This window comes from Abramis brama (genome assembly GCF_963993115.1).
Source record: "Abramis brama genome assembly, chromosome: 20".
Classification (NCBI taxonomy): Eukaryota; Metazoa; Chordata; class Actinopteri; order Cypriniformes; family Leuciscidae; genus Abramis; species Abramis brama.
The window spans coordinates 1919388-1991476 of record NC_139982.1 but is presented as its reverse complement, the minus strand read 5'-3'; the positions used below and the strand labels follow the sequence as shown (position 1 = coordinate 1991476).

The 72089-nt window shown below is 40.4% G+C and overlaps 2 protein-coding genes and 1 long non-coding RNA gene across 3 annotated transcripts; all 3 read left to right on the top strand.

Annotated features, from left to right (window-relative positions):
• Window positions 1-21112: 21112 nt before the first annotated feature.
• On the top strand, window positions 21113-38459 carry LOC311070408 (scavenger receptor cysteine-rich domain-containing group B protein-like; the record flags this gene model as incomplete). The annotated part of the gene is made up of 10 exons (XM_084094233.1): window positions 21113-21133; window positions 21370-21442; window positions 21574-21600; window positions 36724-36756; window positions 36935-36973; window positions 37111-37416; window positions 37942-37974; window positions 38135-38191; window positions 38339-38414; window positions 38447-38459. The coding sequence occupies exons 2-10, from the start codon at window positions 21394-21396 to the stop codon at window positions 38457-38459; spliced, it is 633 nt and encodes a 210-aa protein (XP_083950359.1). The 5' UTR covers window positions 21113-21133; window positions 21370-21393.
• A 22-nt stretch (window positions 38460-38481) lies between these two features.
• LOC311071127 lies at window positions 38482-39419 on the top strand. The gene is made up of 3 exons (XR_014603762.1): window positions 38482-38644; window positions 39167-39202; window positions 39363-39419. It is a non-coding gene; the product is annotated as an uncharacterized lncRNA (long non-coding RNA).
• A 103-nt stretch (window positions 39420-39522) lies between these two features.
• LOC311070407 (scavenger receptor cysteine-rich domain-containing protein DMBT1-like) lies at window positions 39523-61371 on the top strand (the record flags this gene model as incomplete). Its single annotated transcript, XM_084094232.1, has 14 exons — window positions 39523-39529; window positions 39565-39870; window positions 40393-40428; window positions 40589-40645; window positions 40777-41082; window positions 42521-42826; window positions 43349-43384; window positions 43545-43601; window positions 43747-44052; window positions 45490-45795; window positions 46157-46189; window positions 56104-56409; window positions 60537-60571; window positions 60796-61371. 13 exons carry the CDS (start codon window positions 39523-39525, stop codon window positions 60542-60544), a joined length of 2070 nt encoding a protein of 689 aa, XP_083950358.1. The 3' UTR covers window positions 60545-60571; window positions 60796-61371.
• Window positions 61372-72089: the final 10718 nt, after the last annotated feature.

Sequence of the window (72089 nt, the reverse complement as noted above, 5' to 3'; positions counted from 1 at the left end):
ATTTTTTATTTTACAAAGTCATTGGGGTCAGGACATTCGGTTGAGTCATGGTACAAATAGATCAGCAGGGGTCGCTATTCTCAGAGGGAATTTCAGGTGCAAAATTCTTTATAATGAGAGTAATAATAATGGAGGGTGGCTATGTCACTAGCTGTGTCCCAATGTGAAGGCTGCATCCTCCGAAGGCCGTATTTGAAGGCTGATTGCGTCACAGCGGCGCGACTAAACGTCACAGCGGCGCGACGAAGGACGTCCCAATTCAAAGGCTGCACACTTCGGAGGTCGCATTTGAAGGCCGACTGCATCACCGCGGCGCAATGAAGGCTGTCCCAATTCAATTCTGCAACCTCCGAAGTCCGTATTCGAAGGCCGGTTGCGTCATCGCTGCGCGACGAAGGCTAAAGCAACGCCAAATGCACCCTTCGTTTCCCCGTGAAAGGAAGGATACATAAATGGACACTTAGCGGACTATCTTACCCTATTCTACCCCATAAGTCATCGCGCGCCAGTAACGACAGCATTTTTTTTTTTTTTAAATGACGGCCTAGAGTTCGATGGTGGACGGCAAATTCACATTTAAATGTAAGTATTATGTTTTCATTTACTCAAATAGCTTAAAAGCCACAAGTTTTTCTTTCTTATAAACTTCATCTTAACTCCTTCGTCACCATTGCGTGGCTTCATTTGTCAGGTGGTCTGAGGCAAAACTTGTGCTAATGTTAGTTTAATAATTGTTTCAGGGAGCAAGGAGCGTTTTTTAAAATATTTTTTATAATAATTTTTATTTATTTATTTATTTTCTCGGTTGCGTTCAGTGCTTTCTTACGGAAACACCGGACCATATGAGATTCCAAGTCACAGTTCATCTCACTTAGCATGGCGTTCGTGGCTCGACTAGTCGAGATTGTTTTCCAAGATGGCTCCTGCCTGTATACGCGTAATGTAATGTCTTTATAAAGTATCTTCTTATTAAGGAGAGGATGACCAGGGCCATGTATTGCAAGATTTTGGGGAACAACCTCCTTCCCTCAGTTAGAGCATTAAAGATGGGTCGAGGCTGGGTCTTCCAACATGACAATGACCCGAAGCACACAGCCAGGATAACCAAGGAGTGGCTCTGTAAGAAGCATATCAAGGTTCTGCCGTGGCCTAGCCAGTCTCCAGACCTAAACCCAATAGAGAATCTTTGGAGGGAGCTCAAACTCCGTGTTTCTCAGCGACAGCCCAGAAACCTGACTGATCTAGAGAAGATCTGTGTGGAGGAGTGGGCCAAAATCCCTCCTGCAGTGTGTGCAAACCTGGTGAAAAACTACAGGAAACGTTTGACCTCTGTAATTGCAAACAAAGGCTACTGTACCAAATATTAACATTGATTTTCTCAGGTGTTCAAATACTTTTTTGCAGCTGTATCATACAAATAAATAGTTCAAAAATCATACATTGTGATTTCTGGATTTTTTTTTTAGATTATGTCTCTCACAGTGGACATGCACCTACGATGACAATTTCAGACCCCTCCATGATTTCTAAGTGGGAGAACTTGCAAAATAGCAGGGTGTTCAAATACTTATTTTCCTCACTGTAAATGTCTTAGAAATGATAGCATGTGTTCCCTGTCAGTCAATGTGTTTGCATGCCACTGCACAGGCTATTCACGCAGACATCATTCATCTTGAGCGCTGTCGGTTCACCGTAACTTCTGCTGGTTGCAATTCATAACCTCACCACTAGATGCCGCTAAAAGTCACACAGTGCACCTTTAAAGCTGCTTTATGTCTCACACGGGACAGAGGATTAAGTTATGTTAAGTAGATTAAAGCATTCATGGATTGCAAGATTAAAGCTCTGTTTACACGAGAATGCTCGCGGGTGAAAACGTAAAGATATTTTATCAGATGTGCCTTTCGTTTTGACGGCGACAGCGTTTTTGGGGCTTAAAAACTCAAAAAAGTGAAACCACCCTCCAGAGTGGAAATCTTAAAAACGCTCCACCGTCGCGTTCCCGTCTAAAGGGTAAAAACGCAAAAGTCTGCTAGACAGTGAAGGTTGTACGCAGGCGCGCAGACTTGGTGTTGTTGTGTGGCAGTGCTTCACATTGCCACCTAGCTGCCTGGAGTGCATACTACATCGAATTTCACACACTTTTGTGTCACCATATGCACGCAGATTTCCCCCCCATAGCGCTCGTCTAAACGCAGAATAAAAAGTGATAATGCAACGCCACTTTTGCGTTTTCTCTTCAGATCGTTTCCGTGTAAACATAGCCTAAGTATGTCATTTTCAAGTGTATGCTCAAAAATGGGGACGACATATAAGAGGCTAATTAGAGTAGGCTAACTAGCTAGCTTGCTGGCTGGCTAACATCAACAAGTAAGTACATTAAATAGCCTATATTTTGTGGGTCTATTTTGGAGTCATTTTATATATGATCATATTTCTCTTTGTTTTAAAACATGTACATCAATAGTATTATGCAAAAATAAATAAATACATAAGTAGGAGATTTATGTATTTCAAATGTCTTTTATTAAGATGAATTGATTCCTATAGTAACAGTGCTTAATTCATGCAGCATGGAAAAAATACAACACATTCTTTGACTCAGAACAGATATAAGGACCATAGGTATTTTCTCATGCTCTTTGCATTATAAGGGACTGTTTTTAAGGGTTAAAAGGGTCATAGCTTCTATTTCTACATCACCAAACTAACCCTTATTAGGAACATGACCTCAAAACTCAACAATAGACAATTGAATGCATTACAGGTTGGTCTGGTTTTGCAGGAAGGCTTCTCTAGTTAAATATTTGGCAACACTTTAGAATAATGGCCCTGTCAAGGTTGTGCGCTCACAACAGAATGGAAGTGCCTGGACCCTTTTTTAAAGAATGTATTCACTTGCTGGCTACAAAGAAATGTAACTATCTAAGGCATTTCTAGGATTGTTTACCAAACTTTGTCTTTATACGTCAACCCGAAAATCTGCTCATCTATCGACTCCATACTATTCAAATTCTTGTGGAAAAATAAAACTGAACATGTTAAAAGGAAGACTCTGATAAGAAATGCTTTGGACTTCACTACTCTCAATCAGGCTTTCACGATTGTCTGGATTAAACACTGCCTGAATGCTGATCCTAATTAGTTATGGTTTTTACATTCCTAAATTCATCTTTGAAAAATGTGGGGGGTTATTTTTTTTTATTGTCCTGTGATTTCAAATGCAACAAACTTCTGGTTAAGCTTCCTAATTTTCATAAGCAAGCCTTGGAAGCCTGTAAGCTGGCCTTTTGCCTCAATTTTCCTCCTCATAGGAGTATTTTATGGAACAATCAGAATGTGCTGCATGGAAAAAAATCTGTCTTTATTAAGAATTGGTTTGAATTTTTTGTTTTGGATGTGTTAAAGAAGGATGGCACCTTTTATTCCTATTCTGTTTAAAAGCATAATTAGAATGGAACTTTTAAGTTTGACCGTATTTTCGTTTTTGGTCAAATTGCCTTTTGAATGGGAGTGCTTGGGGCACTTCTATGATAGCATTTTTAAAACACTAAGAAGGCTCGACACAACATGAAACTGTGCTGAAAGTCTCACCAGGGGCTCTACACATGAACTCGAGCATTGACTACATTGTTTGTGTACACAGAGTTTACTAAAAAGAAAGGTTTTGTACGACTCACTTTATCAGTTAGTGTTTCCGGTGGCTGGAATTTTGTCAGTCAAAAGTAGTCAATCTCCGAATGCAACGTAATGATCTGACTCCATATAAGCAAATGTCATGAACTTGTAATTTCAATGAAAAGTATGATAACTTAGATAAAAAATTATCCGTGAATTTATATGGAAACAAGCTTTAGGAGCTTTCCATCTTTACTCTCCTTATGTTAAGTTGCATTTGGTAAATGGCATTAATGTAAATAGCAATTTTGATGCTATCACTGTAGTGCCCCATGCTCTCCCATTCAAAAGGCATTTTGACTTAAAACGAAAATACGGTCAATCTTAAAGAGGCGTTTCCATTCTAATTATGCTTTTACACGAAAGTTTAAAATCGGGTAGATTAACAAAAAGAGCCTAGGTTAAAGAAGGGCTATGCAGTTTCGGGAATTTCTTCGCTGTATTCTAGCTTTTTGCTTGCAGGTTTCTCTATAGAGCTCCCCCTACAGCTTCGGAGTTCTTCAATGTGGGCCTCTGAGGAGAGTTCACGGGAGCGCCAGGACGCATGCGCGAGAACTGAGATTACGGCGTTCTTCTTCTACTACTACTTGTTACTGGCTGCTCACTCCTTGGGAGTATTACCGCCATCTACTGTACAAGATGACGTCCCGACATTGCCGGAAGCGCAAAACGGTCTGTTTATAAGCAGAGGAAGACGCGCGCTGTATGTAAGCTATTGAATTCGACACTTACTGTGATTTAGGTCTCTATGATGTCGGGACGTCATCTTGTACAGTAGATGGCGGTAATACTCCCAAGGAGTGAGCAGCCAGTAACAAGTAGTAGTAGAAGAAGAACGCCGTAATCTCAGTTCTCATGCATGTGTCCTGGCGCTCCCGTGAACTCTCGTCAGAGGCCCACATTGAAGAACACTAATAGTTGGATAAAGTCGTTATTTTTGTTGTTTTTCCGCACAAAAAGTATTGTCGTCGCATGATAAACTTAATGTAGAGCCACTGTAGTCACTTGGACTATTTTACTGATGTTTTTAATAACTATTCTGGGCCGGTGAGTTTGGGTTCCTCTGAAAGCCTATGGAGGAGTGAGAAAGCTCTCAGATTTCATCAAAAATATCTTAATTTGTGATCCGAAGATGAACGAAAGACTTACATGGTTGGAACAACATGAGGGTGAGTAATTACTGACAGAATTTTCATTTTTGGGTGAACTAACCCTTTAAAATTTTAAATAGAACAGTATAAAACAGTAGTCCAACAGCGACTTTAAAGGGGGGGTGAAATGCTATTTCATGCATACTGAGTTTTTTACACTGTTAAAGAGTTGGATTCCCATGCTAAACATGGACAAAGTTTCAAAAATTAAATTGTACGTTTGAAGGAGTATTTCTGTGCCAAAAATTGTCCTTCCGGTTTGTCACAAGTTTCGGAAAGTTTTTTTCGAGTATGGGTCTGTGTGACGTTAGCTGGGGCGGAATTTCCTTATATGGGTCCTAAGGGCACTTCTCCCGGAATAGCGCGGGCGCGCGCGCGCGCGCACTCGTAGACCAGAGAGAGAAGAGAGCGAAAGCAGTACCTCATCAAAGCGCTCTGCTCGGCTTTAGGGAAGTCAGTGTCACCAAAGAAGTGGGTTTTTGGTTGCCAGGGCAAGACAACCCTGCACAGATTCCCAAAGAACCCAGCGTTAAGGGACCAGTGGATGGAGTTTGTTTTTTCAGAGCATCAACGGAGTTGTGCAAGACTGTTTGTTCCCTGCATTTCGACGATGATTGTTTTATAAACAAAGCCCAGATCGACGGATTTGCAGATCGTCTAATGCTTAAGGATCGAGCAGTCACAATGATAAAGGTTCGCGGTCGTGGAACTGCAGGCGGTGAGTAAAACTGCTTCAAATGTCTCTGTGTGTTGTTAGCTCGGCGCGTAAGCACAGCTTTAGCTTCGCCCACACGGCATGCCTCCAGCCGCTCGTTTTTTTCCGGAAAGACTCGGTACAGCCTATCTTTCTTTTATAAATATAATAAAACTAAAGACTTTTTGAAGATTTGAAGGATGCAATACTACTCTATAGGTACTCAAGATTAACATGAGATTGACTGAAAATGAGTGTTTCACCCCCCCCTTTAATGATTCCTTTAAAAAAAAAAAGTGCAGCCATTATGTACTAAAATAAAAAGGCATTTAAATCTTTAAATAGTGCAGTATTTAACAATAGTGCAACACCAACCTATAAAGTAAACATAAAAAAAATACAAATCAAAAGAGCAGCAGCTACACAGTAAACAAATAATACTTTAAAACAAGTAGGCAGGGCTGGACTGGGACAGAAAATCGGCCCTGGCATTTTGGCCCAGACTGGCCCACTACATATGATCATAAACACCACCCATCTTTGCACGCCCTTGAATATGAAATTTTAAATTGTAATAATATATCACAATATTAAATTTTTTTCTGTATTTTTGATCAAATAAATGCAGGCTTGATGAGCAGAAGAAACGTCTTTCAAAAACATTAAAAATAGTATGAAATGTAATTGTAGTATCTTACTCCTATGCAATTAGATAAACTGTTCATTCACTACATCACTTTACCTCTGTCTTTATCCCCTTTTATCCTCTTCTCTTCTTTTTGGCACTATATCTATCGCAGACTATAATGCTCATTTATAATGTGTCATGTAAATTCGGCCATCCGTCACAATCAGGAAACTTTCACCGTGTCTAGAACTGGCGCGAGCTGCCAGGCCCGTTTCTACGAGCCTGAAGGCCTATTTATACTTCTGCGTTGAACTCACGCCGTAGCTACGTCGTAGGCTGTGTGTAGCGTGCGTACCCTTCGGTGTACCCTGACGTGCACCTCTCCAAAAATGTAACAACGCGTCAAGTCTACGCGGACACAAGCGCTGTGATTGGTCTGCTAGAACCGCTCCCTCGGGTTTCACACGCTCCCTCTGCATGCGCGTCAACGCGGACAACGACGCAAAAGTATAAATGAAAACCAACACGTTGCCTACAGCATAGAGGCTATGACGTGAGTTCGACGCAGAAGTATAATGAGGCCTTGAGTGTGTTAAGCGTCCTCAAACTAAAGCAATGCTGTCTACATTGGATGCGGCGTCGCGCACGCTACACAACAAATTACCAACAACTGATCGCGTGCGCGCTCTGTTTCTGACGCACTTCAAGCACTCGCTGGGCGGGGGAAGATTGATGTGCCAGACTTTTTTTTTTTTTGCTTTATTTGGTAGTATTTCGAATTAATGGTTTTAAAATAGTATTATAAAAAATAAAAATAAAATAAAAAACTTGTTCACTCATTCTGTTGCCCCATGGATGAGTGGCGCCCCTAGCATTTGCCTATTCCACCTATGCCACGGGCCGGCCCTGCTGGCAGGTTGTGGTCAGCTCCATATGCTGAAATTGTCCGCTTCTGCTCCAGTAAACTCTCGACCATATAGTAGGTACTGTTCCACCTCGTCACTACGTCTTGGTGCAGACGTTTGGTGGGCATTTGGAGATCTTTTTTAATATCCTCCAGGCATGTAGTAGCCAGTGGCGAGTGTTTGAAATGCGTGACTATCTTCCTACCATTCGCCAGTGCATCACTCACACTTCTCTGTGACAGTAGCCCTTCATGCACCACCAGCTGGAGAGTGTGGGCGAAGCATCCCAAACTTGGTACATCCATCTCGTCCATGGCTTTCTTAATGTTGCCAGCGTTGTCGTGCAAAACAGCATGAACGTTGGACTTGGGGATTTTCCACTTTACTAGCATCCCCTCAACTGCTTCGGTAATTAATGTGCCAGTATGTGACCCTCGGAACTCGTTGGCGTGCAGCACCCCACTTAGAGGGGTAAATGCTGACTCTCTATCCACCCAGTGTGACGTTAAACTTAGCAAAGACATGGGGCACACGTCGGAGCTCCAAATGTCCGTGGTAAAGCTGATTGCATGCACATCTTTCAGCATACACGAAATGTGTTCCTAACTGTCTCGTATAATTTGGGTAGCACAGTTTCTGAGATATATTTACGACCTGGCAAACAGTACCTTGACTCCAAATGCTCCATTAAGCAGCGAAATCCCACAATCGACGACAGACAGGGGTTGGTCATCCAGGACAATAAACTCAAAAATTTTGTTGGTTATCTTTGTTGCTTTTTGGCTGTCTTTGGGGAATTTATCTCGTCGCTGGAAGGCAGTTTCCAGAGTTTGCTGCTGCAGTTCGTCCTTCTTTTTCCCCTTAGCTTTGGTAAATTCGTCGTGCTCTTTAGCGTGACGCGTCTTCAAATGTTTGATTATGTTGCTGGTGTTGAAATTTGCAACACCCGTGCAACCCCTCGAAATTGCTTTTTTGCATATGTTGCATGTCACCGTCTTACTGGTGGGAACATCCACTGTAAAGTACTGCCAAACTGCCGACATGATGCGCTAACGTTAGCTCCTTTTAAGGAGGCGTCAGGTGATCAATTCTTCTTTTCCCCTCTAAAACAGCAGCTGCCGATGGCAGCACAGCGCAACTGTTTTAAGAGCGGCGAAGAAGAACTGGAGTCCAAAGGTGGCACAGTCCATAAAGACATGCTTTCTGTTATGTGTAGTTGCATCTTCAGACTTTTCGTCCAGGCTTGTTGCAATAGCAGTTGGTCAGTGTTCAGTCTTTGTTCTCCTTTCAGCCCTGCATGAGGAGGCTCCATCAAATGGTGTTGCACTGTTCATAGATATGCAAATCATCCATCCAACACTTCACACCTCCACAAGAACAGGGACTGAATCTGGGAGCAAACGCTGGTTCCTCTTTCTGAGACGGGAAACAGGATATGAACTTGGGTAGCAGGGATCCTGTGAAGAGCAGAACAACAAACAGCAAAAGCAGACACATGGCATTTGTCAGAGGATTGATATGGTCAGATTAAAATTAGTCTCTGGCAAAAAGCCCTTAAATTGACATACTTAAAGGAACACTCCACACATTTGCATTAAGCTTTGCGTTGTTAGAAACCCAGTCATACTATTGAATGGTCGTGCAACACCCTCTCATTTTCCTCTGAGACGGGAGAAATCCGTATTTACCTCTTACACTTCCTCCCACAATGACGCAAAAAATGTCATTTTGCGTCATTGTCGGAGGAAGTGTAAGTTTAGGAAGTGTAACCTTGTCTATAAAATCTTGACTAAAACCAAAAGCTCTCAATGTCCCCCACAAATAGGAATGTTCGACTCGGTCAAAGGCTTTTTCTTGATCCAAAGAAATCAAGCCAACGTCTAACTTTAACAATTTTGAAACTTCTAATACATCATGAATTAGTGAAATGTTATCAAACATTGATCTACCACGAACATAATAGGTCTGGTCCGGATGGATGACCTCGTCCAGCACTCCAGCCAGTCTGTTAGCTAACGGTGTGTTCACACGGGGCGTCAGCGTCAACGCTTGACGGAAGGCGTGGCTGAAGTTTGGCACTGACGCCATGGTCATAGCAGCGTCAGCCAATGAAATTAGACAGGCCTCTGCCACCTCCTTCCACGCCTGGTCTCCCCGGTACATAAAAAGTGATTGGTCATAAAGGACCGGGTGATTGCCCACCGCAATAATTAGTTTCTCCTCCATTTTAAAATTTATCGTCAGTTTGCTGCTCTTGAACAGGATGAACGTGATTGGCTGCCGCCTGGCTACTGTATTTGCATAGAGCGATCCTGATTGGCTGACGCTTCCGTCTGCGGCGCTTCACTGGCGTTGCTCGCGGCAGAAGTTGAAAAATTCTCAACTTCTGCCGCGAGCAACGCCAGTGAAGCGCCGCCGACGGATCCACAATTATTTTCGGCAACGCTTGACGTCACCCATTCAAAGTCAATGGGAAGCGTTGACGCTGACGCCCCGTGTGAACACACCGTAAGGCCTTGGAGAGCAGTTTGTAATCGCTGCACAGAAGTGAGACGGGGCGCCAGCTCTTTATTTCAGTGAGATCCCCTTTTTTCGGTATGAGGGTGATTATCGCTCTACGACAACTCAGCGGCATCATACCTTCAGACAAGCTGTCATTCAGTACCTGTAATATATCCACTCCCAGCTCCGTCCAGAATGATTTATAAAAATCAACTGGGAGACCATCCACTCCTGGAGCCCTCCCAGACTCCATGCCTTGAAGGGCCTTATGCAGCTCTCCCAAGCTCAACGCACCTGAAAGGGCTGCATTACCCTCTTCAGACATCTGGGGTAAGGAAGTGAACAAGGCATTTCCTTCATTGCTCCCCGACTCAGACTCACTTCTGTATAGATTCTGATAAAAACCAACTGCTCTCCTTCGGATATCAACAGGTTCTAACAACTCCCCATTCTCAGAGCGCAAAGCTTGAATTAAACGTCTTTGCCCATTCTTTTTCTCAAGGCTGAAAAAGTATTTGGACGGCGCATCCATTTGGGCTATACTCTTGCCCAAATCGTCCAAATGCCAATGCCCCTTGTATTCTATATCCCAGCAGATCATCTAACCGAGCCTTTTTCCTTAACCCAATTTCTAAATATTGATTATCTCCAGTGGATTCCGCTAACTGTTGACATTCACTTATTTCAGTTTCTAAATTCTCCAAAGATCTTCTTATCTCTCTAGTAACATTGTGAGTGTACTGCTGACAGAACTGTCTAATTTGAACCTTGCCAAAGTCCCACCACTGTTGTACTGATTCAAATTCGTGCTTTGTATTTCTGTATTCCTCCCAAAAAAACTTGTCACTCAACAGAGAAATATTAAAATGCCAGTAAGCACTTCTAGGTTTGAGAGTGTTTAAAATAAAACAGCATTGCACCATTTGATGATCTGAGAAGCCTATAGGAATAATTTAACATTTATTAAAAATATTAAGATGATGCTTAAATCCATAAACTCTATCCAATCTAGCAAACGACATTACGTCATCTCTTGTATGAACCCATGTGTACTGTCTCTCAGTTCCATTTAATTGCCTCCAGATATCACAGTTCATACTTCTTTATTATGTGGACGAGCCATTTTTGGGAAGGCTCAATATGGTTCAATATGGTTTCTATCCAGTACGGGTTCTGTACAATTAAAATCACCCCCCAAAAATAAATATTCTTCAGAAGAACAGTTTTGCAAGATAGAACATAATGTGTCTAAAAAAACCATCCTTTCAACTGCAGCAGTTGGAGCATAAACACAGATGAAAACAAACACATTATTTTCGAAACAAGCTCTAACTTTTAAAAGTCTGCCTTTAATGATTTCATCAACAACATATGAAATTGGACTAAATCTTTTTGCAAACAAAACAGCAACTCCAGCACTTGTTGAAGTATGATGGCTCAGCACAGAAATACCCTCAAACTCCCTCGCCCAATCAGCAGCATTTTTTCCATCACTGTGTGTTTCTTGTAGTAATATAACATCTAGGTTCTTCTGTTTCATCACTTCATTCAACATGGCTCTTTTCCTAATGTCTCTGGCACCGTTCACATTCAAGGTAGCCAGGCGTACTTCACTCATAACAAAAGTAAGCAGAAAGAAGAAAAACAGCCCTCCAACACACAACACATCATTAAAAGTGGTATCTCTTAATTTTTTTAACATCATTATGCAACTCCTTGTCTAAATTCCTCACAATCTTCTTCAAACGTTACACTTCTCTATTAGTAAAACAACCTTCTGCCATTAGGCTTCTCGTTTTTTCAACAAACTGCTTGATGTCAGGGAAATATTCTTGAACACAAACACCTCTTTTGTTTTTTGTTGCCCTAAGAAACATCTTTATATCCTCATTATCATAGCTTCGACCAGAAAAATCACTTTGAGAAAGCACTACACTGGAGTCAGACAACTCGCTATCACTTTCAGTCTCCTGATCCTCACTAACTTGTACAGTACATCCATTTTTTTGCAAGCCTTTTCATCCTGCAATTGACCAAGCTTTTTCCTTTTTTTGGGAACTTTGAACATATTGTTTTCCATCTCTGTAACAACACAATCCACCTCACATACACTCTGCAACAGCGGCAAAGTCATATTCTCTGCAACACCAGATGATTTTTTGCCTTCTGTGTTCTCAGAAAACTGTACCCCATTCACTTTTCCATCATTGCAAATAGTTTTTTCAACGCGTGTCATACCTGAGTGCTCTCGATGCGTCGAGGTTGAACCAGCCTCAGCGAAGCCAGCAGCATCCAGCCCCTCACCGGGGGGGTCCTTCCCCGTGACCACCGACTCCGGCTTGGCCCGGCTCACCCCCGGCGCCTCACAGTTCAACAAAACAGCCTCGGTTGCTTCACTCGTACCGGGAACGGAATTAACGTTATTTTCTTTATTAGCTTCGGTTTCCTTTAATTTATCCGGACAATTTCGAATTACATGTCCTGATTTGCCGCAACCGAAACACTTTGCTTTCGCGGTTGTAACAAATATCACGTAATCAAATCCCTCAACTCGAAAATTAAGTGACAATTCCAACTCGGCATCATCTTTAACTACCATATATGCGAAACGCCTAAAAGAAACAACGTGTTTCAAAAGAGGGGATTCACTACTGATCGCAATCTTTTTGATTGGGGATACCAGTTTTCTGTAACGAGACAACGCCTGAGTTAATATTTCATCACCAAGAAAAGGGGGAACGTTGGATAAAGTAACTCTTTTTGATGGTAGTAAGAGGGGAAGCACAGTGACAAACTCATCGCTGATCACAATTCCATGCTCAACTAATTCGTTTGCTTTTTCAATACTGTTGAGGAAAATCACCATGGCATTGTTCATCCTAGAGGCAGTCAGGCAGATACAATACATTCATGCCCCACAACCACTCCGACAGCCATGCAACATTCCTCAACACCTGCAGCGGACGCCACTTTAACCGCATGGCGCCGCGTGAGTGAACCCAAACCCTGCGCACTTTGGGCCGTCATGTTTCCCTGATAAAACAGGTAGCACGAGGCCCCAAAGGCAAACACAAGAAAATAAAAAATAAAGAACACAAACAACAACAAAAAAAAAAAAAAAAAAAGAGGGAAAAAAAGATTCACTCGAGTAAATCCACCCACGCTCACAACCGTCCACTCGCACCCAACACTCACGCCGGAAGCAGAGAGAGAGAGAGAGAGAGAGAGGAAGGAGGAGGTAAAGAGAGAGATCCCCAAGAAAGGAACCCAGAGAAGAAGAGAGCCAGAGCATAAAAGAGACAGAGCAACAGTTACAATCTTCTTTTATCCTTTCCTGACCATGCGACTAAAGCCCAGATGTGAGACATTCAAACTGACCAATCAGATAATTACACTTCCCCCACCATACTAAAGGTGTGACAATTCATCGACCCCGAAGTACACACAAACTTGGCCTACAGGCCTAGATCACTATCAGAAACCCCTGTGCCTTTAGGAACTCCAAACGGTCTTTGTGGTAGAAAGAGGGGGTGGAAACAGTAAAGCAAATATCTTTGTTAATTTAAAATATCTTGGATTATTTTCAATCCTACACCACTATGAATGTTTTCAATCTGGTTTTCGCACCCTCCACAGCACTGAGACAGCACTCCTTAGGGTTGTCAATGATCTCCTTATGGCCACTGACTCCGGCTCCACCAGTATTCAAATTCTTCTAGATATTTCCTCTGCATTCGACTCAATCTCTCACAGTATTCTTATCTCACGACTCTCTGCTCTTGGTATTTCTGGATCTGCCCTATCTTGGATCACCTCCTACCTGTCTGGTTGCCAGCATTACATCTCTATCCACCAGGCTAAGTCCACTACTGCATCTGTCCCACACGGTGTTCCCCAGGGTTCTGTTCTTGGGCCTCTCCTCTTCATCATCTACATGCTCCCATTAGATAACATCATCCGTCATCATGGCTTCCATATTCAAATTCCATTGCTATGCAGATGACACCCAACTATACATCCATTCTCAACGCAATGCTCCTTTCCCCACAAATTCCATATCAGCTTGTATTGATCATATAAATGCTTGGATGACCAGTAATTTTCTCAAACTCAACACTGATAAAACAGATCTACTTCTTATTGGTTCACCTCAAATTACATCCCGTTTCTGTGTTGACAGTGTTAACATCGCTGGAGTTTTGGTTCAACCTTCCACCACTGTCAAAAACCTTGGTCTAATCTTTGATTCCTCTCTTTCCTTCCTTCCTTCCACACATCTCCTCACTCACTAAGTCTGCCTTCTTTCACCTACGCAATATCGCACGCTTATGTTCATTTCTGAATATCAATGATGCTGAAACTCTGGTTCACGCTTTCATCACTTCACGGCTTGACTACTGCAATTCTCTCTTCTATGGCTTACCCAATTCATCTATAAATAAGATCCAATATATTCAGAACTCCGCAGCTAGGGTCCTCACAATCACAAAGAAATCTTCTCACATTACTCCGATTTTACACAGACTTCATTGACTTCATTTCGTATTCAATACAAGATACTCCTTATCACATTCAAAGCACTCCATGGTCTTGCGAAAAAAAAAAGAAAGTACTTTACACTGTGAATGAATGGAATGACCTATTTAAAAATTTAAAAAAATGAGTTAATACAAATGACTATTAATCCTACCTGGTGTACTACGCTCACGCTCTACGCTGAGCAAGGTGTTGAGGAGGCCCTTGTAGATACTTCTGTGGTGCTTACACTGGATGAGGTTCTCTCATTGAATGGAGTGGTATCATTGGATGAACCACTGGTCTCACATTCTATTCATTCCAGTGAAATCACAAAATAAAATGCACACAAACGTGTTCCTGCTTGATATACAACCACTGATGAACATATTCGGTTTTAATGAAAGAAAAAAAAAAAAACTATACGAGTGCGGATTAGAAACCAGAACCTCTGACACGCTTGGCTAAAGTTCTAGCACTAGACCATTAAAGTTACACAAGTAAATGTTGCGGATCTATGAATTTATTCTTGTGAAAATTCTCGGCACTAACAATATATATGAAAAATGCACCCAAAATGACCCAATGTACTATTGAAATTGATTTCTGGACATTGTAATGTTATTTTTCCAGAAAATTGTTATTGTACACATGTATTGTATCTGATTTAGCATTGTATAGCAACCTCCCCCCCACCCATGTTGATGACACATGGCTGGGCCTCTGGGGTGTTTAAATTTTCATCAAAATTTGATTGGCTGATAACACACGTCAGTCAAAGTTAAGATCAAATGGAAAATGGTAGCTTCAAAGGAAGGCTAGCTATACTACTAGTGCTGGTCCACAGAGCTGTGTTTAGATGACATATGGAAAATCCAACTCAGCCTCACAAAAATAACCATATTCTTTCTGGAAATATAATCATAACATACTGAAATAGACAGTAATTGAATTTAGACACATTCAGACACACATTAATTTAATTTAATTATGAAAAAATATATATTTTTGATTTTGACAGGGCCAGCAGAGAAGGCCCTGCAGGCCCTGACAGCATTGTAATTTAGAACATTACCATAGTTGTCCATCATGTCCAATAGGGAAAAAAATATATATTGAACCCAGTTTTCATAAAATAAAGATCTGTTGTGGTCCAGAATAAAATGATTGTTCCAAATACAAGTTACAACTAAAATTGTAAGAAAATGCTAATTTCCAATACAGGAGAACTTGTTGATGGAATGCAGACAATTTAAGAGGTAATTTGGACAACTCTAAGTCACATCAAATAAAAAAATTACAGGGTTTCGGTAGGCCTATTTAAAGTGGGTGACTATTATCAGCGGATTCTGTTCATGTGTGCCCAGACATTTTAGAAATCCCGACCTGCTGATGTTTTATGGCCATGTCCGGAATAAAGAGTAGGCCTATGTATGGTAAACCTACATACATAAAGTTAGGGTGATATTAAAGGACATAAACCATGATATAAGATTTTGGCCATATTGCCCATCTCTAAGTCATTTATTCTCTGTGTGACCTGTAAAGTCATGTCCACAAACCTCTTGCGTATTGTTTGGTCACACCACAAGGTGCCACTGCCACCCTGAGCTCGATTGCTATGTCTGAGGTAAAACACGCCCCCCCCATTAGCATACAGAGCAATAAATGTATACCTAAATGGTAACACTTTACTTGAAGGGGTGTGCATAAGACTGATATGACACCTTCATAATCATGACATGACACATGTCATGAAAATGAAGGAGGTTTTATGCATGTTAATGACAATAAGCGTCATTCGCTCAATTATGTAATTTAATACAAAGATGACATTGTTTGAGATGTCTTTATAACAACTTGACAAACCAATACATCCTAACCTGTCATTAATATGTCATAAACATGACATAGATTAATCATCAAACTTAAACGACTTAGCTTTTGTCATTGAGAGCATATGTCATAATTTAAAATATTTTTAAGATGGAAGAATGCGGTTTCACAGATACTAGAAACGTGAATTTCAAATGAAAGATTGGCATCAAAGAGCACAACCAGGTTTTAACGATCCCCACATACACTGGGTAAGAGACGCTTTAAATCTGAATTTGGGAGGACTCAATGTTAGGCTTCTGGTTGTAGCAACGAGGAAACAGGATTTCTGTGCAGCAGACTTTATAAAAAAAAAAAAGAGTCCACCATTAAACATTCAGAATTCACCCAGACAGAAGTTGATCTAAATCCTTGGGAGAACTGACAAAATGTTTAATGTTACATGTTGGTAAAGGACTACTCATGAGAGTATGGTGTCATTAGTATAATTTTGCTGTTATTTATTCTATGCTGTCTTTCTGAATGAAGCAATCTTATGGACTAGGCTATACTTAAACATCTGTTATGTGATAAAGCTTTTCAGGACGGCTAAATAAAAACGATGTTTTTATGATCCTTCTTATTAATAAATAAATAAAAATAACATTTTGGAGGTTCTGCAAGGTGAATGTAAACGTGTGACTAAAGTGTAAATGTAACAATAATCATAACATTATTAGATGGCAAAATGTTGATATGGTTATTACATTCTCATCTTGCTATGGTTACTATGTCAATCATAACAATTTCATGATTCACAGGACTATAATTTAGCGGATTCACTCCCACATTTAAATGCAGTTATCACTCCTTATACTTTACAGTGTGAACGTAACCACTGGTTTTTAGAAGCATGAAAAACACTCTGCACTCTCACTAAAACTCTCGTCATAAACACTGAAGTTGTCCACATCTGCACTGTGAATCTCTTATTTACATCGCGTCTAGACTTTGACTGTTTATGAAGGGATTTTCAAAAGTGTAAAGCTTGTGCTGATTCTGAACATACATTTTGAGCGAATTCTCCGCATGGTGACTCTAAAACGCCTCTGATTGGCCACTGTGTTCATGCGCTAAATATGTCTGTGATTGGCTACAATGCTCAACGCTGAAACAACACAATATAAGTAGTTTTGTTTCGTGTCCTATAGTGCCCGGACTCGACTGTACGAATGAAATTTATACCATTTTACCAATCACACTGAGACATTTAAAATGATAGCAAACATGTAAAGGAAAAAAAACAACAGATTCACAATATACATCATATGTGATATATAAACTTTCTCAGTGAACTTTAAGTGACTTGAATCAGGGGGAAAGGAAGGGAGTAGGGAGAGGGGGATGCATATATAAACGAGGAGATGAGTTTGGACAAGGCGGTGTCCTGTGCTCTTTCTTTGAGATCTTCTGTCCAGGGTGCGTGTTATTGCTTTATTGCAGGGGGTTTGATCTCAGTGTAACCCAGGCTCAAATTAGTCAATTTGCAGTCGACAGAAAAAAACTATTTTGGCGTATTCACCCTTCCAGTAAAACTGTTTATGTGAAAAAAGGACGGTGATAAAAGAAAATTGAGATAAATAATATGCTTTATTAATTATATTAGTAATATGCAAATTACTGCAGTAAAAATGATCCAATTAGAGTTGGAATCTGCACTGCAGGTGTAGATTTTCCAATTGAGTGTGATCAGCAGCGATGCTGACTGTGAGACGCGGACGAGACTGATAGAAGGAGATGAAACGGAAAAACGCGTGTGAAACAAAGCTTAAGAAATTTGAGATAAACGATCTAATTTTGAGAAATAATTAGTAAATGACTACTAAACAAAGCAGAAAAAAGTAAAAGTTAAAGTTAAATTAAGTGTTAATTTGAAAAGTTTTGTGAAAGAGCTTACCTTATGGCCTTGTTGATCCGGAATATCGAGCCAAAGTTAGTTGAGCCATTGCTATAGTTTGTGGTGTCATCTGGAGAAAATATTAACAGAACACTGTTAATTCAGAAGAATCGGTGAGTTGTGGATTTATTTTCATTTGTGTGATGAATTACAATGGTGTTTTGTATTCCTATGTGTGTTAAAATTAAGTGATATGCTCATTGTATATGAAGTATGGCCTATGTTGTAAATGAACGTTAAATGTTGGTGTGAAGAGTAAATACTGTTGAAACAGAGTTAAAAATGAGTTTCTAAAAATGTTATCCTGTGTGTACAGGCCAGTTTTTGTTGTTTGTGTAGAAGTTTGTATTTTCCGCTGTGATTTACGTGCATGGTGAGGATTCATCAAGCCGCGCTGAGAGAAAAGAAAGATGGTGAGCCCCCCAGACTGAACTTGGATCCTTTACTTCTTATCTTCTTATCCACTTAGTGGTGTCGTTTTTTCCTTCTGAACTCTGATGGACTCAGGTATATTTTGACATGTGACGTGAGCAAGATGGCGCCAGTGTGTTTATCGGCTTGCCGTCAGCTCCGTCAACTTCTACTATGTTTGTTTGTGTTGTCACTTACGTTATGTCGGTACTGTTCTGTTGCTGCTACTGTTGCTGCTACAAGGTCCTATGATCAGAAAACTTTGTTGGATCTCAGAAACGCTCTGGTGACCCCTGTTCTTTATGACAGATGTCACCCTCCTTCTCCCGCACAATTAGGTCCCTTCCAGCTCTCTGCAGACATTCTAGGTCATCACCCTGCATCGACCCCAAATGCCCGCTAGCCATGCTCGACCGAGATTCGTATCCGTAGCGGTGGAGTAAACTCGCTGAACATCCGCCCTTTGGAATACTCTAGTTGCCCCCAGGCTGCGGTTTACTCAAATGCAAAGGTGGCCCAGGTCAATAGCAGTCTAACAAGACCTTTCGTTCTGAATGACTTTTTTTCTCGTCACAATCTGGATTTCCTGTTTTTGACCTAGATATGGATTAGCGCTGGAGTTGGCCAATTGTCTGTTTTTAGTGAACTTTGCCCAACAAATTGTTCATTTATTAGCACGCCGAGGTGCGTTGGAAGAGGAGGCGGTGTGGCTCTTGTTTTTAGGAACAATTTTAAATTACGGACACTGTTTGCAGGGAGTTTTTCCACCTTCGAACTTCAATGTGTAATTGTAGAATCTGTTACGTCACCATTGGTTTGTGTACTGATCTATAGGCCCCCTAAGCCAGACAAAGACTTTATAACTGAATTCTCTGACTTTCTTTCCCATTTTGTGTCACTGTATGATCGTCTCCTTATACTTGGTGACTTTAATATTCATGTTTGCTCTCCGGGTAGACCTATGGTTAGCGAATTCTGTGGTGTAATAGATGCTTTTGGCCTTACGCAACATATAGATAAAGCTACTCATAAACTGGGACATACACTTGATCTAATTTTATCTTATGGTTTTATTGCTGATAATATTGTGATTGAGGAGGCCACTTTCTCTGATCATAAGCCCATTATATTTAACATCACCCTTTTCAGTCCCCTGCAAACTGTCAGAGTTCAGGATTATTACTCTCGCCAGATACATTTTCTTGAGTGGAAATGTTGCATCTACTATTGCAACAGCGGCATCGTTCTCCTCTAGTCCGGATGAATTAGTTTCCCTTTTTCACTCATCTTGCTCTTCCATACTTGACTCGGTAGCACCTTTCACATACACCCGCCCCAAATTAAAATCTCATTACTGGCTAGATGAGGATACGCGCTCTCTTAGGCAGGCCTGTCGTAAAGCTGAAAGGTAATGGAAAAAAGGATCATATCAATGGGTCTCATTCATGAAACACGAGCAGAACGAATTTTTGTGTAAATCGTGTGTAAAGTGGTTCTGGTGTAAATTTTCGGATTCATTAAAATGTTCATATTTTCCAAATGTTAGTTGGTACGAAAGAAATCTACACCTGCTCCCAGCCACGCGTAAATAGTGCGTTTAACATCCGAACGTTTTGCTCATTAATAAGGCTGCATTTTAATTCACCTTAATCGGGTACATATTTACATAGCATTTTGAAAAAATATTATAAAGACATCATTGAAGTAATCCATGTGACTCCAGTGGATTAACCTCAAGTTTATGAAGTGAGTGCTTTGTTTGCACAAAAAAAACGTGAATGTGCGTTGAAGATTGATAGATTAATATTTTGTAAATATTTTTATTTTTGCACTAAGCACTCACATCGCTTCATAAACTTGAGGTTAATCCACTGGAGTCACATGGATTACTTCAATGATGTCTTTGTAACCTTTTGGGTTTTTTCCAAACAGCAGTTAATTCTGTCATAGGCCTACTCATTTATACTAAGATATACTTGTCAGACAATTCAATGAATTCATATTTTTGTGAATGTTATAATAAATGTTAAAGTTATGGTTTATTGTGCTATAATTATGGTTTGTTTTAACAAAAAAGCTTTTGTCATGTTAAGTTGTGTTGAAGTTGACTTAACTCATAATTTTAAGGCAAACTTCTTAGTTAATTGTTACAACAAACTATATGTAGTTAAGATTAAGTTGAGTTAACTTAAAATAGTTTGTTCATATAATATTAAATTAAGTTGAGTGAACTTAAATTTGTAAGTAAACTTAATCCCTTTGATTGCTTGGATAAATTGATACAATCTTTTATCCTAAGTTATGACAACAAAACAACGTTAAGTTAAAAAATAATCTTTGATTCAGATAACAAAATAATAGCTGAAACAACAAAATCATTTGTTGTAAAAACTCACATTTTTAGTTTCAATGAACTTAAAATTTTAAGGCAACCAGGTAACTTACTTTTTTTAGTCAAACTAACAAATCATTTTTTACAGTGTATCCAGGTTCCAGAGCATGAGCTGTGGGTGTAGGAGAGGTCAACTCTATCTAGCCTGTGTCACTCAACCTCCTGTAACAGGTGGAGGTGAGCCCACAAGGAAGTTTGTTCAGTCTGAACCCAACTGGGCCCATTCCATCTGCATGCACATTCATTAAAAAACACTCCTGCCTATATGACAGCTAAACAAGGAAACATCTGACAAATGCAATAGGTGTGGAATGGAAAAACTGCTTTAAGGCATTGTTGAGGGATTAAGACACACCACACAGTTTAAGTAATGGCCTGTCCACATTTATAAATAAAGGCACTGCTCAGATTCTGACACCTGCAGTTCAGCATCCCTATATTCTGGTAAAGCCGTTGAAGTTTGCTCTGCTCTGCGTTTATCTCTGGTAAAATCACTTTTCTGTATTTCATCCCATCTGCTTTTAATGGATTTTTCTTTCAAAGTAATAATTATTTTTTATGTACTGTAAATACACCAATGCTTTTTCCAAAGGTTGTATTTGCACTTTTTGTGATGTTTTTATACTATTTGTTATATAATATGTTTCTAAATATACACTTTTTTATTTTAAATTTTATTTTATATATGCATGTGTGTGTTTGTGTTCATATAAATATGCAGGTGCAGGAGGTGAAGTTTCTCATAATGAGGTTTCTAATCTCATTGTGTGTGTCTCTGCTGCTGCTGATTAATGGTGAGGCTTTTACAGCACTAGCAATACAGAAGTGTGATCAATAATCTGGCATTAAAATGACTGATTTAAATAAGTGAATTAACTATGCTTTCCTATTATTAAAGCATAATGCGTATATTCTTATTTGACAGGCGGAATAATCAATGGACCAACACCAGGTAATTTTTACACTCATTCTTGCTGCTCCCAGACTGTGTTCAGTTGACTCAAATTTCAGCATTTCCACCAGATTTGTTCAGGAGGAATTATCCCCTTTTAAAAGAATGTTCAAGGTTCAATAAAAATTAAGTTTTGTTGGCAGCATTTGTGGTATGTATAAAGCAAAAGGCTTTGTCATGTCCATCAACATTAAAATGTTCAGTAAACATATTCAGTGTGTATGTAATAGTAATAATATATATGTATGTATGTATATATATATATATATATATATATATATATATATATATATATATATATATATATATATATATATACTACTGGTCAAAAGTTTAAGATCGGTAAGATTTTTTTATGTTTTTAAAAGAAGTCTCTTCTGCTCACCAAGGCTGCATTTATTTGATAAAAAAACAATAAAAAAAACCCAGTATTATTGTGAAATATTATGACAATTTAAAATGACTGTTTTCTATTTGAATATATTTTAAAATGTAATTTATTCCTCAGATCAAAGCTGAATTTTCAGCATCATTACTCCAGTCTTCAGTGTCACATGATCCTTCAGAAATCATTCTAATATGATGTTATGCTCAAAAAACATGCATTATTATTATCAATGTTGTAAAGAGTTGTGTACAATTTTTTTTTCAAAATTCTTTGATGAATAGAAAGTTCAAAAGAACAGCATTTATTTAAAATAGAATATTTTCTAACATTATAATTTTTGGCAGGTGTTTCACAACAATGATTGCCTAGCTGTTGTCCCTGGTCCAAGAGATTATCTTAGATGAGAAAGAGTTCCAAGCTTGTACAGTCACTGGTCGCGCCTTATTGAGTCGCGCAGTTGTATGTTCAACGTTGTCAATATTGACAAGGCTATGGATCCAGAATGATTTCATACACATATCCGGAAAGAACCAATTTTTCAAAATTGTTTTCTTTGCAGAGGTAAACCCTGCAAATACCATTTTGAGCTGAATTTGCTTTAGATTTATATCAGAATTATCATTAAGGAGACAGAAACCAGGATTGGGAACATAAAAAATGTCAAGTATATCCGCTAAAACTGAACTTACATGCAACCAGAACTTAGAGATAACTGGACACTCCCAAAACATGTGTAAAAACGTTCCAGGTGTAGCAGTGTTACATATATGACAGTTGTGAGTAGGTTGTAATTTCATCTGGACTCTCTTATAAGGTGTGATGTAGGCTCTATGTATGGTTTTGAAGTGAATTAGTTGGTGAGCTAGGTTCTTAGAAGTCATACTTAAATTGCACCATATTCTCTCCAAATCTAATTTTATATTTAAACTTCCCAACTCCCTGTTCCATATGGATTCAATTGGCAAAGCCTTGGCACTGTGCTGAATCAGTGCACTATATATTAAAGAGACAGAAGATCTGCCCAGTAATGGTGCAATCCATTGTAACATGGGATGTGAAGGGAGAGGAGAATTCCAGGGAACTCCATACGTTTTAAAGGCAGATCTTAGCTGAAGGTAAACAAAATAAGAGGACACAGGAAGCGAAAAGCGTGTTCTTAAATCTTGAATGGAGCAAAGACCTTGAGTATCGTATATATCACCTAATGTATTCACCCCAAGGGATGACCAAGATGGTTGATTGAATGGTTTGCTGCCACATAGTAACCTCAGGTTATGCCAGAGTGGCGTGTTCTGACAGAATTTAGGTGGGCCGCCCATCCACCGTTCTGCTTTCTTCCACACTTGAATAGAGTTAACAATGATGGGCCAAAATTATTTTTAATTGTTTTGTTTGCTACCCTGGAGAATAGTATGTCTTGACAGGCTGCTAAAATGATCAAATTCCTTAATAATTGGGTGAATAGAGGTGTCAAAGTTATCTAAGAACAAGATTGTATCATCCGCATACAGAGAGATAATATGCTTATGATGACCAATTTCCATAGGGGAAGCTGTAGATTGCCTAATGGCTTGTGCTAGAGGTTCCAGAGAAAGACAAATTAAGAGTGGACAGCCCTGTCTTGTACCACGCTGCAGGGTAAAAGGAGAAGAGATTATGTCACCTGTTAGAACACTTGCTAAAGGTGAGTGGTATAGCACCTTGATCATTGCTATAAAATTATGCCTGAAACCAAAACGTTGCAAAACTGCCCACATATATTTCCACTCTAACCTATCGAAGGCTTTCTCTGCGTCGAGTGAAAATAAGGCACAAGGATTTGGGTGTGTCTCTGCAACCTCTATAATGTGTAGCAACCTTCTCATGTTATCAGATGCATAGCGTCCCTTGATAAATCCTGTTTGATCCTCATTGACTAGAGATTTAATAACTTTTTCCAGGCGCAGAGCGAGTACTTTGGCATATATCTTGAGATCGCTTGTAAGTAAAGATATTGGTCTAAAATTAGAGCATTTTTCAAGAGTAAGGGGATGAGTGCTGTTTTTTGGTCTCTATGGAAGGTCCCACTTCTGACTGCAAAGTTAAATGAATTCAGCATGAGTGTGCCCACCATGTCCCATAGTTCTAGATAAAGCTCTGGAGGGAGGCCATCCAAGCCAGGCGATTTGCCTTTGAGACATTTTGCAGCTCTGTGTAGTTCATCCAGCTCTAATGCAGTTTCCAGATCATCTTGGTCAGTTTGCTTGAGGCAGGGAAGCTCTAGTATATCAAGAAAAAGTTAACTGGTAGCATCATCATAAGAAATCTCTGATTTGTATAAGTTTTCATAAAATGTATGCATTATTAATGGCCTCGGGTTAGTAGTAATTTTGCCCTCAGGTGTATTTATTGCTGGAATGTGAGCTTGTAACTTAGTCCACTGAAGCAAGCGTATGTAGAACCCATATGCAGTTTAATGAAAATCAGAATCAGACATAGAAACAAAAAACATGGCAAGGCATGGCGAACACAAACTCAGGAACATGAACTTACTAAGTGGTTACATCAGCAATACAAGACCCCGACACACGGCAAACATGAGGGCTTAAATACACACAAGACTAATGACTAGACAAGGGACACCTGTGAACAATGATCAAACAATCAGACAATAAACTCATGACAAGACACATGGCAGGATCACATGACTACAAGGGATCACATGACAGACAAGGAAGCAAACACAACAAGAACAAAACCAGACCAAAACCGTGACAGAATCCCCCCCTCTAAGGGCGTCTCCCGACGCCCTGCAAAACATAAAAGTTCAGGTGGGTGGTGGAGCGGAGGCGGTCTTGGGGGAGGGATGGTGGGCCAGGTCCGTGCAGGGGGACAGGACATGGGACGTGGCATGGCGTGGGCGGACCTGGGCCTTGCGGACCTGGGCCATGGCAAGGCGTGGGCGGACCAGGGCCGTGACGAAGCTTGGGCGGACCAGGGCCGTGACGAAGCTTGGGCGGACCAGGGCCGTGACGAAGCTTGGGCGGACCAGGGCCGTGACGAAGCGTGGGCGGATCCGGCAGTGCAGGAAGCCAGGGTGGATCTGGTAGTGCAGGAAGCCAGGGCGGATCAGGCAGTGCAGGAAGCCAGGGTGGATCCGGCAGTGCAGGAAGCCAGGGCGGATCCGGCTGTGCTGGAGGCCAGGGCGGATCCGGCTGTGTGGGAGACCAGGGCGGATCCGGCTGTGTGGGAGACCAGGGCGGATCCGGCTGTGTGGGAGACCATGGCGTTGCAGCCTCCATGGTCCCATCAATGACCCTATTACCCCCTCCCAAAATTTTCTTGGGGAGAGCCAGGGGGTATAGGACTGGCTCAGACGTGGTGAGATCAGGCACTGCCTGGGCAGACGAGGCGTGGTCAGGCGCTGGCTGGGCAGACGAGGCGTGGTCAGGCGCTGGCTGAGCTGACGAGGCGTGGTCAGGCGCTGGCTGAGCTGACGAGGCGTGGTCAGGCGCTGGCTGAGCTGACGAGGCGTGGTCAGGCGCTGGCTGAGCTGACGAGGCGTGGTCAGGCGCTGGCTGAGCTGACGAGGCGTGGTCAGGCGCTGGCTGGGCAGACGAGGCGTGGTCAGGCGCAGTACAGGCCGACCACACACACCAAATGGCTGTGGCAAAAATGGTGAGTGTGGCTGTCATTGAAGGCTCAGATGTAGCGGCAGCCATTTTGTCCGAAGACATGGCGTGGAGAGACTCAGGCATGGCGTGGAGAGACTCAGGCATGGCGTGGAGAGACTCAGGCATGGCGTGGAGAGACTCAGGCATGGCGTGGAGAGACTCAGGCATGGCGTGGAGAGACTCAGGCATGGCGTGGAGAGACTCAGGCATGGCGTGGAGAGACTCAGGCATGGCGTGGAGAGACTCAGGCATGGCGAATATTGTGGAGTTGTGGGGTTCTTCATCAAACCTCACGTTCTCCACCTCACCCACTGTGTAATTAGAACCAGTTAAAAACAAAATAAAGTCTATTTGCTGGCATAGTGTAGAATGGTGATCAAATGAAGGCATTAACTCAGCGAGTTCATCATCCAATCCATTTTGAAAGCACCATTTTAAATAAGTCTCATCCCAAGATACCTGATCCGTGAAACATAGAAAATCCTTAATGTACGCTTCCAGGGGACGATTCCCCTGCCGTAGATTTAGGAGTGCAGCTGCTGGGTTCATGGTTGGTCTTGTATTATGTAACTTAGTCCACTGAAGCAAGCGTATGTAGAACCCATATGCAGTTTAATGAAAATCAGAATCAGACATAGAAACAAAAAACATGGCAAGGCATGGCGAACACAAACTCAGGAACATGAACTTACTAAGTGGTTACATCAGCAATACAAGACCCCGACACACGGCAAACATGAGGGCTTAAATACACACAAGACTAATGACTAGACAAGGGACACCTGTGAACAATGATCAAACAATCAGACAATAAACTCATGACAAGACACATGGCAGGATCACATGACTACAAGGGATCACATGACAGACAAGGAAGCAAACACAACAAGAACAAAACCAGACCAAAACCGTGACAGAGCTTTTGTTTCACATTCCTTAAGCATAAGAGCCAGTAGATGACTAGGCCTCTCTGCTTCAAAATAGTACTTTTGTCTGGTTCTATGCCAGATAAATTCCGCCTTTGATACGGCCAATGTATTGTATTCATCTTTTAAGGATGCCAGCAGTTTGGACTGATCATCTGAAAAGCTATGTTTTTGTAGGTTCTCTAATGATCCTATTTTGTTTTCAAGATTTGTGATCTGGGAAGCTTTTGTTTTAGCTAAAGTTGAGGAGAATGAAATACAGAAACCACGAATAAAACACTTTGTGGCGTCCCATAAAACTTGTGGATTAGAGCAACCCTTTGTGTTAATATCTAAAAAATATTTTAGTTGTACTTTGAGCGAACTAAGAAATCCAGAGTTAGTTAGTAAAGATGTGTTTAAACGCCACCTGGGGGGCTTTGTCTTAATGTTGGGCAGATCGATGTTGCATAAAATTGCAGAGTGATCAGATAGTAGAATTGGTAAGATAGTAATGGACGTATGTCCTGCAATAAGGGTTGGGCTAAGAAAAATATAATCTATCCGGGAAAATGTTTTATGTCTATTGGCGAAAAATGTGTAATCTCTAGCAGTAGTATTCTGTATACGCCAAATATCCACAAGATTTAAATCTTTGAGAAGCGACTTCAATAAGTTAGAAGAAGGATTACCTATTGCATCTGAATTAGATTTATCAAGAGACGGATTAAGGGATGGGATAAACTATATACAAAAACAAAGGCAAAAATCCGTAGGTCTGTAAGAATATAAACATTTTCTGATACGTGACCAATCTACCACAACGCATGGCAATAGAATCAGATAAACCCACATAATCTTAATACATTCGTCACCTCTCGAATTGGGTTAGCAAGGCTAATTTAGTGTATTTGTTTTTAGATCATACCTTGTAGGACCCTGAGATTGACCATTGCAACATAACTTGTTAGGTGATCTAAGATAGTTCCTCCATGTCCACTAAATTGCCTTCTCTGGCGTGAGGAGGATCCCTGTGGTTGTTTTCTTCGGTCTGGTTTGAGGCTGCGTCAGTAGCACCACCATCTCGCCGTAACGGTGTAAAGGTGGACCTCCGCGGAAGAGAGTTGATAAAATCTTCGGCGGCCTGGGGGGAATCAAACATCTTCTTTTCGCCTTTATACTGCAGTTTTATCCGCGGAAGATAGATGAGGAATGGCTCCAGGCCCATGCCCTTACCCTTGTTCATGGTAGAACTAAAGCTCTTTCTCTTTGCTGTTGTCGCTGGACTGTAGTCGGGGAAGAACTGGATAGTGCCGGCTGTTGGCGCCGAAGCAGGAGCGGGAGGCGTGAGCAGGTGAGCGGATGCGTGCGCGCCATTGGCAGCGAACTTCACTGGATAAACTTGACGTGCCCCGTTCAGGATAGCCGATCTGTCTTGCCAACAGAGTAATCTGAAGATGAGGGTGTGCGGCTTGTTGGATTTAGCCTCTCCTCCATCATACACACGATGAGCCCGTTCAATGTCAGTGTCTCGGCCCACCAATGAGGGGATCCACTTGGGAAGATTATCTTTCAGGTAGCCGATTGCATCCGAACCCTCCACTGCTTCTGGTAAGCCAACCAGCCTTACATTATTTCTTCTTCCCCTGTCCTCCAGGTCTGTCAACTTTGTGGTGAGCTGGTCTAGCTGTGTCTTTAGTTCGATAACCGATCGCCTGTCCTCTCGTGCAGCCGTCTGAACAGATTCCACTCGGTCTTGAGTCCGTTTAGTAGATTTGGCTACCTTCTCAAGTTCACTGCTGATCTCCTTCACAGTTTCATTAGTCTTCTGGATTTCCATTCGCAAGTCACGTAGTGCTGGGACAAGAATAGAGTCCACAGCTTCCCTGACCGCGGAGGCTACGGCCACATCTAGACCACGTTGTTGTTCTTGGAGAGCTAGCTTTATTCCATTAGCAATAGCTGCATCGAGTTCTTCCTTGGAGATGGCAGAATCCTTGAATTTTTTCTTTATGGGCGATTGTTCATTTTCCCTTTTCCGTGCTTCTTTGCTTAGGGAAGGATTCATGATGAGATAGATGTCGAAGTATTTTAAGTATGTTAAAGGATTATTGAAAAAATAAGACCATGCGAGCAGAGCCGAAAACTATGCTGGCATCGCTGTCGATGGGTCACGTGATCTGTTTAACTCATCCTTGATGAATACAAGTATTGATTTATTTTATTTCTTTCCCCCCAAAATAAAATTAAAATTCTTACTGACCCCAAACTTTTGAAGGGTAGTGTTTAATGTTACAAAAGCTTTCCATTTTCAGATAAATGCTGTTCTTTTGAACTTTGTATTCATCATAGCATCATGAAATAAAAATTCAACAATGTTTCTTGATCATCAGATCATCATATTAGAGTGATTTCTGAAGGATCATGTGACACTGAAGACTGGAGTAATGATGCTGAAAATTCAGCTTTGATCACAGGAATAAATTACACTTTACTATATATTCACATAGAAAACAGCTGTTTTAAATTGTAATAATATTTCACAATATGACTGTTTTTGTTTGTATTTTTAATCAAATAAATGCAGCCTTGGTGTGCAGAAGATACTTCTTTTAAAAACATTAAAAATCTTACCGATCTAAAACTTTTGATAATTTAATTTTACATAATGAGTTTTACAAAGTTTTACAATTATATAAAACATTTATGCTGCATTATGCTTTATGCTCAGTCTCACCAATGACATGAACATACTAATGTTGAGTAGATTTGTGTGGTCATATCAGCCTTCTTGATCTGAGGAAAAGTAGATCAAAGGCTATGAGTACATTTAGCTTAAATTATTATACCATTGCAACTTTTGCCCAGTATCGTGGACTACATAAATTGGCCTGGTCTCAATGTCAGACACTGAGTTTTGTTCCAATATATAAAGGCACAGCCTCACTCTTGGCATCTTTGTGGTCAACTTCTTAGTACATAGCAGGCAAACAGTTTTGATAATAAAAATCCATTTCTTGTACCATTTGACCCCAGTTGGTGAGGGTTGTAACATCAAAATGTATATTTAAATTATTATTAATAATTATTGAGCGGTAGCAAAAAATAACAGACTGAAAAAGTATGGTGCAAAAACATTGGTTTATTATATACAAATTGTTGGAAAAGTGCTGGAATACTGAGAAATGTGATCAAGTGTGCATATTCACAATAGAACAAATAACAAAGACACAGAGAGGGGAAAAGGTACATGGGCGGCTCCAAAGGAATGAAATAACAAAACAAAACCAATTCTAGCTGACGTTATAATTCTAACCTGACAAGCAAAATCAAAAGAGTAGAGAAAAGAAAAAAAAATCTTCAGTGTCAAAGATGTCCTAACTAGACTACTCTATCTAGCCAAACACAAAACTTACAGTGGGTGGCACACGGCCCTAACCAAGTGTGTGTAGACAAACAAAAAACCCCATGTGTGTCACGTGTCATTTTTACCTTAGTGATAGGAAGATCAGATCATTTTACTGACATGGATCTTTAAATCGCTTCAGCAAAATGAATGAATCTTTATTCAAGTAATTTCACCCACCTCTCAAGTCTTCTGGTCTGAGTCGTTCGTTCTTTTGTCATGTGACAGCTGGGCTGTCCTCAAGCTCCATTGCTGTCCTCACTCACATCCGCGTCGCCTCAGTCCTCTGGGCCCCTGGCTCCACCTTGGCCGCTCGACGCCGGGACTCCGCCTTAGTCTCCAGGTTCATCATTGTCGCCGGGTCTCTCTGTTAATCGGACATCGTCTGGGACCCACCATCTCCCTGTGTCACCTCAGTCGGACAGGCCCAAGTTTCCACCATGGCTCCTACCTCCATCATTTCCGCTGTGGGTCACCTTCCTCCTGGCTGGCACCCGTTTCGCTCTGAACTCTCGGTGGCCATCCGTTCCTCCATGGATTCTTCCCCAATCCACTCCATGGGCCCTTCCACTATTCGCTCCTCCATGGCTTCTCCCAGCGTCCCCTCCTCCATAGGGGTTGTCAGTTCTGCTGTGGTGGTCTTCTGCTCCACTTTGAAAATCCTCTGCTCCTCCACTATCCTGAACTTAATTTTTCATTTAAGGCGCCATGAGTCACCTTCCGGAAGGGAGGAGTTCAGTCACGTTTTGCCTGTGTTTTGGTATCGTTTTCATATTGGACTTTCAGTTTTCTGTGTTCCTTTGTTCCAGTTATTAGTTACCATGGACACTGTGACGAAAAAATCTGAAAATCGTCCATCATTTTGACAGATTACACTGAATATTTGATATATTTAAGTTCAGTAATTTCACTTAAATGACAATAAATAGTTAATTTTAATTGCCATTTAAGTGAAATTACTGAACTTAAATACATGAGCTTGATAAAAATGATCATTCTAGAATATCTATCTGATTGTAACTTATGACTGTAATTCTCACCCCTATCCACTTGGTGGCGAGTGCACTCTTGCTGACTAAGTTAATGATCAACTAATGGCTTTTCTGAGTGACATGGGACAAGTTTACAAGCAGTTTTATTTACATCTTTCTGCGGTTGAAACACTGACTGAGTGATTACATGAGGGACATGATGCAGATTTCGGTAAGTTGGACAGTATCTTTCAAGATATTTTCTGTTCACTCATGTTCATTTTGTTCAGTAATGTAGTAAAGAGGAAGGCACGTTTTCACTTGCACTACATTAGGAGGCATGGAGGGCCCTGAACGGCATGAACAGTGTATGGAACTCCAACCTCTCCCGCCAAATCAAACTCAGCTTCTTCTACGCGACGGTAGAGTCCGTTCTCCTCTATGGCAGTGAATGCTGGACCCTGAATCCAACCCTAGAGAAGTCCCTGGACGGGTGCTACACCAGGATGCTGCGTGCAGTGCTTAACATCAGCAAGAGTGCGCATGTAACCAACAAAATCCTGTATGAGGGAGTACCAAGAGTGAGCAACAAGATTGCTGTGAGGAGAATGAGACTTGCAGGACATTGCCGAAGGCATCGAGAGCTGCCAGCCAGCAAGCTGGTGCTATGGGAACCAACACATGGCCATCGGTCAAGAGGACGTCCCACGCTAACATACGTGGACATACTCAAGAGGGATGCAGGAGCCCAGAACACCAACGAACTGGCCAGATGCATGGAGAATCGGGATGACTGGAGGCAACGATGGAAGGCTCGTCTGAGGACGACCTAGAGAGACATTAAAGTGCGGCAAAACTGTATTTATTATTTGGATTTTGTGATAAAATGAACAGAATTTGAAAGCGGAGAGACTGTTTCATATCAAAATCAGAATCAAAATCTTTATTTGTCATTATACAAAAGAGTACAGCAAAATTAAATGCAATCCTATTCAGCACAATCTCCCACTTTACAAACAATAATCCTATATGTACAAAAGAACCCCATTTCTCCTATGTAACATTTGACAAAATAAGTGGTAAAGAGTAAACTGAAAAAAAAAAAAAATTATATATATATATATATATATATATATATATATATATATATATATATAGTTTGAACATAGGTGCAAAAGTGGATGGTGATGAATTAGAAGGTTGTCCAACGCTTAGTTGTTTGGTGAGTTGTAAGGTTTCCCAGCAAACGAATGAAAAGAGTGCTTCAGTAGTATAAGCAGGGTGTTTGGTCACATAACACTTAGCAGGATCCACAGCTGATGAGCAATAGTTACATCCCAAACAAATCCTCTACAAGAAAACACCAAACACATCAATTAAACTATATGGATTCCACATCAGCTCACCCAAACAATTCATACTAACAATTAAACTTACTTTTTAGCAGGAATCAAACAGGATTGGTAAACAGTAAGCAAACAACCATGAGGCAGCATCAAACAGACCTTACGCCTGGTTCACACCGGACACCGAAGCGACGCGGAACGGAAAATCACGCACGGTCCGGCGCCTGCCTGTTCACACCAGACACGTATTCTCCGTGGCGGTCTACAAGCGCTTCTGCTCAGTTGTTGTTTATTCAGAGCTATTTTTTTACATCATGGGTAAGTAAATAACCTCATAAAATGAATACACCATGTTTCTGTAACCAAGAAGTTTGTACACTTCTTTTATTAATCCGTTGTCGAGACACACACGCAGCCAGAGAGAGAATATGGTAGACAGTAGTAGTGTAGATATACCGTTGAAATATACATCCTCTATTTAAATTTATTAAATCTATTTTGTTGTGTTTTTTCTTTGTTTGTTTTCATCTTTCTAGTCTGTTTAGATACACAAATATGATCGCATTTGTCACTCGCGGTATTTAAATTTTTGAAAATTGTTTATATTTTGACAATTGACCGGATTGTCTCATGTTTCTTGGTGTGACTTCCTGCCGGAATTGACGCGGATCACTCACGGCTCGCGCAAAAAATAGACCAGACGCCGAAACTGGCGCTTCACGGCGCGGGCCGGCTGCGGCAGGTTGGCTCCGCGTCTGGTGTGAACGAGACCATAGGTTAACATGGGCGCCGAAAGGAAGCGGCCTCCGTTCCGCGCCGCTTCGGCGTCCGGTGTGAACCAGGCTTTACTCTACTGCTTCCTGTTTTATCTCATACAATGTGCTCTCTTGTATCCCCCTAGTGGCTAGGAAACAAATAGCACCCACAAGTGGACTAAAAGAAACCCTGTGACAGGCGGTGACTGTTACAATATATATATATATATATATATAATGAAGAGTTCAGATGCAAAAGCCTCTAAGTGCCATCTGAAAATTTATTCTAGAATGATCATTTTTATCAAGCTCATGTATTTAAGTTCAGTAATTTCACTTAAATGGCAATTAAAATTAACTATTTATTGTCATTTAAGTGAAATTACTGAACTTAAATATTCAAGCTTGATAAAAATGATCATTCTAGAAGAAATTTTCAGATGGCACTTACAGGCTTTTGCATCTGAACTCTTCATATATATATAATCTGATCAGTGCCTTTATTTACAAATGTGGGCAGACTATGACTTTATCTAGAATCAACAACACCTTAAACCGTGTGTTGTGTCTTAATCACTCAACAATACCTTAAACCAGTTTTTCCATTCCATACCTATTGTGTTTGTCAGATATTTCCTTGTATAGCTGCCATTTAGGTGGAAATGTTTTTCAATTAACATGCATGCAGTTGGTAAAATGGTATAAATTTAATTCGTACAGTTGAGTCCGGGCACTATAGGACACGAAACAAAACTACTTATATTGTGTTGTTTCAGCGTTGAGCATTGTAGCCAATCACAGACATATTAAGCGCATGAACACAGTGGCCAATCAGAGGCGTTTTACGGAGTCACCATGCGGAGAATTCGCTCAAATGTTCAGAATCAGCACAAGCTTTACACTTTTGAAAATCCCTTCATAAACAGTCAAAGTCTAGACGCGATGTAAATAAGAGATTCACAGTGCAGATGTGGACAACTTCAGTGTTTATGACGAGAGTTTTAGTGAGAGTGCAGAACATGGTAAGTAAGGGATGGCTTAATGGGAGCGCTAATAGTTTTGTTTTTCATGGTTCTAAAAGACCAGTGGTTACGTTCACACTGTAAAGTGTAAGGAGTGATAACTGCATTTAAATGTGGGAGTGAATCCGCTAAATTATAGTCCTGTGAATCATGAAATTGTTATGATTGACATAGTAACCATAGCAAGATGAGAATGTGATAACCATATCAACATTTTGCCATCTAATAATGTTATGATTTTTGTTACATTTATGGTTTAGTTATAAGTTTGCAATACATTCACCTTGCAGAACCTCCAAAATGTTATTTTAATTTATTTTTTAATAACAAGGATCATAAAAACATTGACTTCCTGTTGGGTGGAGTGGGTTGAAACCAAGTGAACTTTGTCCTATATGACGTCATCAATGACCATTCCAAATTTCGTGCACATAAGAGAAATTTCATCCTCACCACAGCCTGCATTTGGGGGAGCTATAAAGCCCCTCAACCATACCCAAGCTCAAGTAATACATTATCTTTAGAGGTTCAATGAAACTGAAAATCGAGGAGCTAGAGGGAAGTCGGAGCCAGATGGGGCCGAAGGGATGGAGACCCGAAAGCGCAGCGGAAGGCTTGAAATTCTGCAGCGCAGACAAAGTGATGTCAGACCAAGGTGGAGCCGGTGGGGCGAGGAAGCACGGTGCAGCTGAGGGGACGACGGCCTGGAGGTCGGAGGTGGAGCACAGGAGTTGACACCCCTTGGCTGAGCTGGCGAATCTGAAGCCCAAGGCTGATCTAAGCAGGGTAGAGGCTGGGCATATCATTAGCGGCAATGAATGCTTTGAGCTGGGTAGGACCTGCACCAATGAATGACATTTAAAGATGGACAGTACCATCTGTGACAAAGACGAGTTGGAACAGGACTGGACCAGCAGAGACGAAGAAGAAGAGGAAGACTTGGGTCTGAGCAGAACCAGCAGAAATAACACCCTGCCGTGGGTGTAGGCTCTGGGGTGAGGACGACCTCTGGGTGGATGGACCTTGGAATGTAAGATGTAACAATCCTCTTCAACCACCCCTACAGTCACATGGGGAACCCCCAAACCACAATGCATAATCGATGAACTGCTGCAATGTGCAGCTGGAGTTCCCCATAGGCATTATTAATAAGAGGTGCTTGCCAAGCTCACTCCAAAAACAGCCCTTTAGTTTGTCATCATTCCAGGGAACGAGCTGAGACAGCTCCAAGAATTCCTCCACATAATCCTCCAGAGGATGTGTTTCCTGGAGTAAATCAATCATCCTGTCCTGTGGAGTAAAGCAAACTGCTGAGTAATAATCCATACTCCTTACTGTTCAGTACTGATGTTACATATGACCCTGAAGCTTTAAAGCATGTATCGAGTACGCAGCGCAATTTCTCATGAAGCTCCATACCGGTTCGCTTATTGTTTTTAGAGAAACACATTATCAATGAAAAACAAAGCCTCACTTTCTTTCCAATCACGTGTATTCTTCACTTTTTATGTCAGAATGTTTTAACCCAAACTATTACTCTAAAAGGGTTTATAAAAAAAATGCTTGTCTGGAAAAATACATTTATAAAAATAATTTATTCTGAAGCAATATTCTCATCATTGTTCTATCAGCTTTGACATATATAAATCTGCATATTTGTGATATTTACCCCGAGGGCTTTTTTTTTTTTACCTTTAAAAGGGGCATTTCTTTCCTAATGTTATTAAAAGTACAGTATGCTTCATCTTTCAATTCAAAATTTTGCATTTGATCAATATATTCAATTAGAAATATTAAGACACTATAGGGCTGTTACCAATCAAATTAAATCATTTACACTAAAAAAAACATTAAATACAATAGTATAATAAAATAATAAATAATATAAAAATAATATAATAAAATAATATTATGAGATTGTTGGGGAATAGAATAGAATAGAATCGGGCATTTATATAGCGCTTTCATATGTACTACTGTACACCCAAAGCGCTTTACACTCATATCTCCTCAACCACCACCAGTGTGAAGCATCCACTGGGATGATGCGACGGCAGCCACAGTACAACGGCTCCAGTGCGCTCACCACACACCAGCTATAGGTGGAGAGAGGAGAGAGAGTGATAGAGCCAATTCAATGTAAGGGGATTATTAGGAGGCCATGATTGGTAAGGGCCAATGGGTGGAATGTGGCCAGGACACTGGGGTTACACCCCTACTCTTTATGAGAAATGCCATGGGATTTTTAATGACCACAGAGAGTCAGGACCTCGGTTTTACGTCTCATCCGAAGGACGGTGCTCTTTGACAGTATAGTGTCCCCATCACTACACTGGGGTGTTAGGACCCACACAGACCACAGGGTGAGCGCCCCCTGCTGGCCTCACTAACAGCTCTTCCAGCAGCAACCTGGTTTTCTCAGGAGGTCTCCCATCCAGGTACTAACCAGGCTCAACCCTGCTTAGCTTCAGTGGGCAACCAGTGTTGGGCTACAGGGTGATATGGCTGCTGGCGGAAATCCAACATGTTGCAAGCAAATGGTTTAGAGAATAAAAAAATCAAATTTTTGTTTACCATCCGTACAAATATCGCTCTCAGTGTGGGAAATACCATCCAAGTGAATAAATACGTTCTGGAACTGTAATAGACTTTGTTCATCTCTCTTTTTCTGTAATAGGTCAGGCACAAACTAGTGCAGCACCACGGACAGGTAATTATAGACCTTTGAATTAGACCCAGATCTGCTTTTCACACAACTTGTAAAACAGCCTAAAAAATTAGTTTGAACTGAAAAACATAAAGCACTGCAATCAATCTGATATGTCAACATCTTCATCTAAACATAACATTGTTGTTTATTTGTGTGTTAATTTCTTCTGCTTCAACAGTGACATTGAACACGACTTCCTCACGGCCAGGACTCAAAGGTAATGATGCTGAGGAGGATGAAACTCCAAACTTTGTTTGTTATCTCATCAAAAATACAAAACTAACAAACAAAAATTAACAAACGAAAAACCTAATGACCTGTTTTTCTCTCTTTATATTGTTTTGTGATTAATAGCTGTCAAGTTGGTGAATGGACCCAACCTCTGTTCTGGAAGAGTGGAGGTTCTCCACAATGGAACATGGGGAACAGTGTGTGATGATCTGTGGGATTCTACAGACGCAGCAGTGGTGTGTAGAGAACTGGGCTGTGGCAGTGTTATAGAGGCAAAGAGTTCTGCTTATTTTGGACAAGGTTCTGGACAAATATGGTTGGATGATGTCCAGTGCCGTGGGAATGAATCAACACTGACAAACTGTTCATCAAATGCATGGGGATCACATGACTGTGGGCACAATGAAGATGCTGGAGTCATCTGCCAAGGTGAGTCAAACTCATTTATTTTCACTTTAATTAATGAAACAATGAAAAGCCATGTCAACTAATGATGAGGAGGCAGGAAACTAAAGAGACGCATGCTAAAAGTCCTTGAAAACAAAACAAGAACAGCCTAAACATGACATTACTCCCCCCTCCGGAAGGCGGCTCCTGATGCCTGAAGACTAATGAGCAGGCAATCTCTTTGGGGGAAGTGAATTGGGAGGCAGCTAATGTGTACATTAAGCTTCATTTAGAACTTTGTAACTTTTGCCCAGTTGGTTGCATGGGCTAAATTAATTGGCCTGTTCTCAATGTCAGACATTGAGTTTTGTTCCACTCACTTCATGTTTGGAATCTCTGCAGTCCACTTTCTTAGCATGTTGAAGGCGAATGGTTTAGAGAATAAAAACTTAATTTTTGTTTACCATCCGTTTGAATATCACTCTCAGTGTGGGAAAGACCATGCAAATGAAGAAATCCGTTCTGGAACTGTAATAGACTTTGTTCATCTCTCTTTTTCTGTAATAGGCCGGGCACAAACTAGTGCAGCACCATCGACAGGTAATTATAGACCTTTGAATTAGAACCAGATCTGCTTTTCACACAACTTTTAAAACAGCCTAAAAAATTAGTTTGACCTGAAAAACATAAAGCACTGTAATCAATCTGATATGTCAACATCTTCATCTAAACATAACATTGTTGTTTATTTGTGTGTTAGTTTCTTCTGCTTCAACAGCGACATTGAATACGACTTCCTCACGGCCAGTACCCAAAGGTAATGATGCTGAGGAGGATGAAACTCCACTATTATTACCACTTTGTTTGTTATCTCATCAAAAATACAAAACTAACAAACAAAAATTAACAAACGGAAAACCTAATGACCTGTTTTTCTCTCTTTATATTGTTTTGTGATTAATAGCTGTCAAGTTGGTGAATGGACCCAACCTCTGTTCTGGAAGAGTGGAGGTTCTCCACAATGGAACATGGGGAACAGTGTGTGATGATCTGTGGGATTCTATAGACGCAGCAGTGGTGTGTAGAGAACTGGGCTGTGGCAGTGTTATAGAGGCAAAGAGTTCTGCTTATTTTGGACAAGGTTCTGGACAAATATGGTTGGATGATGTCCAGTGCCGTGGGAATGAATCAACACTGACAAACTGTTCATCAAATGCATGGGGATCACATGACTGTGTGCATGGTGAAGATGCTGGAGTCATCTGCCAAGGTGAGTCAAACACATTTATTCATGCTTTAATTAATGAAACAATGAATAGGCATGACAACTAATGATGAGAAGGCAGGAAATGAAAGAGACGCATGCTAAAAGTCCTTGAAAACAAAACAAGAACAGACTAAACATGACATTACTCCCCCCTTCGGAAGGCGGCTCCTGATGCCTGAAGACTAATGAGCAGGCAATCTCTTTGGGGGAAGTGAATTGGGAGGCAGCTAATGTGTACATTAAGCTTCATTTAGAACTTTGTAACTTTTGCCCAGTTGGTTGCATGGGCTAAATTAATTGGCCTGTTCTCAATGTCAGACATTGAGTTTTGTTCCACTCTCTTCATGCTTGCAATCTATGCAGTCCACTTTCTTAGCATGTTGAAGGCGAATGGTTTAGAGAATGAAAACCTAATTTTTGTTTACCATCCGTTTGAATATCACTCTCAGTGTGGGAAAGACCATGCAAATGAAGAAATCCGTTCTGGAACTGTAATAGACTTTGTTCATCTCTCTTTTTCTGTAGCTGGCCAGGCACAAACTAGTGCAGCACCATCGACAGGTAAATATAGACCTTTGAATTAGAACCAGATCTGCTTTTCACACAACTTTTAAAACAGCCTAAAAAATGAGTTTGAACTGAAAAACATAAAGCACTGCAATCAATCTGATATGTCAACATCTTCATCTAAACATAACATTGTTGTTTATTTGTGTGTTAGTTTCTTCTGCTTCAACAGCGACATTGAACACGACTTCCTCACGGCCAGTACCCAAAGGTAATGATGCTGAGGAGGATGAAACTCCACTATTATTACCACTTTGTTTATCTCATCAAAAAATACAAAACTAACAAACAAAAATTAACAAACGAAAAACCTAATGACCTGTTTTTCTCTCTTTATATTGTTTTGTGATTAATAGCTGTCAAGTTGGTGAATGGACCCAACCTCTGTTCTGGAAGAGTGGAGGTTCTCCACAATGGAATATGGGGAACAGTGTGTGATGATCTGTGGGATTCTACAGACGCAGCAGTCGTGTGTAGAGAACTGGGCTGTGGGAGTGTTATAGAGGCAAAGAGTTCTGCTTATTTTGGACAAGGTTCTGGACAAATATGGTTGGATGATGTCCAGTGCCATGGGAATGAATCAACACTGACAAACTGTTCATCAAATGCATGGGGAACACATAACTGTGGGCACAATGAAGATGCTGGAGTCATCTGCCAAGGTGAGTCAAACACATTTATTCATGCTCTAATTAATGAAACAATGAATAGGCATGACAACTAATGATGAGGAGGCAGGAATCAAAAGATACACATGCTAAAATTCCTTGAAAACGAAACAAGAACAGATTAAACGTGACATTACTCCCCCCTCCGGAAGGCGGCTCCTGATGCCTGAAGACTAATGAGCAGGCAATCTCTTTGGGGGAAGTGAATTGGGAGGCAGCTAATGTGTACATTAAGCTTCATTTAGAACTTTGTAACTTTTGCCCAGTTGGTTGCATGGGCTAAATGAATTGGCCTGTTCTCAATGTCAGACAATGAGTTTTGTTCCACTCACTTCATGCTCACATTCTATGCAGTCCACTTTCTTAGCATGTTGAAGGCGAATGGTTTAGAGAATAAAAACCTAATTTTTGTTTACCATCCGTTTGAATATCACTCTCAGTGTGGGAAAGACCATGCAAATGAAGAAATCCGTTCTGGAACTGTATTAGACTTTGTTCATCTCTCTTTTTCTGTAGCAGGCCAGGCACAAACTAGTGCAGCACCACAGACAGGTAATTATAGACCTTTGAATTAGAACCAGATCTGCTTTTCACACAACTTTTAAAACAGCCTAAAAAATTAGTTTGAACTGAAAAACATAAAGCACTGCAATCAATCTGATATGTCAACATCTTCATCTAAACATAACATTGTTGTTTATTTGTGTGTTAGTTTCTTCTGCTTCAACAGCGACATTGAACACGACTTCCTCACGGCCAGTACCCAAAGGTAATGATGCTGATGAGGATGAAACTTCACTAATATTACCACTTTGTTTGTTATCTCATCAAAAAATACAAAACTAACAAACAAAAATTAACAAACGAAAAACCTAATGACCTGTTTTTTGTGATTAATAGCTGTTAAGTTGGTGAATGGACCCAACCTCTGTTCTGGAAGAGTGGAGGTTCTCCACAATGGAACATGGGGAACAGTGTGTGATGATCTGTGGGATTCTACAGACGCAGCAGTGGTGTGTAGAGAACTGGGCTGTGGGAGTGTTATAGAGGCAAAGAGTTCTGCTTATTTTGGACAAGGTTCTGGACAAATATGGTTGGATAATGTCCAGTGCCATGGGAATGAATCAACACTGACAAACTGTTCATCAAATGCATGGGGATCACATGACTGTGTGCACGGTGAAGATGCTGGAGTCATCTGCCAAGGTGAGTCAAACACATTTATTCATGCTTTAATTAATGAAACAATGAAAAGCCATGACAACTAATGATGAGAAGGCAGGAAATTAAAGAGACGCATGCTAAAAGTCCTTGAAAACAAAACAAGAACAGCCTAAACATGACATTACTCCCCCCTCCGGAAAGCGGCTCCTGATGCCTGAAGACTAATGAGCAGGCAATCTCTTTGGGGGAAGTGTCAGGGCAGGTAGCAGCGTAAGGTTTGGAAGTCCGTGGTGCAGACAGAGCGATGTCAGACCAAGGTGGACGGTTCTGGGTGGAGCAGAGGGAGGGAGGATCCAAGGTGGAGTCGACTGCTCGACAGGCTGAGGTGGAGCTACAGGCCTGGAGGTCTGATGTGGAGCACTGCAATTGACACCCCTGGGCTGAGCTGGCGAATCTGATGCCCAAGGCTGGTCTAAGAAGGGTAGAGTAAATAGTGGAGCTGAGGGACTGAAGAGAGCCAGAAAAGAAGGGGCCGAAGGACTGAATGGCTTGGGCAGAGGAGGTGGGAGAGGGAGGCTAGGTGGGCATATCATTAGTGGCAAAAAAAGCTTTGAGCTGGTTAGGACCAGCGGCGATGAAGGAGGCTTGAAGATGGACAGTACCATCTGTGACGAAGATGAGTCGGAACCGGACTGGACCGGTGGAGATGGAGAAGAAGAGGAAGATTTGGTCTGGGCAGACCCAATGGAAATGAAGGGACTTGGATGCTGGACGGAACCAGTGGAGGAGGAAGGGCCTGAGCACAGGAAGTGATCAGCAAATCGTTCTCTCCAAACTGAATTCAAATACTGGAGGAAGGGCTTCACCACACAACTCATCATCCAGCTCCACCAGTACCAGTACTCCACCAGGATCCATCTGTTGTATCCTTCACTTCACGGGGAACGAAGGACGCATTTGGAGGCCGCATTTGAAGGAGCCTTTGTGGCGCAACGGTGACGCAATCGGCCTTCGAAGGATGCAGCCTCTGAATTGGGACCAAGCTAATGTGTACATTTAAGCTTCATTTAGAACTTTGTAACTTTTGCCCAGTTGGTGGCATGGGCTAAATGAATTGACCTGGTCTCAATGTCAGACACTGAATTTTGTTCCACTCACTTCATGCTTGCAATCTATGCAGTCCACTCTCTTAGCATGGTGAAGGCGAATGGTTTAGAGAATAAAAACCTAATTTTTGTTTACCATCCGTTTGAATATCACTCTCAGTGTGGGAAAGACCATGCAAATGAAGAAATCCGTTCTGGAACTGTAATAGACTTTGTTCATCTCTATTTTTCTGTAGCAGGCCAGGATGAAACTCCAGTAATATTACCACTTTGTTTGTTATCTCATCAAAAATACAAAACTAACAAACAAAAATTAACAAACGAAAAACCTAATGACCTGTTTTTCTCTCTTTATATTGTTTTGTGATTAATAGCTGTCAAGTTGGTGAATGGACCCAACCTCTGTTCTGGAAGAGTGGAGGTTCTCCACAATGGAACATGGGGAACAGTGTGTGATGATCTGTGGGATTCTACAGACGCAGCAGTGGTGTGTAGAGAACTGGGCTGTGGCAGTGTTATAGAGGCAAAGAGTTCTGCTTATTTTGGACAAGGTTCTGGACAAATATGGTTGGATGATGTCCAGTGCCGTGGGAATGAATCAACACTGACAAACTGTTCATCAAATGCATGGGGATCACATGACTGTGTGCATGGTGAAGATGCTGGAGTCATCTGCCAAGGTGAGTCAAACACATTTATTCATGCTTTAATTAATGAAACAATGAATAGGCATGACAACTAATGATGAGAAGGCAGGAAATGAAAGAGACGCATGCTAAAAGTCCTTGAAAACAAAACAAGAACAGACTAAACATGACATTACTCCCCCCTTCGGAAGGCGGCTCCTGATGCCTGAAGACTAATGAGCAGGCAATCTCTTTGGGGGAAGTGAATTGGGAGGCAGCTAATGTGTACATTAAGCTTCATTTAGAACTTTGTAACTTTTGCCCAGTTGGTTGCATGGGCTAAATTAATTGGCCTGTTCTCAATGTCAGACATTGAGTTTTGTTCCACTCTCTTCATGCTTGCAATCTATGCAGTCCACTTTCTTAGCATGTTGAAGGCGAATGGTTTAGAGAATGAAAACCTAATTTTTGTTTACCATCCGTTTGAATATCACTCTCAGTGTGGGAAAGACCATGCAAATGAAGAAATCCGTTCTGGAACTGTAATAGACTTTGTTCATCTCTCTTTTTCTGTAGCTGGCCAGGCACAAACTAGTGCAGCACCATCGACAGGTAAATATAGACCTTTGAATTAGAACCAGATCTGCTTTTCACACAACTTTTAAAACAGCCTAAAAAATGAGTTTGAACTGAAAAACATAAAGCACTGCAATCAATCTGATATGTCAACATCTTCATCTAAACATAACATTGTTGTTTATTTGTGTGTTAGTTTCTTCTGCTTCAACAGCGACATTGAACACGACTTCCTCACGGCCAGTACCCAAAGGTAATGATGCTGAGGAGGATGAAACTCCACTATTATTACCACTTTGTTTATCTCATCAAAAAATACAAAACTAACAAACAAAAATTAACAAACGAAAAACCTAATGACCTGTTTTTCTCTCTTTATATTGTTTTGTGATTAATAGCTGTCAAGTTGGTGAATGGACCCAACCTCTGTTCTGGAAGAGTGGAGGTTCTCCACAATGGAATATGGGGAACAGTGTGTGATGATCTGTGGGATTCTACAGACGCAGCAGTGGTGTGTAGAGAACTGGGCTGTGGGAGTGTTATAGAGGCAAAGAGTTCTGCTTATTTTGGACAAGGTTCTGGACAAATATGGTTGGATGATGTCCAGTGCCATGGGAATGAATCAACACTGACAAACTGTTCATCAAATGCATGGGGATCACATAACTGTGGGCACAATGAAGATGCTGGAGTCATCTGCCAAGGTGAGTCAAACACATTTATTCATGCTCTAATTAATGAAACAATGAATAGGCATGACAACTAATGATGAGGAGGCAGGAAACAAAAGATACACATGCTAAAATTCCTTGAAAACGAAACAAGAACAGATTAAACGTGACATTACTCCCCCCTCCGGAAGGCGGCTCCTGATGCCTGAAGACTAATGAGCAGGCAATCTCTTTGGGGGAAGTGAATTGGGAGGCAGCTAATGTGTACATTAAGCTTCATTTAGAACTAGAGCGATGTCAGACCAAGGTGGACGGTTCTGGGTGGAGCAGAGGGAGGGAGGATCCAAGGTGGAGTCGACTGCTCGACAGGCTGAGGTGGAGCTACAGGCCTGGAGGTCTGATGTGGAGCACTGCAATTGACACCCCTGGGCTGAGCTGGCGAATCTGATGCCCAAGGCTGGTCTAAGAAGGGTAGAGTAAATAGTGGAGCTGAGGGACTGAAGAGAGCCAGAAAAGAAGGGGCCGAAGGACTGAATGGCTTGGGCAGAGGAGGTGGGAGAGGGAGGCTAGGTGGGCATATCATTAGTGGCAAAAAAAGCTTTGAGCTGGTTAGGACCAGCGGCGATGAAGGAGGCTTGAAGATGGACAGTACCATCTGTGACGAAGATGAGTCGGAACCGGACTGGACCGGTGGAGATGGAGAAGAAGAGGAAGATTTGGTCTGGGCAGACCCAATGGAAATGAAGGGACTTGGATGCTGGACGGAACCAGTGGAGGAGGAAGGGCCTGAGCACAGGAAGTGATCAGCAAATCGTTCTCTCCAAACTGAATTCAAATACTGGAGGAAGGGCTTCACCACACAACTCATCATCCAGCTCCACCAGTACCAGTACTCCACCAGGATCCATCTGTTGTATCCTTCACTTCACGGGGAACGAAGGACGCATTTGGAGGCCGCATTTTAAGGAGCCTTTGTGGCGCAACGGTGACGCAATCGGCCTTCGAAGGATGCAGCCTCTGAATTGGGACCAAGCTAATGTGTACATTTAAGCTTCATTTAGAACTTTGTAACTTTTGCCCAGTTGGTGGCATGGGCTAAATGAATTGACCTGGTCTCAATGTCAGACACTGAATTTTGTTCCACTCACTTCATGCTTGCAATCTATGCAGTCCACTTTCTTAGCATGGTGAAGGCGAATGGTTTAGAGAATAAAAACCTAATTTTTGTTTACCATCCGTTTGAATATCACTCTCAGTGTGGGAAAGACCATGCAAATGAAGAAATCCGTTCTGGAACTGTAATAGACTTTGTTCATCTCTATTTTTCTGTAGCAGGCCAGGATGAAACTCCAGTAATATTACCACTTTGTTTGTTATCTCATCAAAAATACAAAACTAACAAACAAAAATTAACAAACGAAAAACCTAATGACCTGTTTTTCTCTCTTTATATTGTTTTGTAATTAATAGCTGTCAAGTTGGTGAATGGACCCAACCTCTGTTCTGGAAGAGTGGAGGTTCTCCACAAGGGAATATGGGGAACAGTGTGTGATGATCTGTGGGATTCTACAGACGCAGCAGTGGTGTGTAGAGAACTGGGCTGTGGCAGTGTTATAGAGGCAAAGAGTTTAGCTTATTTTGGACAAGGTTCTGGACAAATATGGTTGGATGATGTCCAGTGCCGTGGGAATGAATCAACACTGACAAACTGTTCATCAAATGCATGGGGATCACATGACTGTGCGCACGGTGAAGATGCTGGAGTCATCTGCCAAGGTGAGTCAAACACATTTATTCATGCTTTGATTAATGAAACAATGAATAGCCATGACAACTAATGATGAGAAGGCAGGAAACAAAAGATACACATGCTAAAAGTCCTTGAAAACGAAACAAGAACAGACTAAACATGACATTACTCCCCCCTCCAGAAGGTAGCTCCTGATGCCTGAAGATTAATGAGCAGGCAATCTCTTTGGGGGGGAAGTGAATTGGGAGGCAGCTAATGTGTACATTAAAGGAGAACTCCGGTCAATTTTAACATTGAGCTCATTTTTTCATGGGAAAGACCATGCAAATGAAGAAATCCGTTCTGGAACTGTAATAGACTTTGTTCATCTCTCTTTTTCTGTAATAGGTCGGGAACAAACTAGTGCAGCACCATCGACAGGTAATTATAGACCTTTGAATTAGAACCAGATCTGCTTTTCACACAACTTTTAAAGGGGTCATGACATGAGAAACCAAATTTGCCTTGATCTTTTGGTATATAAGAGGTCTTTGTACCATTAAAACGTCCTGCAAGTTTCATAGCTTAAGACGTCCTCCCCATTATAAACGAATAATTTATTTAATCAAGCTCTAAATACAGCTCGTTCTCGATCCATGGTATGAAGTGACGTCACGGTACGAAGTGACGTAGCAGTCGTTTGCATATGACCGCTTCCAGCGTAGACAACTACGCTTCAAGCGCAAGATAACTACGCCTTATTTCATCATCGCATCCATAGATATCATATATAAACGCTAGATGTCTTATGGCGCAGTCACTTCCGGCATCACCGTTCGGCCATCTTGTCACAGGCAGGCTTAAAGGGTTAGTTCACCCAAAAATGAAAATTCTGTCAGTAATTACTCAACCTCATGTTGTTCCAACCGCGTAAGACCTTCGTTCATCTTCGGAAAACAAATTAAGATATTTTTGATGAAATCTGAGTGCTGGATCACTTCTCCATAGGCTGCTAGGTGGCCCAAACTTGCTGGCCCAGAAAAGTTATTAAAGAGATCGTTAATATAGTCCAAGTGACTACAGTGGCTCAATCTTAAGTATATCAAGCGACGAGAATACTTTTTGTGCGCAAAAACAAACAAAAATAATGACTTTATTCCACTATTCATTTCCTTCTCTCTGGGCCTCGTAGTGTTTTTGCGCTGCGCGTCTGTGTTATACGTCATCACGCATCACACACATGACCAGCGTCGGCCAATAGTGAGCCTACGTGGTGACGTGTAACACAGACGCGCTGCGCAAAAACACTACGAGGCCCAGAGAGAAGGAAATGAATAGTGGAATAAAGTCGTTATTTTTGTTTGTTTTTGCGCACAAAAAGTATTCTCGTCGCTTGATATACTTAAGATTGAGCCACTGTAGTCACTTGGACTATATTAACGATCTCTTTAATAACTTTTCTGGGCCAGCAAGTTTGGGCCACCTAGCAGCCTATGGAGAAGTGATCCAGCACTCAGATTTCATCAAAAATATCTTAATTTGTGTTCCGAAGATGAATGAAGGTCTTACGCGGTTGGAACAACATGAGGGTGAGTAATTACCATTTTTGGGTGAACTAACCCTTTAATGTAAGGTGAGTGATCAGCACGCACACAAATCCTCTTATCTCGCTGAAATCTTGACGGATTTACAAACGGTTTGGTTTCTTACAAACGTTATTAACGTGGCTATAATTCAGAATGCTTGAACATGTATGTTATAATTATTCATATGTATGCAGTGTATGTATGCAGTGTCATAACTACATCTCTGACGTTTATAACAAACCAAACCGTTTGAAAATCGGTAAAAAATTATACAAGTTATGGTTATTTAAAAGTACATGCACCATTAAACGAGTGAGCGAGCACACTGTGGCATGATGGCCGCCACGTGCGGACATTGACCTCAATTGGCCAGCAGCGCGCACGAGACATCTAGCGTTTATATATGATATCTATGATCGCATCTGTCACGCGCTTCACATGTGTTCAGTCGACGTGCAGCGAGTGGGTCTATTTACAAGAAGATTGCGATGTCACGCAGATGTGCTGTTCCTGGCTGTGGACAAACAACATGTTTGAATAATATACGTGTCATGATCCTGCCATTTAGTCTTTAATTTTCCCTGGTCTTGAGGCAGGATCATGGCAGACCCATGTTTTATGTGTAAGCACATGGCCATTTGTTTGGGCTGTGTGCTTGCGTTGTCTCGTTCCTTGCCCCGCCCCCCTTGTTATCCTCGTTTTGTCATTATTGCTTCACCTGTGTCACCTGTTTCCCTCATTAGTTTCTCCCCATTTAATCCCCTTGTGTTTGCTGTCCTGGGCCGGTTCATTGTTACTTGTTACATGATACTAGCTGTCTGTTAATTGATGTGAAACCTACTGTGAGTACCTGTTGAAAGTCTTGTCTAGAAAGAAGCGTTTGTTCCTGTCTTAGCTGTTAGTTTATTGTTCAGTTACCTGTCAGAGTCTTAGTCTAGTCTTGTTAGTCTTATATTGTTGTTCCTGTCTTGTTTTGCCCCCTCTTGGGTTTTGTTTTCCCTGTTTTTCTGTAATAAACGTTGTTCACTTGCATACTGTCTGCATTTGGGTTTATCCGCTTGCACCATCATAACAGAATGAACCGGCCAAGACCGAACCCAGCAGACATTATGTCCTCTTGTGTCGAGCATAACCCAGATGATCTGAAGGATTGGTGGCACAGGACCATCGCTGACTCTATGAGGGGCAAACTCCCGATTCCCTCCCAGGGGGAGCTATCATTGAGGGAGTATGCTCGGGTCGCGAACGAGAGGAGGTTTTTCCTGCCTGATGTCCTCCTAAACCGCTACCTCATTGTGGGTCTCAACTCTCCTCCACCCCTGGCTGAACGGGAGAAGCTGGTTGGCCATTCGTTCGCTGATATGGTGGATTGTTTATCGAGGAGGGAGTTGCGGGGGTCCATCTTGTCTTCACCACCAGTCAAGCTGCCAGTGATTCCGGAGGGTTGTGTCCTAGGTGTTGTTTCCCAGGGGGATCAAGCTGGTCCCACTTCCACTCCCGTTACGTCATCCGGACCCGAAGGTCTTCTCGGCAAGCGAGGGAGACGGACCTCTTGGGAGTCAGCTTCAGAGTCCTCTGCGACGGAATCAGCCCTCCTAGAGACTGATCTTCCAAAGCCAGACACAGATCCCGCCATGGTTCCCCAACCACTCACCAGTCCACCAACGGCATCTGCACCGCGACCTAGGAGGAAGAAGAGGAGGAGGGGAGCCTCCCGTCCTTCGTTTCTGCTTGGTCCTGAACCCGCTGCTGCAGAAAGCGCTGTCCCAGAGCCCGCTACTGAAAGCGCTGTCCCAGAGCCCGCTACTGAGAGCGCTGTCCCAGAGCCTGCTACTGAAAGCGCTTCCCCGGAGCCCGCTACTGAAAGCGCTGTCCCGGAGCCCGCTACTGAAAGAGCTGTCCCGGAGCCCGCTACTGAAAGCGCTGTCCCGGAGCCCGCTACTGAAAGCGCTGTCCCGGAGCCCGCTACTGAAAGCGCTGTCCCGGAGCCCGCTACTAAAAGCGATGTTCCAGAGCCCGCTACTGCAAGCGCTGTCCCAGGTGCTGTCCCAGAGCCCGCTTCTGCATGCGCTGTTTCCCAGTCGGCGCTGGGGAGATCCATTCCAGAGACTTGTACTGTGAATGTCGTCTCTGAGTCTTCAGTCATGTCTGCTGAAGAGAAAACAGCGGTCGATTCCGCTGCAAAGGCTGTGATAGAGTCTGTATCAGCTCGCCAGGAGATGCCAGTCATCATCGCTGCCAGAACCCTGTCTGAATATTTATCCCGTCTTGTCAGAATTCTTGATGTCCCAGTCAGTCCTGTCTTGTCCCCAGTCCCTGTTCCTAATGCTCCGGAGAACACCGATCTCAAGTCTACTGCAGAGAGTCATGATCGCAGTCCAGCTGCCGAGAGCGCCGTACCCCAGTCAGCTGCCGAGAGCGCCGTACCCCAGTCAGCTGCCGTGAGCGCCGAACCCCAGTCAGCTGCCGTGAGTGCCGAACCCCAGTCAGCTGCCGTGAGCGCCGTACCCCAGTCTGCTGCCTTCGACGCCTCAACTGAATTTGAAGTGAGAAGCGTCGATTCTGGATCGTCTTCTGAGATCTCTGTCCCTGTTCCAGCTCCATTATCATCTGTTTCACCCCCTGTCTTGTGTCCTGCGCCTTCGCCTGCCTTGTCCCCCATCAGGAGTCCTGTTTCGTCTTCCCCTGTTTCCTCTGTGCCTGAGTCTGTTGCTGCTGCCACTAATGCAGTATTCCAGTCTGTTTTCCCGGTCTCCCTTGTCACCACTAGTCCCCAGACTGTTTCCCCAGTCACCCCTGTCTCCTCTAAACCCCAGACTGTTTCCACCAAGACTTTTCCTCATGTGTCCCCATCCAAGTCTGCCCGGACCCCTCGCCATCAGCCATCGTCCTGTCAACCCAAGACCCCTAGTCCACCTGTTCACCCTGGACTGCCCCCTAAGAACTGTGTGTTTCCTCCACCTCCTCTTCCTTGTTTATTATTTTTATTATGTCACCCCAATCCTGTCATTGTGTATTTGTGTCTGCCTTCATTGTTATTTGTCATGTTTTGTTGGTTTGTGTCCTTGTCTCAGTCCGTCATGTCCCGTGTTTAGTGTTCCCTTGGGGAGCGTCTGGTAGCCGCTCCTTAAGGTGGGGGTTCTGTCATGATCCTGCCATTTAGTCTTTAATTTTCCCTGGTCTTGAGGCAGGATCATGGCAGACCCATGTTGTATGTGTAAACACATGGCCATTTGTTTGGGCTGTGTGCTTGCATTGTCTCGTTCCTTGCCCCGCCCCCCTTGTTATCCTCGTTTTGTCATTATTGCTTCACCTGTGTCACCTGTTTCCCTCATTAGTTTATCCCTATTTAATCCCCTTGTGTTTGCTGTCCTGGGCCGGTTCATTGTTACTTGTTACATGATACTAGCTGTCTGTTAATTGATGTGAAACCTACTGTGAGTACCTGTTGAAAGTCTTGTCTAGAAAGAAGTGTTTGTTCCTGTCTTAGCTGTTAGTTTATTGTTCAGTTACCTGTCAGAGTCTTAGTCTAGTCTTGTTAGTCTTATATTGTTGTTCCTGTCTTGTTTTGCCCCCTCGTGGGTTTTGTTTTCCCTGTTTTTCTGTAATAAACGTTGTTCACTTGCATACTGTCTGCATTTGGGTTCATCTGCTTGCACCATCATAACAATACGCTGCTGAAAGATCCAGACGTCAGAGGAAGATGGATGCAGTTTATTTTTCGCAGACGTCCCAGTCACGGCATTGTTAATTTAAGCGTGTGTTCTCCCATTTCAAGGATGAGTGACAGTTGAGAACAATCGCAGTTTGATGCTGGAAAACTTTGCTTGCCAGAAAACTTTCGTACAAGATAAGGCCATGTGGACTGTTCTGGGCTACACAACGACAGCGCAAACTGTAAGTAATGTAGGCTATTTAAAACTTAAAACTTTTTTAAAACGGTAATTACAGTTGAATTCATTATGAATAATCACCGTGTTTTTTAGCCTACTTATTGTTTTATGACCGTCATGTTCACACCCCGTAGGCTATTAAAAGATGTAGGCTGACAAAATAGTTTCACACTTTCTATGTGGACAGGCTGATGCATTCTTAGTTGTGTTGATGGTTAATTTCCTCTGATTCTGACTCAAACATCATTGCAATCGCCATCGCCTCGCACGCATCACCCGTTAATATGGTAACGGTAAACACAGCTCCGCAAAATCCGCACGTTTTGACAAGGGGGCGTTAACAATTGATGCATAGGCACTGACGTTATCCAATCATAACAGTGGGTGTTAACACTGAACTCTTAAAGGGGAAACACCCCCAAAATAGACTGTTTGAATCAGAGGATGAGAAACAGGGTGGGAAAAGGTCATAAATCACTAAATTTTAAACGTTTTTTGTCCAAAAAACTATAGTAATACTATAATTGCACCTAAGGGAACACAATAAAAGAAAAGAAAAAACCATGTCATGACCCCTTTAAAACAGCCTAAAAAAATGAGTTTGAACTGAAAAACATAAAGCACTGCAATCAATCTGATATGTCAACATCTTCATCTAAACATTACATTGTTGTTTAGTTGTGTGTTAGTTTCTTCTGCTTCAACAGCGACATTGAACACGACTGCCTCACGGTAGAGTCCTGCACGGAGGTACCTGGCGGGTGACCCGCAAATTTTGCTCAAACGGGTGAAAAATATCCAACTGTGTCGGATGCGGGTCGAGTCGGACACGGGGGAAACACGGGTCTAAACACGGGTTTAAAACAATCACATGCAAATGTAAAAATATACGTATATACGGGGCGCATGCGCACGCGGCGACCAGCAGAAGGAAAAACTCGGCATCCTATGTGTGTTGTTTTTAAGAGTTTCCGTGTATGTTTTTATGTTTAATGGTTTATGTTTCTCATGATTAAGTGTGCTTAAACACAAACTATCCATCGAGACCAATGGAGTTGATAATTTTAATCGTGTTTTGGATATTTTTAGACTTGCCATGGAACACTTGCCATGGAACGGTGGTTCCGGCCTCAAGTATTCATTATACCAGGGATCAACTACTGGCAGGGAAAGTTAAGGAAAGGAAGCGAGGAAAAAAGGGAGGTGTTCGTCAGCGACTACGGCGTAAACAGCTTACACGTATCCCCCTGCCCTCAATGATCCTGGGAAACGTATAGTCATTACGAAATAAACTCGACGAGTTGCAAGGAAATGTTCGCTTTCTTCAGGAATACAGAAACAGCTGTGTCATAGCACTCACAGAATCCTGGTTAACCGAGGAGGATTTGGATAATGGCCTGTGTATTGTTGGTTTTGGTATTCCATTTCGCTCGGACAGGAGTGCAAAAATCACAGGTAAATCCCGCGGTGGGGGTGTGTGCCTCTATGTCAACAAGCGCTATTGCACTGCGGTGACTATTCGGGAGAAGATCTGTACACCCGACATTGAGTTATTGTCAGTATCCCTTCGTCCATTTTATTTGCCACGGGAATTTCCACAAATTTTTAGAACTGTTGTGTACATTCATCCGAAAGCTAACAACGCCATTGCATCGAACATTGTATTTGATGTTGTTCAAGGACTTCAGAATATTTCACCAGAGGCGCCGAATTTTATTTTGGGAGATTTTAATCATGTGTCACTTAAAAAGACCCTGCCAAATTTCTATCAATACATCACATGCCCAACAAGACAATATAAGATGCTGGATCTCTGTTATGGGAATATAAAGGGGGCATATAAGTCTGTACCATTGTCAGCACTGGGATCTGCTGACCATAATTGTGTGCAGCTCCTTCCTATATATAGACCCTTATTTAAGACAGAAAAACCTCAGATGAGAGAAGTCAAAATGTGGTCTGAAGATTCTATTGCCCGTCTGCAAGGGTGTTCGATTGTACGGACTGGGAGGTGTTTAAAGACTCTTGTGAACATATTGACGAACTGACTGATGTTATATGTTCATATATAACTTTTTGTGAGGATATGATTGTGCCTACACGTAAATTTAAGGTTTTTCCAAATACTAAACCATGGATGTCAAAATAAGTCAAAACAAGTTTGCAGAATAAGAAGCTAGCCTGCAAGCAGGGGGAAGGCTTAGAGAGGGCAATAGCGAGGAAGGAGGTTAAAACGGAGATCCTTAAAGCTAAGAAAGCATACAAAGTTAAGTTGGAAAATAAATTGGCAGACAATAATTTAGGCTCAGCTTGGTCTGGTATGAAGAAAATTGTGGGATTACAACATAATGTGAATAAGAGCACTGTGTGTATTGACGGTTTTAGATCAAATGATGAACTTTCAAATGCTCTTAATAGGTTTTATTCAAGATTTGAAAGTTTTGATTTTAAAGATGACGTAGAAGAATTACGATGCCTGTGTAAGGATGATTCCCACATAGTCTTAGAACAGGCAGCAGTGGAGAAATGTTTTCTTTCCACTAAGGTGAATAAGAGTCCTGGTCCAGACTACATATGTGGGAGAATATTAAAGCACTGTGCAAAGCAATTAACTTCAATATTTTCTGATATTTTTAATTGGTCACTACGGGCACAACAGGTACCTAGCCTGTGGAAAAAGTCTATTATTACTCCTGTTCCCAAATGCAATAATCCTAAAGTATTAAATGATCTGAGACCAGTTGCCCTCACCTCCTTAGTAATGAAATCATTTGAGAAATTGGTGAAGTCTGAGATATTGCGTAAGACTGGACAAGCCCTCGATCCTATGCAATTTGCATATAGAGCGAATAGAAGTGTTGAGGATGCTTTACTTATGTTGTTAAACTTACTGACTAAGCATCTGGAGGGGAAAAATACCCATGCAAGACTGTTGTTCATTGACTTCTCTTCCGCTTTTAATACTATACAACCCCACATCCTAGCCAGAAGACTGCTAGAGTATTACAAGTTGAACCACAATTTAGTGGGATGGTTACTGGACTTTTTAACTAACAGAATGCAGAGGGTAAAAGTGAATGGTAGCTTTTCAGATGTATTATGTTTATCCACTGGATCGCCTCAAGACTGTGTTCTTTCACCATTACTATACATTTTGTACACCAATATGTGTCAAAGCTTGCATGAAAACAGGATATTTATTAAGTTTGCTGATGACACAGTGATAGTGAGCTTGCTACAGGGGGAAGAGTCTGGTCACGGTCCAGTTGTGGATGATTTTGTGACCTGGTGCGATGATTCTTATCTAAAGTTAAATATTATCAAAACGAAAGACATGATCATTGATTTTAGAATACACGCTGTTGATCACGTCACTACGACTATCAAAGGACAGGTTGTGGATCGTGTAAAATGGGCGAGTAGGATAATAGGAGTAAATCAACGGAATTTAGGAAATATATATACAAATCAGCTGTACCGGAAAGCAAGTGGTGTCTTGAATGATCGGTCACATCCCTTAAGGAATGGTTTTAAGTTACTTCCTTCTGGTCGCCGGTTTGTGGCTTCGAGATGGAAGACTAGACGGTACAGGAATACTTTTGTTCCAGCGGCAATTGAAATTTTAAATAATATGAGTAAGAGAGATGTTTTAGCATTTAATAGTTAATTTGGATAGAGGATATGTGTGTGTCATGGTGCAGCCTGTCATGATGTTTTATAAACCTGTAAATCTGTATGTGGAATGTCTTTTATGTTTCGTCTTCTATGTTTCTTTTTTGGATGACCGAATTCTTCTTTTATCTGTAAAACAAATTTACCTGCGGGTATGAAATAAAGATACCTTACCTTAAAAAATATGCCTGTATTTCAAGTTTATAAAATAATTTAAAATCCACATCAGTTTATTTGTGCCCATGTACCACGCCCTCCCAGGATCTATAACATTACCTAGGTTACTTTCACTTTTAAAAATTCATCATAACTGCGCGCGCGTGATCTGCTTACAGTCGTTGAGATGAATGCTGAGGAGCTGAAGAAAAAAATAGCTAGTAGAGATTGTAAAGTTGGTCGACAAAACGTCATCAAAAATCAAGTAGGCTACAGTGTGTGGGAGAAATTTGGAGTTATCTGAAGAAAATATTGTGAAAGGCTTTGCTGCATGCATTTTCGTGTTGGATAGCCGCAAATGTGGAACTTCATCGCTGAGGAAGCACACAGATAACTGTGGTAACAAACCAAGCAGTTCTGTTGAACAGTATTTTTCAAATTTAACACTGCATGTGTGGTGTGCAAGGCGAGTTTGAACCCAAAATTGTCAGATGTAGGCTAAAAAAATTGCGTGGCATATAGTGTTGTAGCCGCGTCTGTTCGATTGGTAATGTTAAAAGGCTACTCAGTTTTGTGGTAACATTTGCCATGTTCTGCATGTACTGGCCTTTTGACAGCTTCGGCTGAAGTTGTCCTTGTGTTAATTGTCGTGTAATAACTTCTGTATGACCTGCCAATAAACATTTTTGTAATTGTGTCTATAATGTGATTGGCTAAACTGATTTTATTTCGGGTGCGGGTTGGGTGTCGGTTCTATTTTAAGCGGGTCGGGTGCAGATTTTAATTAGTGCCGCTGTCGGAAAACGGGTCGGATGCGGTTTGAAGCACTGCGGGTACGGGTGGGTGCGGATTTACAAAATCGGACCCGTGCAGGACTCTGCTTCACGGCCAGTACCCAAAGGTAATGATGCTGAGGAGGATGAAACTCCACTAATATTACCACTTTGTTTGTTATCTCATCAAAAATACAAAACTAACAAATAAAAATTAACAAAAGAAAAACCTAATGACCTGTTTTTCTCTCTTTATATTGTTTTGTGATTAATAGCTGTCAAGTTGGTGAATGGACCCAACCTCTGTTCTGGAAGAGTGGAGGTTCTCCACAAGGGAATATGGGGAACAGTGTGTGATGATCTGTGGGATTCTACAGACGCAGCAGTGGTGTGTAGAGAACTGGGCTGTGGCAGTGTTAAAGAGGCAAAGAGTTCTGCTTATTTTGGACAAGGTTCTGGACAAATATGGTTGGATAATGTCCAGTGCCGTGGGAATGAATCAACACTGACAAACTGTTCATCAAATGCATGGGGATCACATGACTGTGTGCACGGTGAAGATGCTGGAGTCATCTGCCAAGGTGAGTCAAACACATTTATACAACTGATGTATATTTGGGATGTTATAGAGTATATTGTTGTGTATGTGAAAAATTAATTGACCAAAGAAACCATGTTTAATATTCTAAATAACACAATCTACTTGAAAGAACCAATGTATAATTATAGTATTTCATTATTTTATGTTTGCAATAACACAACAACTTTTTCCAATTATATTCCATTTATGCTTAAATCACGGGGTCAAGCTATCCAATGGCATGCACATAGTATTGTTGAAGACATCTGTGTGGTCACCCCCAGTGGTAAACTTAGGCATTATTGTATGTTAAATTACGTTCTTTCAACTCATTGTCTGTGAAGTGGAGAATGACAACATCCCATCTGTCCTTGTTTCAGACTCTCATCCACAGTCGACTTGTTTTTAGCTTGGGAAGGGGCATACACAGGGCAACTTTTTAAGCAATGTTGCTGGGCAATGTTGCCGTCAACGGGCAACCAGATGAGTCACAGGGCCCACGACTGATCTAAATTATCCAGATGGAAATGTATTGCCCATTTTCAATGGTTAAGTGCCCAGGCAACAATCGCTCGGCAACATTGCTCAAAAAGTTGCCCTGTGTATCATCACCTTTAGTTTGATACTTTGGTAACACTTTACTTGAAGGGGTGTGCATAAGACTGACATGACACCGTCATAATCATGACATGACACGTCATGAATATGAAGGAGGTTTTATGCATGTTTATGACAACTGTCATTAAGTGTCATTCGCTCAATTATGACATTTTTAAAGGGGTGGTAAAACACGATTTCACTTTTCTAACTTTAGTTAGTGTGTAATGTTGCTGTTTGAGCATAAACAACATCTGCAAAGTTACAACGTTCAAAGTTTAAAGCAAAGGGAGATATTTGCTTTTAAAGAAATCAATTTCTAAGAACTACAGAAACGGCTGGTAGGGACTACACGACATTCCTGTGGGCTTGCTGACATCACTAAGCCCAATATTTACATAAACCCCTCCTCTGGGAACACAATACATAAAGGGGGCGAGGCCATTTTATGTTGCTTTGGAGAAGAGTTGTTGTGGTAGTAGAGTGTCGTTGCCGCTTATGCCATGTAAACGCTGTTATTTTCACCCAGATTGCAGGTCCACTTTGTTCAGTCTTCCTAAGGACGGTTACAATTTATTTTTAACTCGGTCCCTCATAATTATAATAATCCTCAATCTACACGAGTTACAATGTAGGATTCGCAAACGGCTTGTCCTGAAAGAGCGAGCAGTTCCAACTTTAAAAACAGAAGCTGTTGTTTACGACCAACAACCTGTAAGTAGGATTTTTTCGTTGATGTGTTTTTCTAGTTCGTATTGTTAAATGTACATTGTAGCGAGGAAGTAAACGAAGGACAACGCAGTTTGTCTCCACAAACCAGTTTGTTAAATGCTAATTCATACTTATCCGACAAACACATAACTTACAAACTTGTGTTTAATATCACCAGCGCAGCGAACTTGGAATGTTTGAGGTTGTTGTCGTTTATGCGATCACTGTAAATTATTCTTTGATTATAGCTTTTATGTATTGTTTATCTACAGGCATGCTAAACATGGTTTGTGTTTGATTTGGCTGTTGTAAAGCCAATGTTTACTGTTCGTATTGGGTTAATAGTTCTGGCGACATATATTTAGCTACAATCGTTTTAAATATACAAAAGTAACAGTCAGTGTCATATAGCGATCACAATAGATCTGCATTTTTAAAAAATAAAAAACATACCTTTCTGAAACGTCCTTTAACAGCCGTTCTTGAACAGGTTCTGCTCAAACTGGTATTGCAATATTAACGCCGTTGTTTACTTTAGCACAAACTACCGGTAAGGGTAGGGGGCGTTTCCGAACAACGTGCACATGGCGGTTATCGAATCACAACACACTGGGCCAGCTAACCAATCTGAGCCCATTGCGTATTTTTGAGGGCGGGGCTTCATAGAACCCGGAATCATCAGAGCGTTTTTACAAGAAGGGACAGAGCAGTGTAGAATAATGGTTAAATATGTGAAAAATAATGCGAATTTTTAAAAACGAAGCATGAACACATATTACAGTGAACCCCACAAACACAATCAAGCCTTCGAAAAAAGCCGTTTTACCACCCCTTTAATGCAAATATGACATTGTGTGAGATGTCTTTGTTTTGGCAACTTGACTTTACTAAGACAACACAACCTGTCATAAATATGTCATAAACATGACATACCTGTAGCAGATTAATTATCAAACTTAAGAAACCACTTAACTTTATGGGTTAACATTTCATTAAACTGTCAGGTGGTTGGTTTTGACATTGGCTGTCATGAAGTCATTATAACATTATAATGCCAAATTAAATTTGTACCACTGTAGTTGAGGTCAAGAAAAACATTCATGACACAGTTATAATGACCTCATGACAGACAATGTCAAAACCAACCACCTGGCAGTTCAATGAAATGTTAACCCGTAAACCCAGAAAGTGGTTTCTTAAGTTTGATAATTAATCTGCTATGTCATGTTTATGACATATTTATGACAATTTATGTTGTCTTGGTAATGTCAAGTTGTCATGACAAAGACACAGACAGGTTATGATGTATTGGTTTATGTCAAGTTGTCATAACAAAGACATGTCAAACAATGTCATATTTGCATTAAAAATGTCATAATTGAGCGAATGACACTTAATGACAGTTGTCATAAACATGCATAAGACCTCCTTCATATTTATGACATCTGCCATGTCATGATTATGAAGGTGTCATGTCAGTCTTATGCACACCCCTTTAAGTAAAGTGTTACCATCCATACAACACAAAACATAAGATTTCCAAATGGTATACATCAGTCATTACACTATTTTAATACACAATACCTACACCTAAATTATTACCCAATACCCAACACATTACAAATCTACCCTCACTCACACAAAGCAATCATTGCTTATTGTTCAATCATGTAATTGACAATGGAATTAGAGAGAATTTATACCTATTCAACTTACAGGTTGTCTTGCCTGAGGGCATCAGCTCATACTCCTTATGAAGAATATGGCTTGGATCAACAATAATTAATAAGGCGAAATAAGGCTCTGCTTCTTTACAGACAGATGGGGCTAAATGCCAATTATTTCAACCACATTTTGAAGTTGTGACCTACGTTTAATGGACATATTGTGAAGCCATGACATATTATAGATTAAATAGCTGATCTGTAGAACTGTAACATGATACTTTTATCCACCCCATAGTCCCTGAGTCTTTACAAATAATGCAAGCACTGACTAGCTTGTGTCCAAACATACTCCACTTGATGGCCTCATTTTAGCTGAGAAGTAAATTCCTGAATGCTTATATGTTATTGCCTGCTAAACTTCCTCCTCATAAATTGACACTGGGCAATGATCACCCACAAACCTTGGGTCAAAAAAATTATTTATTTCATTTTTTTTTTACATTCAACATCAAGTTATGCTTATGCTCCTTACACCACTGCACAACCCCTTCTATCTCTGATTTATATGTAACAATATCTGAATATTTGGTCAGTAAACTGAGTATGGCTGTATCATCCAAATATATATATATATATATATATATATATATATATATATATATATATATATATATATATATATATATATATATAATTTTTGGATGATACAGCCATACTCAGTTTACTGACCAAATATTCAATATTCCATTGCCAAATATATTATATATATATATATATATATATATATATATATATATATATATATATATATATATATATATATATATATATATATATATATGTATGCATTAATATATATTTTGCCAGTCTTATTGTAAATACTAATAATTAACATTCATTAATACAGTATTGATCTTCAACAAAACATATCAATAAATAAAGGTATCAAAAGATGTTGAAAGTGTTTAAATTTGATTAAAACATTTCATATTTTAGTATCATGACATTTTTTTCTTGCACTATGTCCTAAACCAAATCACATGTTTGCTTAGCTATATGTTTTTACTGTCCTCTGCTTTAATAAAGTATGGAATCAAATGCTGGTCTAAATAATACACAGCCTGATTATCCTGTATTTCTTTTTCTCTTTTAGCACTGTAACTCTGGAGACCACTGGAGAGAGGGCAGGTTTGTAGAATTCCATGACAGTGCTTTAATTTCCATGGGTCCCCTGATGTTGTCTGAAAGAAACAAAGGGGTTTTTTTATTATTAAATTTTTTTATTTTTTTATTTTATTAAAAAGCCTAATTTAATTCAGTTGAGTGATGTATTGGTTATGTATATTTTAAAAAGCTGCTATATGTCAGATTGAATCTATTACAAATCACTGTATTATATTTCTTGTTCACAGATATTTGGACCCAAAAACAACGGAACATATCCACGGCTCCGATTCTGTGTGGTTCTTTGATTATGCTATTTGTTTCTCTGCTAAGTGTCCTGAACTTTTTCTAGAATATTTCACAGAGTGAAATACTTTTTACAAAGAATGTTCATTGTTTTACACACATTTAATCTCTTTCTAAATTAATGTGACACTGATGCCACATTGCTACAAGCTGGGTTTCTCAACACCTTTGCAAATCACACTCTCAGGATCATCTTAAATTTGTACGTTGGAGTAATATCTTTTTTCCCAAATCAACATGTAGATTTCTTGTTATTAAGTAGAACTTAAGAGCTGTCTGGTTCAAAGGGTAGTTTTCTTTTCACATTAAAGTGTGGGGTAGAATCATTAGGAAGAACAGAAACAATGTCTACTGTTTGACAATATTCTATGTTACTCTGAGGTGGTTCAACAGATTTTTGACATGTACTGATAAATAAATCTCTTCAACAAATGATCATTTAAACCTATTTTATTTTCCCCACCAGTGCTTAATACATGTGCCAAACAGACAATAGAAATAAACTGCAAAGCAATCTCAAAGGTCTTTGTCTCTTCAATAATGAGTCAATGAGATGAAGTAAACGTATCATTTGAATGTCCTGTCTTTGATAAATTGAAGTGATGATGAAGATGAAATGAGTTACAAATCCACAAGGCTACTTGAGTGGTTGCAATGGTTGCAAACCATATTACAATGGTTGTAATCCTATAATCCACAATGTGAGAAAAGATCGCGGTCAACAGCATTCAGTGAAGCGTTGTCCTCAGCGCCACGTTACTGGCCATGTGCTAGGCCATGTGTTATAGCCTCGTTGCCAGCCTGGACTGCACTTGAATTCACTGCCTCTTGTATCCAATCAGTGCTCACAAAAGAACATATGGAAATTAAATGTCCTTTCTAGAAAGAAAGCAAATAGCTAACATCAATGATTTTTTTTGTTTTTTGTTTTTTGTTCACAAATTGTGCTTGCAAATTGTATAATATCCAAGGTAAACATGTCTAGTAATTGTGCAGTTAATTCTCATACTGTATTTTCAGTTTTGGAATATTTATCCTCTCCCAAAATTTGTTACTAATAAAACACAATACAAATTATTTAAAGAAAAAAATTATATTTACCTTTTAATAGTTTGTTTACATCTACCTTGTAAATATATTTTTTTATTAAAAAGGTTACAATTACAACAACAATTCAAGTGTAATCTTACAGTATATTCTACAGTAAAAACTGTACCCAAATCTAGTCAACAAAAAAATGTTGTCTTTCATATTTCGCCTGACTGTAACGTTGTTATTATGAAATATTAGGGCATATAAATGTTAATTTGCAGTTTAATGCGTTGCTTATACAATTAGCCTACATTTTATTTCAACATATTTCAGTCGATTTTTACTCATCTCAGTATAGCAATACAGTTTGCTAAAACATCATCATTCATTCACACGCAATTTAAATTTAAACTGTCTTTTGCGAGCTGTGGTAAACAGCGCGCATCTCGCCGTTCATTCATTCATAAACAGAAACCCGATTCACGTGAGAAGGGAAAAAAACTTACTACTGTATTCCTCAGCTCAGTCTGATCCTTGCTCCTCGAAATACCCGCACTTCTGAGGGACATTTTCCATTATTATTATTCCTCACAGCGCTGCGAGACGGTGTAAACAAGTAATGATCTGAATAAACTTATGTTTTCTCGAGCTGATATGGGGGCATTCACAGGTTTGCGTGGATTGCCTCAGTCATTTGCGTTTGAATAGCGTGCGCTCTTCGTGGGCGTGTCACATTACATTTGAATGAGCTGTAATGAGCTCGACTGGAATCGCTCTCTTTTAATACAGATTTCACAAGATGAGAATATTTGTTTTTTATATAAATTAATTCATTTAAAGAGAATTCAAGCTTCATGCCTGTGTGTCTGTATGCCTGTTTGACTGAGTATTCGCTGAGTTACAGTTCATTTTCGGACGCGTTTCAGAATGGACTACACTGACAGAGAGAAGGCAGAACTCGCTTCGTGTTTATTTTTCTTTATTTGGCAAAAAGCACAACACTTTGTTTTATTGTGAGTATACACAAAAATAATACACATTTAACAGAATCGATTGATGTATGAAACTCCTATGGAAAATCAAAGTCAACAGAGTATTTATGAGTTTCTTTTACACTGATAAAAAAAAGCGAGCTGGTATCGCCTGGCGATACCGCCGACCTCAGGGGGTTAACTGTATTTTTGTACACTATTATCTCCTTTCTGTGTGTCTTTTGATTGACTTTGGATTGACTTTGGAAGCCTGAGAGCTGTGTTGCTGCAGCAGAGAATTCTATTTCAGTAATGTCACATGGTGCAAAACTATTTCTCAAAATACCTATAGAATGTATTGCCCTCATGTATAACCATCTTTGGGGCAAGGAATCAGGTACATATGTAGGAAGCTAGCCACAGAACGGGAGCGTCTTTCTGCAGAAGGGCGTTCAGATTTTGCTTGTGAAATAAAGTCTAATCTTTCTGGCATCTGAGATCTTTGAGAAGTCATTTCCTCGACTGGCACCCCAACATTTTTGGCACCCCAGATGGGACTCCGTTAGGAGCTGGTGACGAATCGTGGCGGGCTGTGTTGGGAAGAGCGGCACAAACTCTATTCTTGGCCAAGGTAAGCAGTTTTTGCTTAAAGTTTGTGTGGTTCGCCCAGACATTTGTCCGTTACGGTGAGGCACTTTAAAAAGCTTCTTTAAATTTAACGAACTCAAAAGAAAAATTTTTGAAAAGAAAAACTCAGACTCCAGAAATTATTGCATGTAGTGTGATTTCTAATAAGAAGGCCTTGAGGATATCAAATGATATGGTAAATGCGCGGGGGAGCTCCAAAGTCTTTACCAGTACTTTATAACTGTCCCAGCTATTTTAAACCAGGCCTGCTACAGAAAAATGAGGGGGAATCAATCTTGCACTCTATCCTACTGGATTCTGTGTTCAGGGTATACGTGTATCAACAAAAGACAAGAAAGGAAAATCTTTTCACAGCATATATTGAATTTTTACATGAACAGTGCACCATAAACACCAAACAAACAAACAAACAAACTCAAACATAAAATAAATCACATAAAAAGTAATGGTGTGAGTGGATAAGTGTGAAATGTCCCATAAAGATGTTGACGAATAATGGAGTTGATCAAGTGAGCAGTCTTAAGAATGAACAGTCTTATCTGCAAATGGTAGGTATTGATGAAAGGAAGTATTTGTTCTTCTGGTTGTAGTCCGGGAGTCTTTGAATACAATCCTTGGGCAATTGCTTTGTCCTAAGCACCCAAGCAAATTCTCATTCCAGCACTCAAGGCAATGTAAGTTCCATGTAATACAAAAATCCTCTACAAAACAAAAACAACTCATTAACATTTCTACAAATTCTTAAACAAAGCATACACATAAGATGAAATAAGAACTACAAACTCACAGCTGAGCAGCAAACAAAAAGTTTCTCAAGCCAGGATTATTTAAGAGAACAGCCATTAACCATGTGGTTACTCAAACTGAAGCTACCTCTTACTCTTCTGCTTCCTCTTTTATACACAAGGTATAGATGCTACTGGTGTCCCCTAGTGGATGGGATGAACATAGCACTGACCATAAGGACAAGTAAATAATGTGACAGACAGTGACTGTTACAACTTAAATAATTCTATGTGGATTGTTTGAGATACTGGTACTGCTGATTTAGCGCAAAGGTTTTGTTGCAAGTATGCAAGGATTTGTATTTACTGATAAAGGATATCAGTGGTTTATCTGTTTTTACTTTGATAAGTATAGCATGTGCACAGATGGTTAGCTCACGGTTACCGTTTTGTTAAACAAAGTTTTAACAAGAGACTGCTCGGGTGAGCTGGGAAAATAGAGGTTTTAAAAAGTGTATAGGTTAAGAGTAACGGTTACCACCTCGAATGCATGAAGCGAGGGACTGCTCAGGTTACTCAAATCCTATGGAATAGTATAGTTTAAAAAAAAGTATTATTGTATCAAAGGAGTGAATCTTATAGTGTATTGGTTTTCACTGTTTTGAGGAAGTTGACAGGGAGTAAATATTTGTGTGTGAGTGGGCTCTGGATGCTTGTGGTTAAAAATAAGCTCTGATTCTTGTGGATTTTGACCCCTTGCTGACCTCACAGACTGTGGTCTGGTGGCGGGGGTTGTCCACTCGAAAAGAGATAAAGGCATGAGAGTATGAGTCCCGGGGATAAACATCAATAAGTCCCGGGAACATATATGAATGAATAAAATTGTCCCCATCCAATAAAGGACTTTTGTGAATGATGAATGTGAATGACTGTGAATGTGAGAGAAATTTATTGAGAAAACTAGCTTTGCAAAAATAGATTAATATAATGTATATAAGATATCCAAATCAGTGGTGCTAAATAATTAGTTATTCTGTTTATGCAAAGTGTAATAGATGATAATAGACTATAATCTAAATAAAAAAGTGGTTGTTATCAATGATTGGTAATATTTGAATAAGAATGAAAGAAATAGAGAAAAATTTGCATATGAGTAAACATTCAAATACAAGTTATAGGAAAAAGATAGAGTAAAATTAAATTAAACAGTATATTGAGTTCCCGTTGAAAATAAAAAAATATATATATTTGGAACTTGGAATTCAAAAACTGTTTAAGCCAACGGTAATTGCTCTTTTAAATAAACTGACTAGAGGATAATAATGGCCTCTCCAGTGGAAATGCTGGGGTTAAAATACCCTTTGTGTAAGGAATTAATTGATAAAATGTCAATCAAATGGCAAAAGAGAACTCAAGATATGATGACAAAATGGCCAAAAGAAGGAACATTTGATGTAACATTATGCAAAGAAATGGAAACTTTGATAAAAAATTATAAGATAAAGAATAAAAACCTGAAAAGAAAAAATAGAGAAGCAAAATGAGAAAAAGAACAGGCAGTGCTGGCATTGTTCAAACAAGAGGGTGATTTTGCAAACAAGATTTGAAACAAAGAAGATTTATTGAAAAGTATAAAGCAGGCAAGGAAAATAATAAAAGAGACAGACAAAGAAACAAAGAAAAAAGAGGAAATCTTTGCCAAACCACCTTCAAAAGTAATACCAGAAGGTCAATTTCCAATACTTAAGGGAATAGTAGAAGTTTTAGGAGAAATGAAAATGGAAGGACAAGTGGAATTAGAAAAAAAAAAAAAAAAAAACAAGATGTAAGACAAAAAATGACTCAAAATAAAACATCTAAGCAGCATTAGAAAAAATAAAAACACAATATGAGGGAAAGCAAATAGAAAAGGAAGAGGAGGAGATTGATGCGGTAGCACAAATAATTGAGGATGAAATAGATAAAAGAATTAAAGAGACAGAACAATTAATAGACGATACCGATAAATTAGTCAAAAGCAGAAGTAGACTATTGGATAGTTTAAATTTAGGAAGTGAACAGGAGTTATCATTTGATGAGGAAAGATGGTCACAGGGAAGAGAAAAAGGAAGGCTTAGAAAACAACTCCCAATTCTAATTAAGGGTACAGAGGGTCAATATGTGCCCTCACAGGATCTTGAGGGGTTAGTCACTCGCCTCCCAAACATTCATGAGGGAGCTGGAAAGTGGATCAGAGTTTTTGAAGAAGAAACAATGGGAAAATTGTTTTCTGTGGGGAACATTAAAGCACTTCTGGCAAAAATCATAGGAGGATCAAAAATGGAAGAAATCCTCCAAGCGTCTGATTTAGACAGAGCTGTTGACTCTTATTACATGGATGGGACTGTTTTTGATGCATTCCGTCCAGCAGTATGGCAGGCACTGCGAGATGAGTATCCAACCAGAATAGACCCTAAATCATTAAAGGGGGATCAACTGGGAGATACAGAAAGCCCAAATGAATATATACAGAGACAATTAAAAAGATGGCAACAAGAGACTGAAGGGAATCCAGAAGGAGACCCATGAATGGCTACACTTTTCAGAAATGCTGTGGTAGAAGCTATGCCACAAACAGTAAAGAGCAAGCTGGAGGATGTGGTCGGTCTAAACTCAAAAACACACAAGGAGTTTTGTGATTTGGCAACGCCCTTATCGGGGTCCGAGTCAAGGCCCAGTAAACCCTTGGGGAGGTCCAAATCAGGGATATTAGGGGTGCCCAGAGAATCCTAAAGGGGATAATCAGCTGCCAATTTTGACAACTAATGCTGATCAAGAACCAATGTTAAAAATTAAAATAGAAGGTAAAACTACACCCATGTTAGTTGATACAGGAGCAGTTTATACATGTGTAAATTCTAATTATGCCACACATCTCCCCTTGTCTGGAAAATTTGCAAAGACAATAGGATTCTCGGGACAAACGCAGCTAATTCCTATGACTGCTCCAGTTTGCCTACAAACTAAAAATAAAAGTGTGACACTACCTGTCCTTGTATCAAATCAGACTCCTGTTAATTTGTTAGGAAGAGATGCATTATGTAAATTAGGGCTACAAATTTGGTGTTCTCCAGAAGGAGTGTATATAGACCTGCAGGGAATAAAAACTCAAATGATGATCTCTGAACCAAAAGCAAATGTATACTGGATAGGACAAATAGAAAATGAGGTGAGACAAATAATTAATACATGGGGAAAGTTCATTGAAGCACAGATTTTTGAAGCACAGTTTCCAAAATCAGAATTTCATTGCACTATGATATATGACCCCGAAAGAGACGAAAAACTAGAAAAAGCATGGCAAGAGAAAACTGAACACCAAAAAATTGAACTAAATGTGAAAGACATTATAATTGGTAAACAGGGAGCAGCAATGAGTATAACTAGGGTTGGGAATCGTAAGAAATTTTCCGGTTCCGATTCCGGTTCCGCCAAACGATTCCGGTTCCGGTTCCCATTCAATAAAAAATATTAAAACAACTAATAAAAAATAGTAGTAAGGGAAAAATCCACAATCCTTTTTGTGTTTATTTCTTATACTTGTCAAATGAGTTTAACAGATTGGTAATGTCAACAAATTCAACATATTATTTAAGCAATTTTTGCAAAAAAAAGATTATTTTTTCTGAAGGAAAATAAAAATGTCTGCATTCTCTAGAATAATTTGGGACCTCTCCTAGCTTATTATATCTCCAGCAGTGGAGAATACTCTCAGAAGGGGTAGAATATGCTTGAACATCCATGTAAGATGTGTGTACAACAGATTATTTTTAAAATCGTTTTGAATGATTGATTCATAAAGACTTTACTTGTTTCATTAGTGGATAAATCAGCGCTCTAGCAGTTAATAAACAGAACTGCACGCGTCTTGCGGAAGAACATTGTAGCCGGAGCTACTTCTCTCTATTTATGTCTATGGCGAGTCACGCAGGTACTGGGCTACTCCGCAGCGGCTGCGATCCGCCAGTCTAAAGTATAGTCCGAGTATAAACGCTTATTGCAGGCTTAACGTAGTAATTCAGGATAAGGCAAAAACACGGTTTGAAAAAAAAGGCATTCATGATGCACTCGCTCATTGTATACATTTTGTAATTTCTGAACACAAAGAAGTTACGGACTGCGTTTATGAATGTTTTGAAGCATCAGATGTAATCGATACACTCGTTATCTGAAGGCAGCGACTTTCAAAAGGTGATTTACAATATTTTGGTTGCTACCGTAGACATCAGTGTTTATTGGTAAAGTCAGCTAGCCCAGTAACAATACAACTCAAGCCAGGTGTACGCCTGCCTCGTAAATCACAGTACCCTTTGAGGCCCGAAGCAGAAGCAGGCATTAAAGATACAATTGAAGGATTGGTAAAAGCAGGAGTGCTAATCGAAACAAATAGTTACTGTAATACTCCAATTTTGCCTGTAATTAAAGCAAACAAATCAAAATGGCGTCTTGTACATGATTTGCGAGCAATTAATGAAATAGCAGAAGATTGGCCAGCTGATGTTCCAAACCCACATACACTGTTAACAAATGTACCCCCTGATGCAAAATATTTCACAGTAATTGACTTATGTAATGCCTTCTTTAGTATACCCATGGAAGAAAAAAGTAGATATTTATTTGCTCGAATGCCGCAGGGATTTAAACACTCTCCACATATTTTTAATCAAGTTCTTAAAGCTAATTTGGAAGACCTTGTGATAGACAGTACTTTGCCACAATATGTAGATGATTTAATGATTTGTTCAACAACACAAGAGCAGTGTCATAAAGATTATATAAAGGTACTTACAAAATTAGCCCAAGGAGGTCACAGAGCATCTAAAACTAAGCTACAATATTGTCAGCCACAGGTTGAATATTTGGGTAGATTAATTTCATATGGAACAAAAGCGATAGCTCCAAATCATTTAGAAGGCATAAGTAAAGCACCATTGCCACAAACAGTAAAACAAACTAGATTAAAAAGTTCGTCGAGACAAACTTTAAGTTGGCTTGAGAAAGCTGGACCAGAAAGTTTGAAGAAGTTAAAAGTAGTTTGGAGTTTAAAGTAGTTTCAAGTTTAAATTAGTTTAAAGTTTAAATTAGTTAGAAGTTTAAAATAGTTTAAAGTTAAAATTAGTTTGAAGCTTAAATTAGTTTAAAGTTTAAATTAGTCTAAAGTTTAAATTAGTTTGAAGCTTAAATTAGTTTAAAGTTTAAATTAGTCTAAAGTTTAAATTAGTTTGAAGTTTAAATTAGTTTAAAGTTTAAATTAGTTTAATGTTTAAATTAGTTTAAAGTTTAAAGTATTTTAAAGTTAAAAAGTTGTTGGGGGTTTTCTAGTGGGTTGCTAAGGTGTTCTGGGTGGTTGCTAGGCAGTTGCTAGGGTGTTCTGGGTGGTTGCTAGGCGGTTGCTAGGGTGTTTTTGGTGGTTGCTAGGGTGTTCTGGGTGGTTGCTATGGTGTTGCTAGGTTGTTGCTAGGGTATTCTGTTTGGTTGCTAGGGTGTTCTGGGTGGTTGCTAGGTGGTTGCTAGGGTGTTCTGGGTGGTTGCTAGGGTGTTGCTAAGCGGTTGCTAGGGTATTTTGGGTGGTTGCTAGGGTGTTGCTAGGCGGTTGCTAAGGTATTTTGGGTGGTTGCTAGGCGGTTACTAGGGTGTTCTGGGTGGTTGCTAGGCGGTTGCTAGGGTGTTTTAGCGGTTGCTATGGTGTTGCTAGGCGGTTGCTAGGGTGTTCTGGGTGGTTGCTAGGGTGTTGCTAGGCGGTTGCTAGGGTATTCTGGGTGGTTGCTAGGCGGTTACTAGGGTGTTTTGGTGGTTGCTATGGTGTTGCTAGGCGGTTGCTAGGGTATTATGGGTGGTTGCTATGGTGTTGCTAGGGTATTCCAGGTGGTTGCTAGGATGTTGCTAGGTGGTTGCTAGGGTGTTTTGGTGGTTGCTATGGTGTTGCTAGGTGGTTGCTAGGGTGTTCTGGGTGGTTGCTATGATGTTGCTAGGTGGTTGCTAGGGTGTTTTGGTAGTTGCTATGGTGTTGCTAGGGTATTCTGGGTGGTTGCTAGGGTGTTGCTAGGGTGTTCTGGGTGGTTGCTATGGTGTTACTTGGTGGTTGGTAGTTGTCACAGATGGTTACTATGGAGTTTGTATAGTTCTTAGCATGATCTTGGTATGATTTAGCACTTAACTAATCGCTATTAGCATGTAGCTATTCACTGCTAGCATGTGTAGCATGTTGGAAGTGCTGTTTGCTAGCATGAGTCAAAAGAGCCAAACCTCATCTCTATACAATGTTCTGATACAGAGATATAGGTCTTGCAAAATGGTTGCTAGGGTACTCAAGTTTGGTTGCTATGGAGTTGCTTGGGAGCTGGGAGCTTTATACGTACGAAGTTTAAAGTGGTTTGAAGTTTAAATTAGTTTACGAGTTTTTGAGTTTTGAGTTTATAAGTTTAAATGAGTTTAGAGTTTAAGTTTAAATGAGTTTAGAGAGTGTGTGTGTGTATGTGGGTTCACACACACACACACACACACACTCAGAGTTTATGAGTTTAGAGTTTATAAGTGTATAAATGGATGAGTTTATAAGTGTACACGTTTTTGAATTTGGTTTGTAAGTTTAAATGAGTTTTGAGTTTATAAGTTTAAATGAGTTTACAGTTTATAAGTTTAAATGAGTTAAAGCTTAAGTTTGAAGTTTAAAGAAGTTTAAAGTTTATATTAGTTTGAAGTTTAATTTAGTTTGAAGTTTAAAGTAGTTTAAAGTTTAAAATAGTTTGAAGTAGATAGATAGATGAGTTGATTAGTTTAATTGAGTCTCAATGGCTTATATATTATATAGAATGGCAGTTTGAATTAGTCTTCAAGGTATTTTGATTTGAATTTTCGTCGGTTGGCCAGTTTGAATCTAGATTTGAATTTTTTAGAACTCCCCAATGTAAGTCAATGGGAGTTTTTCCGAGTTTTGATCGGCAATATTAGGAAAACCGTAAGTCCGATCAGTCTGAAAAGATATAGCAACTCAAGTCAGAATAGTCTGAAGGTCTGAGCCGAGTTTGGAGTATGTAGAGTTAAAGCTCTAGGAGGAGATAGGGGATAAATTTTTAGTAAGAAGAATAATAATAACTAGATTAAAAAGTTCGTCGAGACAAACTTTAAGTTGGCTTGAGAAAGCTGGACCAGAAAGTTTGAAGAAGTTAAAAGTAGTTTGGAGTTTAAAGTAGTTTCAAGTTTAAATTAGTTTAAAGTTTAAATTAGTTAGAAGTTTAAAATAGTTTAAAGTTAAAATTAGTTTGAAGCTTAAATTAGTTTAAAGTTTAAATTAGTCTAAAGTTTAAATTAGTTTGAAGCTTAAATTAGTTTAAAGTTTAAATTAGTCTAAAGTTTAAATTAGTTTGAAGTTTAAATTAGTTTAAAGTTTAAATTAGTTTAATGTTTAAATTAGTTTAAAGTTTAAAGTATTTTAAAGTTAAAAAGTTGTTGGGGGTTTTCTAGTGGGTTGCTAAGGTGTTCTGGGTGGTTGCTAGGCAGTTGCTAGGGTGTTCTGGGTGGTTGCTAGGCGGTTGCTAGGGTGTTTTTGGTGGTTGCTAGGGTGTTCTGGGTGGTTGCTATGGTGTTGCTAGGTTGTTGCTAGGGTATTCTGTTTGGTTGCTAGGGTGTTCTGGGTGGTTGCTAGGTGGTTGCTAGGGTGTTCTGGGTGGTTGCTAGGGTGTTGCTAAGCGGTTGCTAGGGTATTTTGGGTGGTTGCTAGGGTGTTGCTAGGCGGTTGCTAAGGTATTTTGGGTGGTTGCTAGGCGGTTACTAGGGTGTTCTGGGTGGTTGCTAGGCGGTTGCTAGGGTGTTTTAGCGGTT